Source organism: Nicotiana tabacum, chromosome 4 (assembly GCF_000715075.1).
Source record: "Nicotiana tabacum cultivar K326 chromosome 4, ASM71507v2, whole genome shotgun sequence".
In the NCBI taxonomy this organism is placed as follows: domain Eukaryota; kingdom Viridiplantae; phylum Streptophyta; class Magnoliopsida; order Solanales; family Solanaceae; genus Nicotiana; species Nicotiana tabacum.
The window spans coordinates 103,111,176-103,183,264 of NC_134083.1; the positions used below are offsets into that span (position 1 = coordinate 103,111,176).

Genomic DNA, 72,089 nt, shown 5'->3' on the forward strand with positions numbered 1-72,089 from the left:
TCGGATGAGCTACCTGGCTTATCGGACCACAACAAAGTCAAGCACGGGAGAGACCCTCTTTTCGCTCATGTACGGTTCAGAAGTTTTAATACCGATAGAAGTGGAGGGAACCAACCCTGAGGTATTCCCGAGCAAACGAAAAAGAAAACAACAAAGTGTTGCTGGTCAAGCTAGATTTGTTTGAAGAGCACAGGGATCTAACAAGTGTGAGGATGGTGGCGCAAAAGCAAAGGATGGAAAGGTATTATAATCGCAGGACAAATCTTCGATATTTCAAAGTAGGAGATTTGGTTCTAAGGAAAGTCACTCAAAGCACCCGAGAGGTCAATGCCGAGAAGATAGGATCGACATGGGAAGGACCTTACCGGATTTTAGTTATAACCAGTAAAGGTTCATACGAGTTGGAAAATCAATATGGAGTTAAATTGCCAATCAATTGAAACGTGACTAACCTCAAAAGGTATTACTGCTGAACATCCTTGCAGATACTGAAAGTATGTGACGCACACTTCTTCACTTCGACCAGTTTTTTTCCCAATTAAATTTTTCTGGCAAGGTTTTTAACGAGGCAGCAATGTAAAGCATACTACGAAGGAAGGATCATCGGTAAACTAACCAAGAGCTCTGTGTGGATAAACACATATGCCAATCAACCTGTGGATGGTTGAATAATTTTTGGCCTGATAGCATTACTCAAGAGTCTCATCGGCCTCCAGTAACAGATTGTTTTTCCATCCACAAGTTGCTTCCATTAATGAGGAAGCAACAGAAAATCTTGCTATGAAAGGAATTTCAAGGCAAATGCAAGACCTCCAGTATTCGAATTATCGTGCTTAGCATCCGCACACTGGGGGGAATAATACATGACAAAACACTAAAAGTGCTACGAGAACCGGGGTGGATGCCCTATCACGACCAGGGACTGCATGATCAGCCCTGTAGAAATAAGTTGTATAAGTTAGCCACATGTATTGGCAGCTTTATTTACTTAAGAAAATAAATGTTTATGTAACTGTACTTTCAAAGATAGAAGGAATAAATCAAAGTCCTTTTGTTTTTATCTTATTTCTTGTCCGAATGATAGGTTAATTTATTTTATCATTTGAGAGTTAACAAAAACTTCAAATGCTTGTACCGGAATGAACATGAGACGTCCTCTTCAACAGCACCATAAATATATGGGGCCTCTCTTATGAAACCCTCATAGTAAAGGGTATATTCCGGAAGTGTTTATGCCCGAAAACAAAAGCTTTCGGATGCAGAAATATTCCCGAGACTTTGTCAATTAAATGAAAGAGAATATTTTTTGCACAACACTTTGGCAAAAGTTTATTTTATTAATAAAATCTCCAAACACTGTAAGAGGTTTTGGAATAATTACAAAAGGTAAAGGAACACATTTATACATCATTCTTTGCTGCTAGAACCAGAAAGGAGAAAAGGGTCTTCATTTTCCTTGGTGGAAGAAGGTTGTTCCGCCGCCGATTCAGGTCCTTCATCTTCTGCAGTTTCCACTTTGGATCCCGAATACTCAAAAGTAGTATTCGAGGAGTCTGATGCAGCGGGCCGAGCAGGAAGGCTCTCATGAGCAGTTATTTCCAGTCCCCAGGCCTGGGCAATGCAGTAATCGATGTTGGCAATGCCTTCTTTGGCCTCTTCCAAAGTCTTCTTATTCATATGATACATGGTGTAGGTTTTTTCGAAGACAAGGGAATCTTCTTGGTCCTAGATTTTTGCTTTGAGCTTATCAATTTTGGCTTAGAGCTCTTCATTTTCAGCCCTCATTGCGTTGATTTTTGAATAAAGCTCAACGTTGGTGGTTGTATAGTCGGTTCTGCTCCATGACTCTCTTGAGTCTCTCTTCCATTCAAATGAGATGAACAGTAAATAAGGAAAGAGGAAAGGGGACTTCAAGGTCTGCGGATGCCAACACATCTACCTCGAGTCTCCAAATGAGCTAATCCGAGCTGATGCGCCTCACGGACAGCTGGGACCAGTACCAAAATCTGCAGAAGGAGTGCAGAGTGTAGTATGAGTACAACCGATCCAATGTACTCCGTAAGTGACGAGCCTAACATCTACGAGGTGGTGACAAGGCTATGACGGGACACCCACGTAATTAAACTTGTGCAAATGAAAATATATGAACAACATAACAACAATAAAGATGAAACATGTGCTATTGGGAGGGGGCATGCGAAGGTGGAACATGATACGATAGATATAACAGAAAAGACAACATAAAATTGTCAAGTAAATCACCAACAAATGGAAACAGATAACATAATGAATAAAGACTACACAACATCACCCATCGTGCTTTTACTCTCAACCTCACCATGGAACAACGACAATGGTACGATATCACCCTTCGTGCTTTAACTCTCTTCCTCACTATATATTAATCAATAATGAAACAATAATCGGCACGGCATCACCCTTCGTGATTTAACACTCTCCCTTACCAGGTAGTAGTGAATATATATATGATTAGGGAGATAGAATAAGCATGAATAAACCTTACGTCAACAATGGCTCCACAATACCAAACCTCAACTTCCAAAAAAAATACTCAATTATCATAAATAGTTCATAATTGCATAAAGAACGATCAATTTAGTAATAGACTAGTCTAAGCATGGATATCGTAATCAAAGAAGGATATAAATTACAATAAATAAGTCCCACCTGCATGCTTTAACCCAACAACAACGCATAAGTACTCGTCACCTCACATATACGTTGTACCCAAACATTTAAACACGTAGCAAGTAGGCAAACAAGTCCTAATTCCTCAAGTTAAGGTTAACCACAACACTTACCTCGCTAAAAAAATCGACTCAAAGCTTAACCACGGCTTTGCCTTTCGAACAAGCCTCCGAACCAACCAAATCTAGGAAATTATCAACCAAACGATTCAAAATAAGCCTTAGGAACTACCCACGAATGAAAGAGGTTCAATTTAGGTCATTATTGAGAAAGTCAACAAAAGTTAACTCCCAGGCCCGCTTGGTCCAAAGCCGAAATTTGGACCAAAACCCCATTACCAGTTCACCTCTGAGCCCGGTTATGTAATTTATTTTGAAATCCAACCTCAGTTTGAGGTCTAAATTCCAATTTTACAAAAATCCCTAATTCTACACAAATCCCCAATCTCTACCATGAAAATCCTAGATTTTTTGGTTGAAATATTATGAAATGTAATGGGTAATTGAAAGAAAGTAGTTAGAATCACTTACTAATGAATTGGGGAAGAAGAGCCCTTGGAAAAATCGCCTCTAAGGTTTCTAGGGTTAAAAATTTGAAAGAATAAATAAAACTCCCGTCTAACTCAGCTTTTGACCACGTGCAGATGTCGCAATAATGTGATGGTATATAATGTGATCCTTGGAAGGCCGTGGATACACGATATGAAGGTTGTGCCCTCGACCTATAATCAACTGTTGAAGTTCCCGACACTAGAACGGATCAAACAGAGAAGAAGAGACCAACTGGCGGCAAGGGAGATGAACGTTGTAACCATTTCCAGTAGCAAAGACATAGAAAACAGCAAATAGCAATTACAGGAACCGATGCCTTCTCCCACCTAAATCAAAGATGATAAAAATAGGGAGTCATCATAATTATATCGGGTACCAGAGGAGGCAGATGCGACCAAATCAACCACGAAAGAACTCGAACAAGTGCCTTTGTTCGAGGAATTTTTGGAAAGGAAATTCCATTGAGGAACGGGGAAGAGTCCCGAACTTAGGTTAAAATTTATAGATTTCCTTAAAACTAATGTTGACTACTTTGTATGGTCACATTCAGATATAACAGGTATTCCATTGGAAGTGGAGGTCAACAAACTAAGTCTGGATCCAAACTTTCCACTGGTAAGGCAAAAGAAACGCCCTATTGCAGAGGTCAGGAATAGGTTTGTTAAGGAATAAGTAACATGATTACCTAACATCGGTTCGATTCGAGAGGTAAAATACCTGAAATGGCTAGCTAACGTAGTAGTAGTGCCTAAAAAAAATAACAAATTTAGGATGTGTGTTGACTATAAGGATCTAAATAAGGCATGCCCTAAAGAGTGATTCTCATTTCCAAACATCGATCAAATGATTGATGCTACGGTCGGGCACGAGTTAATGAGTTTTCTTGATGCTTATTACAGGTACAATCAAATTAGGATGAACCCGGAAGATCAAGAGAAGACCTCTTTCATCACAAAATTTGGCACATATAGCTATAATGTGACGTATTTTAAGCTTAAAAATGCCGGAGCCACTTATCAGAGGCTCGTTAATAAGATGTTCGAAAAACATATAGGTAAGACGATGGAAGTCTATATTTACGATATGTTAGTTAAGTCTCTTAACGCAAGTGATAACCTAGAACATCTCCAGGAGACATTTGACATTCTGAGAAACTACAATATGAAGCTCAATCCGGAGAAGTGTGCCTTCGAAGTTGGCTCCAATAAATTCTTGGGGTTTCTGGTCTCACAAAGAGGGATCGAAGTGAACCCCAATAAAATCAAAGTCATCGAGGATATCCCGGACTATCTAACAGATGTGAAAGAAGTACAGAGGTTAACCGGTAGGTTGGTGGCCCTAAGCAGGTTTAACTCAAGGTCCTCGAAAAAGTTCCACCACTTCTTTTCACTTCTGAAAAAGAAGAACTACTTCGTGTGGACTCCGGAATGCAAACAGACACTGAAGGACCTAAAAAGGTACTTATCTAGCCCTCCATTATTTGTCAAAACCGGGGAAAGGTGAGCAACTGTTAATTTATCTGGCAGTCTAAGAAGTAGCGGTAAGCGCCATCTTGGTTCGGGAAGAAGAAGGTACGCAATTTCTTATTTATAACATTAGTAAGATATTATCAGGAGTGGAGATACGATATCTGCACCTCGAAAAACTGTCCTTAGCTCTCGTAGATGCCTCTCGGAAGCTTAGGCCTTATTTTTAATGTCATATAATAGACGTTGTGACAACCTTTCCCTTAAGGAATGTCCCTCATAAGCCCAAGTTGTCAGGTCGGTGGGCTAAGTAGGCAGTCGAAGTTAGTAAATTTGACATAGAATACAAGTTCAGGGCTGCAATCAAGGCACAAGTTTTGGCCGACTTTGTGGCCAATTTTAGTTCAAAATTAATGCCTTTGGCTACTAAAGAAACAGTTGTGGTATCGGGAACGGTCTCAGGAGTTTGGACCTTGTTTACGGATGGAGCTTCCAACATAAAGAGGGTCTAGTCTTGCAGTGGTTCTAATCACTCCTTTGGGGGAAACCCTGAGACAGGCCATCAGAACTGAACCATTAACTAACAACGTCATAACATAATCTCCTTATCATGTTAATCACCCTAGTCTCACCCCAAAGGTACATTGTATAACATTCCCAACTTGTCGACTTTCGACGAAACATTATTTTATTTAATCGCTTTAGCTTCTGAACTGTCCAACCCTCTTTGTACTTGTTGTTTATGATCTTCAATATTTGTAACCTCAGAGGTAACATGATTAACGTACTTTATATACTTTTAAATATTATCTCATTTTTGGTCCTACATTAGTTATCTTACGACGTATTTTAACGTAAGAAAATATAGGGTGTAACAGTGCCTTTCTCCAATGGTTCCGAGGTAATGCTTGACCCTTTGTCCATTTACTTTGAAGGTTCAAGTCCCGTCCTCAGATTCCAATTCAATAGCGCAATAGGAAGACACATTCACAACTTTGAACGGGACAGACCATTTGGATTTGAGTTTCCCCGAAAAGAACTTCAGTCTTGAGTTGAAGAGTAAGCCCAAGTCACATGATTTGAAGTCGAGTATGAGGCTTTAATTGTAGGACTCGATCTAGCTCGGGGACTGGGTTCTGAGGTCATCGAGATAAAGTGTGACTCCCAACCGGTGGTACACCAAGTATATGGAGTTTTTGACACAACGGAGGAGCACATGCAACAATACTTGAACAAGGTTCAAGCATTACTTTCACGATTCAGAAAGTGGTCAATCGTCCACATCCCGAGGGAAAAAAACATGGAGGCAGACGCATTGGCTAATTTGGGCTCATCCACATAGAGGAAAGGATCTAATTTCAGTGCGGTCGTCCAATTATTGCATTCGGTGTTGGATGTAGATGGCTACTGTGAAGTTAATTCAACCAACTTAATATAGGAATGGAGGAACGATTTCATTAAATACCTTAGACATGGTAAATTACCCGAGGACCCAAAAGCGTCCTAGGCGCTACAGACCAAAGCAACCCGTTATTGTCTTATTAATAGACAGTTGTACATGAGGTCATTCCAAGGACCATTGGCTCGGTGTCTAGGGGGCATCAGAAGCAGACAACGTGATGAGGGAAGTCCATGAGGGAATCTGCAAAAACCACTCCGGTGCAGACTTGTTACTTCTCAAGTTAGTCAGGGCCGGCTACTATTGGCCCTAGATAGAACATGACGCAAATTTATTCGTACAAAAATGCGACAAATACCAGCGCCATGCACAATTAGTGCATCAACCAACGGAATTGCTGCATTCGGTAGTGTCACCGTGGCCAGTCATGAAATAGGAGATGGACATAGTCGGTCCCTTACCACAAGGGCCCGGGAAGGTAAGATTTCTTATGGTTTTAACTGATTATTTTACTAAATGGGTTGAATCAGGTCCTTACCAAATGATCGGAGAACGTGAAGGGGTTGACTTCATATAGGACCACATAATCTGTCGATTCGATTCAGAATACCAAAAGGAGATAGCTTGTGACAATGGGCCACATTCGTAATTTCTAAAGTCAAAAAGTTTTTTAAAGTATTGAAGATCAAATGAATTACGTCTCCTCCATACTACCTGAGTGCTAATGGAAAGGCGGATTCAACCAACAAGGTAATTATCCAAAACCTTAAAAAGAAGTTAGAAGATGCTAAGGGCAAGTGGTCGGATGAGCTACCGGGCTTATCAGACCACAACAAAGTCAAGCACGGGAGAGACCCTCTTTTTGCTCATGTACGGTTCGCAAGCTTTAATACTAATAGAAGTGGAGGGAACCAACCCTGAGGTTTTCCCGAGCAAATTAAGAAGCAAACAATAAAGCGTTGCTGGTCAAGCTAGATTTGCTTGAAGAGCACCGAGATCTAGCAAGTGTGAGGATGGTGGCGCAAAAGCAAAGGATGGAAAGGTATTATAATTGCAGGGCAAATCTTCGATATTTCAAAGTAGGAGATTTGGTTCTAAGGAAAGTCACTCAAAGCACCCGAGAGGTCAACGCCAAGAAGATAGGATCGACATGGGAAGAACCTTACCGGGTTTTAGCTATAACCAGTAAAGGTTCATACGAGTTGGAAAATCAATATGGAGTTAAATTGCCAAGCAATTAAAATGTGACTAACCTCAAAAGGTATTATTACTGAAAATCCTTACAGATACTGAAAGTATGTGACGCACGCTTTTTCACTTCGACCAGTTTTTGTCCCAATTGGATTTTTCTGGCAAGGTTTTTAACGAGGCAGCAATGTAAAGCATATTACGAAGGAAGGATCATCGGTAAACTAACCAAGAGCTCTATATGGATAAACACATATGCCAATCAACTTGTGGATGGTTGAATAATATTTGGCCCCATAGCATTACTCAAGAGTCTCATCGGCCTCCAGTAACAGATTGTTTTTCCATCCACAAGCTGCTTCCATTAATGAGGAAGCAACAGAAAATCTTGCTATGAAAGGAATGTCACGGCGAATGCAAGACCTCCAGTGTTCGAATTCTCATGATTAGCATCCGAACACTGGGGGAACAATGCATGACAAAACAGTAAAAATGCTACGAGAACCGGGGACTGTTAGAACCGGGATTGATGCACTATCAGGACCAGGGACTGCATGATCAGCCCCATAAAAATAAGTTGTATACGTTAGCCACATATATTGGCAGCTTTATTTACTTAAGAAAATAAATGTTTATGTAACTGTACTTTCAAAGATAGAAGGAATAAATCAAAGTCCTTTTATTTTTATCTTATTTCTTGTCCGAATGATAGGTTAATTTATTTTATCATTTGAGAGTTAACAAAAACTTCAAATGCTTGTACCGGAATGAACATGAGACGTCCTCTTCAACAGCACCATAAATATATGGTCCCTCTCTTATGAAACCCTCATAGTAAAAGGTACATTCCGGAAGTGTTTATGTCCAAAAACAAAAGCTTTCGGATGCAGAAATATTCCCGAGGCTTTGTCAATTAAATGAAAGAGAATAATTTTTGCATATCACTTAGGCAAAAGTTTCTTTTATTAATTAAAGCTCCAAACACGGTAAGAGGTTTTGGCATAATTATAAAAGGTAAAAGAAAACATTTATACATCATTCTTTGCTAATAGAACAAGAAGAGAGAGAAGGGTCTTCATTTTTCCTAGTGGAAGAAGGTTGTTCCACCGCCGGTTCAGGTCCTTCATCTTCTTCAGTTTCCACTTCGGATCCTGAATACTCAGAAGTAGTATTCGAGGTATCAGATGCAGCGGGCCGAGCGGGAAGGCTCTCACGAGTGGTTATTTCCAATCCCCGGGCCTGGGCAATGCAGTAATCGATGTTGGCAATGCCTTCTTTGGCCTCTTCCAAAGTCTTCCTATTCATATGATACATGGTGTAGGTTTTTTCGAAGACAAGGGAATCTTCTTGGTCCTAGAGTTTTGCTCGGCACTTATCAATTTTGGCTTAGAGCTCTTCATTTTCAGCCCTCATTGTGCTGATTTTGGAATCAAGCTCAACGTTGGTAGTTGAGTGAAGTCAGTTCTGCTCCATGAATCTCTTGAGTCTCTCTTCCATTTTCTCCCTTCTCTCCTAAACAATATTAGCCTCCTCGATTTTGGCACGCAAGCCAGCCTCCAAGTTATTAACTTGTTCTTTGAAGGCTGACTAGCGCTCGGCAACAGCAGTCGCCATATCATGAAGCTCAACTCAGTAAGTCTTTGCTTCTTTAAGGTTCCCATATAGCTAGGAGGCTTCTTGGCTATGAGCTATCCTATCTTGTTCAGACTGCTGTAGTCGGGCCTCGAGCTCATCTATTTGAGCGATTTTGGCCTCCAGCACTAGGAGGCGCTCGACGAGCTGATTACTTTCAGTCAAAAGTTGATCTCGTTCTGAAGCAAGCCCTTGTTTGACCAGGATCAACCTCTACAGGCCCACGGAGGCAAGAAGATTGGCTTGAAAAAGGGATGGAATCAAAGTTGTTACTTCAAAATATAAATCGAAAAAAAACTAAAAAAATAAAGAGAAGTGAGGTTGCTACCTGCGTTGAGCAATACATGTTGTTGTTTATTAGGCACTCCCCAGAAAGGGAGTCCATCTTTTTCCAATACTTCGCTGAAGCCAGCGGCTTCAGGTAATTGGCAAGCTCAGCCGGCTGGGAGAGAATATGGCATTCCTTTGAAATTGAAAGAGTAGCACTTTGCCTTACACGAGGATCTTTAAAAGGTGTCGAGTAAGTATTTCCCATGTTCCCGTGGTTGGGAGACCATGAAGGAGAGGCATTCCCTACTTGTTCGACTGATTCCGGTGGAGGAGAAACAGTCGGTGCTGGTGGAGAAGGGAAAATTGGTGTTAGTGGCTAAGGAGATATTGGTGTAGATGGAGAAGAAACAACTGGTGTAGAAGGCTTGGCAATTGTGGCTGGCTCAGTAGTGGATGACAAAGGAAGGTTAGGGCCGAACTCCTCAAACTGGGGACATCGGCAGTGATCGAAAAGCGGGAATCGGCATTTTCAACAAAACCCATTTCCCCCTAGAGTGCCTGAACTTCCTTTGACGATGGATTTTGAAGTTGTACCGACTGAGCACCCGATTGAGCTAATGAAGACCTTTTACTTCTTTGAAGAGGGGTGCCTTTATCATTAGCCCCTTCTTCATCATCAATGACCACTATGACCGGTTCAGTTGATGATCTTCTCATGAGCCCCAGTCGATGAGGTACACTTCCTCTATGATTTCTTGCTTTTAGACTAGGGACTCCGAGAGGAGGCACCCTCACCGGAGGCTCGAGTAGATCTGCGAGCCCTACTCCAGCTAAGGGCACTTTGCAATACTCGTTCGGCCTCATTGGGGTAATCGAGAGCCTCGACGTCAGGGTACATGATGGAACCCTTCGAAAGTCCTGTGTAGAACAAAAGAATAGTTAACAGATCACTCCTAAGTTGTTGATATTGAAATAAACAAGAATTTTTTGCATGCCGTGGTTCTTGGCTCTCCACTCGTGTTTGGGAGCCATCTCCTTCCACCGTCGGGATTCTGGAGTGGTAATATCCAAAATTTTCTGTACCCATTGGTCCAGGCCTTGAACCCGTAGTGGTTCCCAGCGAGTAGCTGGAACGAAGAAAATAAAATGTTAGCTGGGATAAAGTTTTTTCACGAAGAAAAGAAACAAATATACGAAAACTTATGAAAAAGGTTCCATGATTTGGGAAAAGCTGGCGTTGTGGTCGGGATGATGTCCCTGATAGCAATGATAATGAACTGTTTCATCCATCCATGGTCGTCATCGTCATCAACACTAGTAAGAAGGGCATGGTGGCCACGCTTGCTGAGATTCATCACACCTCCACAGAAGATCTTTGGGGAGTAAAGAATCATCATATGCGCAAGGGTTAGGGTTTCCCCAGTTTCAATGCATAGTTGGCAGAGGCAGGCCACCGTACACCATATGGATGGGTCTACTTGTGCCAAAAAAACTTGGTATTGGTGAAAAAATTCTATAATTATTAGGTCAATTCCTTCACCCGCTCCCAAGGTGAAAGGACCCAAAGTAAAAGGGTACGTGTAGACATACATGAACCCCGACTTTGAGTAGGTAACTCGCTTTATCGCATCATGGATAAGAATTTTGACGTTACCCCAGTTACATTCTTCATTCACAAAAGGGATGTTAGAAGGGTGAATAGAAGAAGAGAATCTGCAGACATGCCAGAACCTGTTGTTTTTTGAGTTCAGAGGTGGTTTGTGTTCTTAGGGATCAGATGCCATGCTAAGATGAAGTAGTATGATGGCTTTTATGGTCAGGGTTCAGACTCAACATCAACCTCTTTAGTTTTGTTCTTCTTTTGGCCTCCACCAAAGAGAAGGCCAATATTTTCGAAGATAGCAGTATAAGAAGACATGGTGGTAAGAGATCTGTGAAGAAGTTTTTACTGAGGAAGTTGAGTATTGCATAAACGTTCTAGGGAGATTTAGTGATGAAGAAGGAGTTGTGAGAGTAGTGAAAGTAAAGAATAAAAATGATGAGTAGTGGAGAAGTTATAGTTGGCAGAAATCGTGGTCATGATTACCTCAAAAATCAGCAAAACTACTTGCTGAATCATGGAACAACACGTGTTTGGGTTATTAAATGCGAGAAGACGTGCATCTTTTCAAATGTCAGAGACCGTTCAGGAACTTTCCTTCCAAGAAAAGAACTCTTATCCACTTCCCGATAATGCTGAGTTGTGTTGCCGAAAAGTAGGGGGACTATCTGTATGGGGTAAAATTGATCAGTGACGGTTGGCGGAATGATGAGATGACACGTGGAACCAAAGACAGGTGGAACATGAGTCGGCAGATGATTGGCATCAGACGAGAGTGTGTGGCCGGTATTAGACGGATCCCGAAGTCAGAGTAGCTAACAATAAAGATTCAAAGATTTGATATTGGGTAGATTTTAATGAGCAAACGTTATAGAGAATATCAACATTCAAGACCAATCGTTATGTAGCCATTAATGACAATTTTATTCTCATTCAAGAGGAACTTGATTTGAGGATCTTGTCTCCCTAAATAGAGCTATAAATAGGAAGATTAATAACCATTATAGGGACATAAAACATTCTTCACACAAAAGCTATAATCTATTTTCTTATTACGCTCAATTGAAACACTTAAACATTGCATTTACTCTTGTCATCGGAAAGGCTAAGTCCTTAGTTAGACTTGTTATCTTCTTTAATTTTATTCATTAATCTTATATTCGTTCTAATTTATTTATTATCCTTGAGACAAATCGATTCGTTTATTTATAAACCACGCTATAAATTTAACTGTACTATTTTACGGGTAAATATTATAGATCTTGTGGAGTTTGGTGCCATCAAAGTAATCAAGCAAGATACGAAGAGCAAACATATCTTTTATGACATAAAGTGGCTGTTGGCAACAAGATCTGACATGCTCCATTGGGTAGTGATACTTTGGGCTGTTAATCTCATCGGCGATTTTTATTTGTGTGAGCTTGTTTGAATTTCTTGCCTTTAACAGCTTGTTCGAATGGTTGGTACTTATTGTATTGTATTATATTGTTACTTTAAATAAAATATTTTTTTTATTATCACTTAAATTTTATTGTATCGTTAAATCCATCATTACGTAACCACGAAAAATGTCACTTTATGGAACGACGGATTTGGTATGGTGGTGTCGTTACCTTGCTTTTTTCTCTCAACTTGCCCTTCCTTATTATTAAATAATCATATTTTATCCTTTACCCTTTTTAATATAATAATTCTACTATGTATCATATTTTTTTCTTAGTAATATTGCAAGTTTATATTGTTAGTGTGTGACATCATGAAACGACAGCAAACGATATAATCTATCCAAACATTATATTCATCAAACAATACAATATAATACAGTACAGTACAATACAATATGATACATTATAAAATGACATGTAACAACAATCCAAACAAGTTGTAACGGGAAAAGGAAGGACAGGTGAAAAAGGATACCCAGGTAGCGGTTTACAAGGAGAGGTGGACATCTGTTAGGGTTAGGGGCGAATCTATCTACTTTGTTAGCGGTAAGGTTATATTTGGACAGAAAGATAACGGCTTAAACGTAAACTAGTTATCTAAGGTATAGGAATAATAGACCTTTTCCCATTAGATAATGGATTTGGGATCGATGGAGGAATCTCTATCTTTTGCGTTTGACCAAAAAACGATGCGAGTATTATGGAAATTTGAATCCTTATTCATGTCCAAAAGACTAAACGAGACGAGACCTACTTATGCCAAATTCGTAAACATGGAAACTTGGAAATCATCGCCAAGTAGTAGTCTTCGAGTAGTCAAACATCCATTGCACACACTTTGAAAATGAGAACATAATATATTTAATCTTAAACAAATCAGTTAAGAAAACAACATTCCAATAGTCCTTTAGCAAGATTTCCTTTTTCCTTGGATTGGCAACGGAACCATGACTTGGGTCACAGCCCTGTTGGTACTTAAAACTGTCCCTGCAGCTTGTTTCAATTAAGAATAATGTTGTATGCTTGAGGTTCTAGTTTAATTTGCATTGAGAAGTGGCTTCAGTGCCCTGACCATAATTGACATGTTTGGCCGGAAATCTGCCTCATATTGAACACAAAGTTCTACAAGAGCAGCCACCTGAGAATAACCCGATAGTGGTTACGTTATGCCCAATAAAAATAAAAATAAATATTAGGCCTTGTTTGACAAGAATTTTGTTGAAAGAAAAAGAAACCTTGGCAATTGCCTTTGGAGGGTAGTCATTATTTAGGTTGGGATCAACACACTCCTTCACTTTATCTTCACTTAATAGGGGAGTTGCCTGCAGAAGATTTGAGGATGAATGAGTGCATAAAGATGAGATCAATTAGCTAGGTAGGGATATATAAGAACCTACCCATGCAACAAGACTCTGTTGCCCTTTATAATCTAATATTGGCTTCCTTCCTGTCAACAGCTCCAATAGAATAACTCCAAAACTATAAACATCACTTTTCTTTGTTATCTCTTCTTCCATGGCATACCTGCACCATACAGGACAAGAATATATGCCTCTAATTTCAGTATAAGCTAACTAGGAATGTTAGGGTAAGTTTTAACAATGCAAGGCTTACTCTGGACCATGGTAGCCAAAGTCCTCTGAAGATTCAGAGGTTGTCAAGTTGAAATCAGCAATCTTTGCTGTGAAATCATCAAAGAGTAGTACATTGCTAGATCTAACATCGTGATGAATAATTGGAGGTTCAACTTTTTCATGTAGATATTCGAGGCCACTAGCTACACCACAAGCAATTTTAACTCTCTGATTCCAGGTAAGAAGTAGACCAGGCTTAGCACCTTGTACTCCCTTTCTACCTACATCCAAGAATCACAATTACTTATACAAAGGGTTATTCTTAATGAATTCATACCAAGATTGGAAAGCCTATTACCATGTAATACATCATGCAACGTGCCCATGGTTGCAAACTCATAAACCAAGATTCGATTGTTTGCTTCCACGCAATAACCCATTAGAGTCACAAAATGCTCATGCTTAAGTCTTGAAACCATTGCTAACTGCATATGTAAAATGGAAAATATCTTCTTAAATGGAGTAATACTTACAACTAGTTACACGAAAAGGAGGAGAATATCAACCTGATCTGCAAAGTCGGAATCTGGTTCTGGTGAAGAACTAGTATCCAATTTCTTTATTGCTACTTGTTGGTCATTGCTTAATTTAGCACCAAAAACGCAGCCATAAGATCCCTTTCCAATCAGAGCTTTCTCATCAAAGTTATCAGTTAGTATATTTAGCTCATCCAAGGACATCTCAATTGGTAAAACTTTCTGAGGAGCTCTACTTGGCTCTCCTCCTTCACTAGCTGCACGATGTTGGAGACATAATTAAGCAAATAATGAGGTGTCTAATGTTTATGATTGAGCAAAATAAAGAGGTGTCTGTGGTTTATTTAATTAAGAAGGCCTTATAAATTACAATCTAATACATGTAAATCAACAGGAAAAGGACATGTCAAACCTTGGTTGTTGAAGTAATGGAGTCTATCCTTGATGATAGTCTTAATTGCATTGATGAGGATGATAGAGACAATGGCACCGATAATAAGGAAGCCATAGTTGCCAAGATTTGATTCTGAAAAGGAAGACATTATTATTCTTTTCCAGTTTTGGTGTTAATTTCTTGTTTATATAAGAAGCAGTGGCAAAGGTTTCAGTCAGTCAACACGGCAACTTTTGTTCTAATAATTGTATGCAACAAGCAAATTACAGGCGGCTAAGGAACGTTGAGTTATTCAAAAGTAAACTGACATTGCACACTAGTTGTTTATTCAGAACAACCAGAGGATAAAACCAAACAGTGCTTACATGGGGCTGCAGTATTAGGCCAAGTTGCTTTATTATTTATTAATTTTTTTAGGCTAGTTGCAACGCACCTAATCTAATTAATTGGGTAAACGTTAAGCCCTTTAGCTATATTCTTATTTTATTTTATTTAAAAATTAAGTCTATTATTGTGCTCTGAATAGTTGACAGGGAACCCAACTACTATATTGATTTGAGCCCTTCACATTGCAGTTAACTAAATGGTGGTCTCTAGAGTGTTAATTATTAAGTGTACTCAGGTGTGGACCTACATTGAAGTTGTACGTTCAATTAAATCCGTTTCGCAAAAATATATTGCTATTTATGTATATAAATTATATTGGAAAAAGACAATTGGCTGATATATTTTTGCAAATGAATCCGCTTGACAAACATGAAGGCTATGAAACGCTGGTCGAGTGGGTTCAAAATTTGTAGAAGGTTTCGAGATCGAGTCAAAATTTGTAGAAGGCTATCATTCCTTTTTCATAAAATTATCCTGAGACTGTTATTCTTTCTCAAAAATTGCTTTACGGGTTCCTTGTAAACTAAAGGGTTGACACTTAACCATTTATTTCATTAGTATTAGTTTATCAGGTTTCTTTTCTATACTAATAGTGAGTTTTTTTAGTTTAGTAGTAAAATCTAGAAGCACCCTGTGAAGTTTGATTTTTTTTTATTTGAGTAAATAAATATTATAAGCCCACGTATGTGGATTACTAATTCGATAATAACACATACACACACATATATCCTAAGAAATTTGTTTAGATTGCCGTACAACTTTCTTCCTTCTATTACACTTTGTTAGTTTTGTTTCCGTTACAGTCTTTTCTTTTTGGTTACTTCATTAGTTTACTATTATTTGTATGTATAGAATTTTCTTTTGCTATTTCTGTAAGAAAATTATTAGATTTTTTTGAAAGTGTGTTACAGTTTAATAAATTTAAAGAAAAAAATTTAAGAGTATCTATTTGAAAATTGCACGACCCAGAATTCTCACCTTCGGAATCGTGATGGTGTCTTACATTTGCTAGGCAAGTCAACGTTAGAGTAATTCTTTGTCAATCTTAAACACTTCGAACAATTTAACCAATTAAACAGAAATGGAGCCAAAATAAAGTACGAAATAGCATAATAATCCAATATCTAGTACACCCCGGATCTGGAGTCACAAGTACACAAGCTTTTAGAAGTTCTACAAATAGAGTCTGAAATAAATACAACTGTCTCGAATGAGATGAACAGAAAATAAGGAAAGAGGAAAGGGGACTTCTAGTTCTGTGGACGCCAGCAGATCTACCTCGAGTCTCCAAATGAGCTAATCCGAGCTGATGCGCCTCACGGACAGCTGGGACCAGTACCAAAATCTGCAGAAGGAGTGCAGAGTGTAGTATGAGTACAACCGATCCAATGTACTTCATAAGTGACGAGCCTAACATCTACGAGGTGGTGACAAGGTTATGACGGGACACCCACGTAATTAAACTTGTGCAAACGAAAATATACGAACAACATAACAACAATAAAGATGAAACATGTGCTATTGGGGGGGGGGGCATGCGAAGGTGGAACAGGATACAATAGACATAACAGAAAAGACAACATAAAATTGTCAAGTAAATCACCAACAAATGGAAACAGATAACATAATGAATAAAGACTACATAACATCACCCATCGTGCTTTTACTCTCAACCTCACCATGGAACAACGACAATGGCACGGCATCACCCTTCGTGCTTTTACTCTTAATCTCTTCATAAAATAATAAATACGGCACGGCATCACCCTTCGTGCTTTTACTCTCAATTTCATCATAAAACGATAAATACGGCACGACATCACCCTTCGTGCTTTAACTCTCTTCCTCACTATGTATTAATCAATAACAAAATAATAATCGGCACGGCATCACCCTTCGTGATTTAAAACTCTCCCTTACCAGGTAGTAGTGAATATATATATGATTAGGGAGATAGAATAAGCATGAATAAACCTTACGTCAACAATGGCTCCACAATACCAAACCTCAACTTCCAAAAAAAATACTCAATTATCATAAATAGTTCATAATTGCATAAAGAACGATCAATTTAGTAATAGACTAGTCTAAGCATGGATATCGTAATCAAATAAGGATATAAATTACAATAAATAAGTCACACCCGCATGCTTTAACCCAATAACAATGCATAAGTACTCGCCACCTCACATATACGTTGTACCCAAATATTTAAACACGTAGCAAGTAGGCAAACAAGTCCTAATTCCTCAAGTTAAGGTTAACCACAATACTTACCTCGCTCCAAAATTGACTCAAAGCTCAACCACGGCTTTGCCTTTCAAACAAGCCTCCGAACCAACCAAATCTAGCAAATTATCAACCAAATGATTCAATATAAGCCTTAGGAACTACCCACGAATGAAAGATGTTTAATTTAGGTCATTATTGAAAAGGTCAACAAAAGTTAACTCCCATGCCCGCTTGGTCCAAAGCCAAAATTTGGACCAAAACCCGATTACCCATTTACCTCTGAGCCCGGTTATGTAATTTATTTCGAAATCCGACCTCAGTTTGAGGTCTAAATTCCAAATTTATAAAAATTCCTAATTCTACTCGAATCCCCAATCTCTACCATGAAAATCCTAGATTTTTTGGTTGAAATCTTAATATAATGGGTAATTGAAAGAAAGTAGGTTAGAATCACTTACCGATGAATTGAGGAAGAAGAGCCCTTGGAAAAATCGCCTCTAAGGTTTCTAGGGTTGAAATTTTGAAAGAATGAACAAAAATCCCGCCTAACTCAGCTTTTGACTAGGCGCAGGTATCGCAATTGCGACCTGGGATTCGCAATTGCGAACCCGGCAAACGGGAGACATACTTCGCAATTGCAAAGACGCTCTATCTCTGTTATCATCGCATTTGCGATGATTTGTTCGTAATTGTGAACTGTGGCCCTCTCGCAAATGCGCCCTATCTATCGCTAATGTGATCCCTTGCTACCCACCCATTCTTCGCAAATGCGAGGAAGTGGTTCACAGATGCGAACCTGACAGGAATTTTACTAGTTCGCAAATACGAGATCAGTTCCCCTGCCCATGCTCGCAAATGCGAGCCAGATTTTGCAACAGACACCAGAAGCACAAGGCATCAGCTATGATTCTAAGTTCAAATCCACTCTGTAGCCTATTTGAAACTCACCTGATCCCTCGAGGCTCCAAACCAAACATGTACAAAAATCCAAATATCTCATACGAACTCGATCGCGTGATCAAATCGCCAAAATAATACATAGAACTATGAGTCATACACTAAATCAAATGAAAATTTTAATAAAATTTAAGAATTTCTATTTTAACAACCGGATGTCTGAATCACGTTAAATCACTCCGTTTTGCACCAAAATTGGCAGATAAGTCATAAATATCGTAATGGACCTATACCAAGTTCCAGAACCATAATCCGGATCCGGTGTCAACAAAGTCAAACATCAGTCTAATTTATAAATTCTTTAAACCTTTAAACTTTAAATTTTCGACAAAATGCGATAACCCGAGATAGGGACCTCCGAATTCAATTCCGGGAATACGTCCAAGTTCTAAATCATGATACGGACCCACAGGGACTATCAAAACATGGATACGGGAATGTTTGCTCAATACGTTGACCAAAATAAGTTCAAATAGATCTTTAAGGCACAATTTTATATTTTATCAATTCTTTTCACATAAAAACCTTCCAAAACATAACACGGATTGCGCACGAAATTCGAGAAAGGCTAAAAGGAGATATTTGAGATTTAAAAATACAGAATTAAAGTTTAAAACTCTAGATGACCTATCGGGTCATCACAAAAGTAAACTTTATCTTTTTTCTTTCTAGGCAAAGTCATTTCCTCAATCTCTTATTCTTTTCAACGAGAAGCTCTAACGTCTATCTCTGATACCATTCACCGGACCTCCGGTGACCACCGGACTAGGTAAGAGCCCCACCACTACCCAACCTACCACTGTCTTCTTTTCCTCTCTCTCTCTCCTGCTTTCTTCTTCTTCCCTGTTACTCCCCTCCCCCCCCCCCTTTTTGTTTCCAGATCTGCCCCCTTTTTTTATATTTCCCTTTTCTTCTTCTCCTTTCTTTCTCTCCCCTATACCTCGTCTCTTCAACCCCCGTCCCTCTATTTTCTGGCGCACTGATCTAGCCTAGTGACGGTGGCGGCTGAAATAATTTTTCGGCGAGCCTCGGGTGAAGCGGGCGGGAACTTCCAAAACATAACTGTTGTGGACAACACCTTTCTCGGCACTAGTGGTGACTTCAGGTTCTATTGTTCTTGCTTCGAATTTACTATTCTACTCGCGGGAGTTGGTACCTCCAGTTTTTCAGTTTCTCTTTATTGTGTGAGTTAAATTGTTGTCATCTTACTTCGTACTAGTTTATTCACCGTATTAGTGTGCCTGTTGTTGTAACTTGTCTTCTTCTGGTTTAGTCTGTTGCCTTGTGTGTGGTAGTGATTTCCCTGACTCTACCGTAGGTATAGTGGCTGTGGTCTGGGATGGTCGAGTGAGGTCATGTCCTCGGGGGATAGGGGGGTGGGGCGGGAGGTAGGGCAGGGTTTAGGGGTGGGGCAGGAGGTAAAGGGAACAAAGATGTCTGTAGGTTGAGAATTGGGTCATGGAACGTAGGTACATTGACAGGTAAATCTATAGAGTTGGCGAAGATCCTCCAGAAGAGGAGGGTCAATATAGCATGTGTCCAGGAGACAAAGTAGGTAGGGTCGAGGGTGAGGGACACAGACGGGTATAAACTTTGGTACTCAAGAGTCCAGAAAGGTAAGAATAGAGTGGGCATCTTGGTGGATAGGGAACTTAGAGAGTCTGTTGTTAAGGTTAGATGAGTGAATGATAGACTGATGATTATTAAGTTGGTGGTTAGAGAGTGCACCCTAAACGTCGTTAGCGCCTATGCGCCACATGTGGGCCTAGATGAGGAGGTTAAACGGCGCTTCTGGGAAGGGTTAGATGAGATTGTGCGCCAGGTTTCGCCTGCTGAGAAGTTATTCATAGGAGGGGATTTCAATGGGCATATTGGGTCGACCGCAAGTGGTTATGGCGAGGTGCACGGAGGCTTCGATTTTGGGGAGAGGAATGGAGGAGGTACATCGTTGTTGGACTTCGCTAAGGCTTTTGGGTTGGTGATTACGAACTCTAGCTTTCAAAAGAGAGAGGGGCATTTGGTTACTTTTCAAAATGCGGTGGCGAAGACTCAGATTGACTATCTCCTCCTCAGGAGGTATGACAGAGGGTTGTGCAAGGATCGCAAGGTGATTCCGGGTGAGATAGTCGTGACACAGTATAGGCTCTTGGTGATGGGCGTTGGTATTATGTTAAAGAGGAGGAAAAGGTCTACTCGAGGAAGACCGAAAATCAGGTGGGGAGCCTTAACTAAGGATAAAGCCCAAGCGTTGGAGGGGTGGTTGTCGGCTATGGGAGCTTGGAGGAGCAGTGGTGACACGAGCACTATGTGGTCAGCAACAATAGACTGTATTATGGAGGCTGCGAGAGAGGTGTTAGGGGTCTCGACGGGCGTCTCTGGTGGGCACAAATGAGACTGGTGGTGGAATGAAGTGGTCCAAGGTAAAGTGGAATCAAAGAAGGCAGCGTATCTGAAGTTAGTGGGGAGCTGAGGTGAGGAGGAGAGGCGAGTGTGCATGGAGAGGTATAAGGCAGCTAGGAATGAGGCTAAGCTGGCGGTCACGGAGGCTAAGACTGCGGCTTATGGTCGTATGTACAAGGAATTAGGGAAAAAAGGTGGGGAGAAGAAGTTATTCCGGCTGGCCAAGTTGAGAGAGAGGAAGGCTCGGGATTTGGACCAAGTGAGATGCATCAAGGACGAAGATGGTAGAGTATTTATGGAAGATTCCCAAATTAAGAGGAGATAGTAGACTTGCTTTCATAAACTTCTGAATGAAGAAGGGGATCGGGATATTGTGCTAGGCGAATTGGAGCATTCCGAGAGTCACCGTGACTTTGGGTACTGCAGGCGTATTGAGGTTGAGGAGGTCGTGGGAGCTATACGTAAGATGAGTAAGGGCAGAGCGACCGGGCCAGGCGAGATTCTAGTGGAATTTTGGAAGTATGTGGGGAGAGTAGGTTTGGAGTGGTTGACTAGGTTGTTTAATGTTATTTTTAACACGAAGAGGATGACGGATGAGTGGAGGTGGAGTACGGTGGTTCCATTGTATAAAAACAAAGGTGATATCCAGAGTTGTAACAATTATAGGGGTATCAAATTACTAAGTCATACCATGAAAGTATAGGAGAGGGTGGTTGAAGCAAGGGTGAGGATGATAGTGTCTGTATCCGACAACGAGTTCGGGTTCATACCGGGTCGTTCGACTACATAAGCTATACACCTTGTTAGAAGGTTGGTGGAACTGTACAGAGAGAGGAAGAAGGATCTGCACATGGTGTTTATTGACCTAGAGAAAGCGTATGACAAGGTTCCTAGAGAAGTTCTTTAGAGATGCCTGGAGGCAAAAGGTGTGTCGGTTCCCTACATTATGGCGATTAAGGACATGTATGATTGGGCTAAGATTTGGGTTAGGACAGTTGGAGGCGACTCTGAGTATTTTTCGGTTGTAATGGGGTTACACCAAGGTTCTACGTTCAGTCCGTTCTTATTTGCCCTGGTGATGGACGCGTTAACACACCATATTCAAGGGGATGTGCCATGGTGCATGCTATTCACCGATGACATAGTTCTGATTGATGAGTCGTGAGCCGGTGTTAACGAGAAGCTGGAGGTTTGGAGACAGACTCTTGAGTCTAAGGGTTTCAAGCTGAGCAGGACGAAGACAGAATACATGGAGTGTAAGTTCAGCGCTGAGCCAGGGGAAGTAGGCGTGGATGTAAGGCTTGATTCGCAGGTTATCCCAAGTAGAGGCAGCTTCAAGTACCTTGGTTCGGTTATCCAGAGGGGAGGGGAGATCGAAGAGGATGTCACACACCGTATTGGGGTAGGATGGATGAAGTGGAGGTTAGCATGTGGAGTCTTGTGTGACAAGAGAGTGCCACCGATACTCAAAGGTAAGTTCTATAAAGCGGTGGTTAGACCGGCCATGATGTATGGGGTTGAGTGTTGGCCCGTTAAGAACTCACATATCCAGAAGATGAAAGTAGTAGAAATGAGGATGTTGCGGTGGATGTGTGGGCACACTAGAATAGATAAGATTAGGAATGATGATATTCGGGAGAAGGTGCATGTGGCTCCCATTGATGACAAGATGCGGGAAGCGAGGCATAGTTTGGACATGTACAGAGGAGAAGCCAGATGCTCCAGTAAGGAGGTGTGAGCGACTGGTTGTGGAGGGCACGAGAAGAGGTAGAGGGCGGCCTAAGAAGTATTGGGGAGAAGTGATCAGACAGGATATGACGAGGCTTCAGATTTTCGAGGACATGACACTTGATAGGAAGATGTGGAGGTCGAGTATTAGGGTTGTAGGTTAGGAGGTAGTCGAGTCGTGCCTTACTTCGTACCATTGTGGGACTAGCCATGTAGGGTTTTTGTTTAAGATAGCTATTGGCAATGTTATGTCTTACTATTTCGCTTTTCAGTGCATGTCCTATTTACTAACTATCGCTTTTGCTTTGCATCTTTCTTCTAGATTTCATGGTGTTCCTATTTTTCTTATGATTGTTGTGGTGATACTAATATTTACTAATATTGTCTCCCTTTGCTTTGCATCTTTCTTCTGGATTTCATGGTGTTCCTATTTATCCTATGATTGTTGTTGTGATACTAATATTGTCTCCTTTTTGTCCTTTTGTCTTTTTATTTTTTTGAGCCGAGGGTTTTTCAGAAATAACCTCTCTACTCCTTTGGGGTAGGGGTAGGGGTAGGGGTAAGGTCTGCGTACATCCCATTAGTAGAATTTTACTGGGTTGTTGTTGTTGTTGTTGTTGTTGTTTTCTTACACGATAACATCAACATCGATATCCTTTTGTCCAACTACTTAAATAACAAGGAAAAAAGCTTTAAAATGATGCATGTTGTCCACTTTACTATGGCTTTACAATATTTTTTTGACCCCGCTTACGAGAAATTCTGGGTCCGTGTCACTGAGTGTATTATATTTTTTTAACTTGTATAAATACTGGAATGAATTACTACACCTCATGGACAGTCGAATCAAAACAATAAACACAAAGGATAAGAAATTGTGAAAAAGAAAAAGGATAAGAAAATGTGAAAGCATTGACTGTTTCAAAAAGTGATTGATATGAGACCGACAGGAAGTCTGAATAATCATAATGGAAAATAGAAACTTTTGTTATCCAGTCAGCAAAGGTTATCAATGGTTCAAAGAAAGAGTGTGGTGGGTGAGAAATTTTATGGGTAGATATGGCTGCTATTATATATTATCTAAGCTATTCATCTTCTTGGAGTAGCAAAATGTTAAACTTGGTGAATATGTTGTAAAACAAACCAAGCTACTCAGACCCAACTTGTATGTTGTTTTTGTTTTACTAACTAGGCTCAAACGGTTTCGGACAGCTACTTTCCACTTACGTTGTTTAGACTTTTTAAAAATATTGTTGGGTGTATGTTGCCGAATTCTCAAAAAGTAATATATTTTTAAGAATCCAATAAGAATACAACGGCATTGTTAAAGAGTCAGCATAGCTTCAGATAAAAGAATTAACTGTTTCATTGTTAAGCTCCAGTAGGACTATATAACTATATATAAATCCGTTGCAACGTTACCCGTCCGTCATGCACCAGTGGCACCTATCATACCTAACATCACCAGGAAAAAGAAAAAAGAACAAGTTGTGCTTTAGTTGTCGTGCTTTAGTTGAACAACTCAATAGAATAGGTGGTTTAAAGCAAAACCTCAATAAAATAACTTGAAAATCATATCTTTTTATAATCAATTACTTTCTCTATATTTTCATTTTCAGTTGACATATAGCCAATATATTTATTCTTCGGACATTGTTGATCTTAAATAAGGTTTTATTACTCCTGCCATTCCAATTTATGCATCTTAGTTTGACTAGGCACGAAATTTAAGAAAGTAATTTTTTTTTAAAATCTTGTGGTGTTAAACTAAAAATGTGTATAATGTATCAAAATGTCCTTGAATCCAGTGGCGAAGTCAGAAATTTTCTCAAGGGAGTTCAAACTTGAAAGAAGTGAAAAACATTCTCTGACAAAGAGTATTCAATATATGTTATATACCTCTAAAACATAATATTTTACCTATATACGCAGTGTAATTTTCCGAGTAAGGGTGATCGTTGATCACAACCGATCACCCTTTAGGATATGTAGCTTCGCCCCTACTTGAATCTTGTGGTCTTTAATATGTCATGTGAAAAGTTAAAGCTAAAGACTTACTAAGTTTAGAAAGAGGCATTGCTTTTGAAACAGACTAAATAGGAAGGTAAAACACATCAATTGAAATGGAGGAAGTAACTTAATTAATATTGAAAAACTTCGTTTAGCTGAGCTTCAACTCACCAGCACATCTATTGCCCTTCAAAATAACAATCACGTGAGAATTTCTGTTAACAAGGAAACTATATATTAACACACATCAAACTTATACACATTGAGCATTGCATATCACACCTTTTAACAAACTAGGATCTAAATGTAATGGAGACTGACGACAAGGAGTTGCCTACTATGAGGAGGAGGAAGGAGAGTATACGCTATTCCACGATCCCGCCATAATTATCAGGCAAAAATCAATTCTTCTAAGTAGAAATCTCTTTCATTTTCTGATGTATTTATCCAACTAGATTTTGGACATATTGTGTGTTAGCACGTTTGTTCCCAGTCAATGAACAATCTACATATAACATAATTGAATGACTTGATTATGAATGCTAAATGAATAGACATCCCCTGAGCCTAAAAATTGAACAATTAAAATTTGTTAGGAAGGTATGATGTGTAATGAGCTAATCTTTTGTGTTATCAGGTGCAAATATTTGATATGATCGAATCTTACCTGATAATTTCTTATAGACAATATTCTTGTTGTTGTTATGTATTCGAGGTTTTGATTGCTCTGCCATGACTGAAATCTATTAGAAGGATTATAATACCAAATTAAGCTTAAATAATAAATGATCAATTTAAAACTCAATCCAAATAATAAATGGCAAACATTTAAAAAGAATCAAAGGCAGTCAATTGAAGTGAATGAGACATCCTATAATTCTTATATATTTTTTTGCTGGTCAGTTGTTGATGGTTTTATGTATGGATACTACTTAAAAAAAACATTTCATAAAAAGCACTTTTCTTAAGTTTAGCTATGTAGTACAAATCCTAAAGACACCAACTTATATATATAGCTGAATCAATCAAAAAAATAAATGAGAAAAGAAAAATAATGAGGATAATGCAAATGAAAGAATTTTCAATAAATATTCTCACTTTCTAGATAAATCATTACATCCCTAACAGAACGCAAATAATTATACCTACATAAGATAGAAATTATATCTAATTGAAAAGAAACGAATACCGATGTGCATGTTATGGAGAATTTGTGCATCAGTAATTGTCAGTGGCAAATATGACCCCAACAGTTTGAATGAAAATGCTCACCTTTAGAAAGAAATTCATCAGCCAAACCCATAGGATCTGAGCTAAAGGAAGGTGCAGCAACAATGCTAGGAGAATGTATTGGGAAGAGAAATCTAGGAGTTTTTCTTATTGAAGGGAAGAGAGGGTTTAACTCGTTTAGATGGTAATAGGACTCTTCATTCATATGAGAAAATTAAAAGATTCTAAAGTATCAATAGTTTTTGGAACGTAAAAGTTTGAAAACGGAATTCTTTTCACCTTCCTCCTTTGAATTCTGTAATGTATTTAGACACGTATAGAATTTTGTAAATAAACTATGTAAATTTTTTAATATGGAAGAAACCCAAAGAAAGAAAAAGTATTTATAGGATAAAATGGTCATTTGGCTTTTTAAAAGATATTTTTGTAAATTAAGTTTTAACTTGGATATTCCCAAATGTTAGAGTAACATAATATAATAAAATGATAAGTTTTAATTTAGGATGTTCCCACTTATAGTATAAAAATATGATATGATTCATCCTTCCTAATTATAACAAAGTTACACCATCTCTTACTGCATTCATACTAGCAAATACTTTTGTTGAACTCCTCTTTAAGGATTAGAAGCTAAAAATCTACAGCTTTCTATGTAGCAAAACTTAGCCGAGCAAGCTATTCCAATGTTGTTTAAGAATCTCATATGCCTTGAAGCAAGGGACTGCCTGCAGCACAGTGTGCCCGTTTAAAGAGTCCTCTATTACAATACCCAGCCTCACCAATGTACTTATAGCTTTGTCTACAGGCATTTCAACCTGCACATAATGCAACAGTGTCAAGATGAATAGCTATAGCTGCAAAGTAATTCAATCACCAAGTTACCTTTTCGTCCAACAGATCATAAATAAACTTCTCACATCTGGCTCCAACATTTCCAGCATAACTTCCCTGCATTCAAATAATTTTTGACAGGATCTCAGATGGTTAAGTTCTACAGAAGTTCGTAGCAATCAAGAAATCTTTACCTAAGTAGAAAGACAAACTTGTCCATTTTCAAATTCGTGGATAAAAGGACAATGAATGCTCCATCAATGGCAATGAGATATCTCAAAGGCATAACAGAGATTCATGACGAAGTAATAGATCTATTAGAAAAGCTGACAAGTTGAAAGAATTTCCTCATTGTTTAAGTGCATGACAACCCTCTCCCCTGCAAGAATCCGTCTACATCAAAGTAATGACACTCCTACCAGATGCTTTATCATTTTTCTATGTGTAAACAAAAACTATGTCTACTAACTTTCTTCATAACCTTTAAAGAAAATGTAGAAGAAAAACATGCCTTTCCACTAAAATAACTTTTCGCAACTAAACTCGAAACCAACCACCATCCTATATCACCATGTTCTCGCGACAGTGTATTCATGAACAGCTAAATGATCATGTAGGTAGAAAAGAAGAAGATCAATCGAACGAAGTGCAATCTAAAGTGCAATACTTCCATTTGCACGTAGTGGTGTTCCGTAAAAATCCTTATGGTTCTTTCATTTAAAGGGAGTGATGGAATCCAGAAATTCAATTAGGTATTAAGAGATTGACATCACAAGAATGAAGAACTAAAGCGAGAAAAACCAGAGAGCACCACTAAGATATGTGCATAATCCAAGAAGTGATATGGGCACTTGAAACCCCCATATTTGTGCAGCATTTCTTAATTGATTTGATTCCATTAGGACTGGCAACTCCGCAGGGACTATAGATCCAATTCAAGCCCCAATTAAGAATAGGAAGACGACTTCACTAGACTTTAAGATTTCATGAATATTAGATTAGTCCCTGCTTAACTCTCTTAACTCACTAGCACCCAAATTTCCAAGACTTTGTTGCCGAGTCACCTCCATTGAGATTTATCAAGGAAACTTCACACATTTGGTTCATTGGAAAAGGAAACATCAAACAGATTAAGTTTTCGCTGCATTGAAGAGAATAGTCAGGAATGTAAATGGAAGGTGCAGATGGAAGTGGGCCTATTTGATTTCTGTTGCTAGTGCAATTTAATGGCGATTTCAGAGATTTTAGTTGCATTTCAGATGAAAACAGTTAGGAGTGGATTATATAAAAAGGGTGATGCCCCTAGATATTGAGGCTTTGACTGCAAAAGCTTGAAACTGCAGCGCTAAGTACCTGTTGGGGCATATAATGATGGAAGAGAAGAATAAAAAAAATTAAAAAAGGAAGAAAGAATCAGCTATTGTTGTTTGTGGTGTAGGCTATTGGCCATGGGTGGGTTGGTTTATATATGAGTTAATACCGTAAAAATCCTCATAAACTATTCGACTTTTGTCAATTTCCTACTTAAATTATCCGGTACCCCCCAAATCCCCTGAACTATATTCCCCTAGCTATAAAAAAAAACCTTGTTGCATTTCTAGCATTGCGTATGGCACACGCTCCTAAGTATAAAAAAAATGTGCCATGTGGCGCTATACGTGGCTATTTTTCCCTAAATTATATTCCCCTAGCTATAAAAAAAACCCTCGTTGCATTTCTAGCATTGCGTATGGCACACGCTCCTAAGTATCAAAAAATGTGCCATGTGACGCTATACATGGCTATTTAGCTAAGCCTAAAACCCTCCTAAAATATTTTTTTTTTTGTCAGTTACGTACTTGAACTATCTGTTGTCCACAAACCCCTTCTAAACTATATTTCCCTATATATTAAAACTCCTGGTTGAATTTTTAGAGGTGAGTCTGTATAACTGTTGAAGTGTGTGACCATCTAAAAACTTAAGTTGTTAGAAAGAACACACATTTATATACTTAATCATGTTTTCAACACGCCCCCGCACCTGTGGGCTTGATTCTTTTTTATAAGCCAAGCACGTGAATTTTTTTTTGATATTGGGTGGCGGTGGGACTCGAACCCAGGACCTTTGACCATCTCATCTAAAAGGTTAAACTGTTAGAGAGAACACACATTTATATACTTAATCATGTTTTCAACAATAACTATATTAACTTATGTTTTGTACAAAAATTTAGATGAAGTTTACTCGTTCTGTATTACTCTCGGATGATTGATTAATTCTAAGTATTTTGGACAAAAGGATCTCATGCAATGTGTTATTTTTAGGTTTAATTGTGGTTGTACCCTTAGGTTTAATGTACAAAATGATGTATAAAGAATAGTGAGGAAGAAACAAGATTACACAAAATAATATTCCACAAATAAAAAACCAATCGGCCAGTAACTATATTCTCCAATTCTAGACTACACAGACAAGGTTTAAGATATTCAACTTCATTCTCTACTGGTGTTGGGTTTAATAAGAAGATTTAATTTTAAATAGATGTTCTTCAATAATATGGGTAACAAATTAAAGAAGACTTAAACTAGAAAGAGAATCATTTCAGAGGAAACAAGAGAAAAACTTTCAGAGAAAACACATATGGAGAACTGAAGAAGAAAGGTGAAAAAATGAAGAAGAAAAGTTAAAAAATAAAGAAGAAAGGTGAAAAAATAAAGAAGAAAACCTAAAATATAAAGGAAATAAAGAAAAGATAATAATTTTGTTAAAGGGTAAGCTTAATTAGCCATTACACACGGTCAGGTGGAGCCATTTTAATGGCTATTTTCACCCTTCACGCGCCTTTATGCGAGTTATTTTACACATTTTGCCAGATAAGCATCAGGGGAGTTACTAATAACTGGGGAAATATAATTCAAGGAGGTGGACAACAGATAGTTTAAGTAGGAAACTGACAAAAGTTGGATAGTTTAAGGGGGTTTTAAGGTAGGAGTGGCAAACGGGCGGGTCGGGTTCAGGTCGAAAACGGGTAATGAAAAAACGGATAAATTATCCGACCCAACCCATATTTAATACGGATAAAAAACGGGTTAACCAACCGATAATATGGGTAACCATATTATCCATGACTTCTTGAATATGAACACTTTTGGGAGAATTTCTAGTCTCCCAAACTTGAGGAACCCCCAATTTGAGACTTTACAAATGTAAAAGTTATACCCATTGGTTATCCATTTTCTAAATGGATAATATGGTTCTTATACATATTTGACCCATTTTTAAAAAGTTCATTATCCAACCTTTTTTTTAGTGGATAATATGGGTGGTTAACTGTGTTCTTTTAACCATTTTGCCACCCCTATTTTAAGGTATTAACTCTTTATATATTGATCTAGCCTAGGAAGTAAAAATAATCTGAAAGAAGAAAAAAGAGCAAGTAGTAAAAATGAAGCACAGAAATTTTATGCTTGTTAACATTCACTATAAGTGCACTGTCCTGGTAGTTATACAGAAAAGAAAACCTTAGAATGCAGAATAGGAAATTATAAAAAGATTTTATTAATACAGAAAAAACAAGGATCATTGAAAAGAATTAAGTACATCAATTAACAAGGAAAGAATAGTGCACTAGGGATATTCAGAAGGCCAAGGAAAACCTGGCTGTTTTCTTTCAGCAGGACTGCATATGCTAATATGGCTTCTTTGTACTGCAAGAAGGGAAGAATGAAAGAATCAGGTGTCTAGATACGTCCTCAGCAAACCAATTTCCTTCGCTTGTATAGACAACAACGATATAACGTTAGAGGCTTCTGCTACCTGCTGTTGTTCAGAAGCATCCAGGAGAAAGTAAACAGAACCAAAGCCACTTGCCATTGTTTTCTCATTAAGTGTCCTGTTGACCAGAAGCTAAATATAGCTAAAAGAAATGAGCAGGCATAAAAAATTTAGTACTTCATAAAAAAGAATGGAGAATGGAAGTGCTGAACTCACTTGATATCTATCCCATGTTTGCTTGTAACCCAAGACCACACGGCTCACATATATCACAAGAGCACTGACTGCAATCACATCTAAAAGTATTGCGGATCTGTAATCAGATAATCAAGTTACTTAATACAATTGCAGCATACAGAGTAATCAGAATAGTTGTGTTTAGAGTGATTTTGATATCAAACTAAATAAATTACACTAGAGAAGCCACGATCAGCTAGTGGAGGATGATGCAAGTTCGGTTTGAACCACAAGTTTGAGAATCTTAAAGTGTCAAAATTATGTGCATGGTTACCTATAATACTAATTCCAAACCAAAACCAGAGCGGTACCAACAGCATACAATAGTCACTAGAAGATAAGCTTCAAATAAGAATGTTAGAATATGATTTAACTAATGTACAAAGATAAGTAAAACTCAGAACAACAAAATTTGCCAAGCTCACTTATTTTAAGAACCCATAAAAAGGAAAAGAGGAGTTGGATGGACGCTAGTGCCTAGAAAGTACTCTCTCTCTCTTTAAAAGATTTTCGAGTCGGTTAGGGTTAGGATTAAAGGAAAGACGATGTCCCAACTAGACATTGTGCATAATTTTGACAACTGCATCATGGATCAAAAACTGAGTCGAAATCATGAAAAAGTTGAGAAATCATACAGTGAAAATATGTTTTCAAATTTGTAGTTTATGAAGTATGCCAGTAGTCCAAGTACTGAGGCAATGTCAAGGCGTACCTACAAACAAAAGTGAAGTACTTCCAGGATAAGCAGCTATAACAAAGCATCATCCCTTTTTTCAATACACTATAAAACCTCCAAAAGTAATTGCAACAATTAGTATTAAGAGCGAGCATTCTCAATACACTGGCTAAAGGAAAATAGCAATATCTTCAAATAAAAATAAGGTCGATATGGAAAAGGTTATGACAATTGATCATTCGTTTCACATGTTGTTAGTGCTTTGATCAATGATACATATATTATTATCATCTTTTGAAGTTTCCTTCTAATATTTGATCCCTCTAAAATTCCCAAAGTTGAAGACATAATTAAGCAAATAAAAGTATGATATGTTCAAACTTTTAGATTAGATGGACACAATTATTTTTTATAATTGTGGTGTCCAAGCCAGCTTGCATGTGTTTCGACTAGTTCCACGGGATACCTGCCAACATAGGTACCGGGTAATTCTGTCCACAAAGGTTAGGACAGATGGGAAGAAAACACCTAGTGTCTTTGCTGTCACTGGGATTTGAACCTGAGACATCATGGTTGTCAACCGATGGACACACAATTTAACAAAGTTATTAGAGCAAGCAGAGGTCCTGATCTAAGTTACTCGGACTCGAGTACGGGTATCCGACACGGGTACGGATCCAAAGGTCGGATCCTTCATGATCAAAATTTTAGGATTCGAGGATATGGATCTAGGTACGGGTACGGGTGCGGGAATTCGGCGAAAAATATATTAAAAATCTAGAAATATAGCTATAAATTGGATGAAGAAAAAAATTTGAATTTTTTTGGCTTTGGTCACAGAAAGTCGAGATGAAGCAGAGAGAGAGAATGGCTTCTTTGTCCATTTTCTTGGTCTTTTGGAGGAAAAGAAATGATAGGAAGTATTTTGCTGTCACTCTGTACCCCACTTTTTAGACAATAAAGTTCACTACCCCACTTTTTTGACAAGAAAGTTCACTACCCCACTTTTTTGACAAGAAAGCCACTTTTCATGGGATAGTACAATAAAAAATATAAAGTGATTTATACTACTTCCTTTATTTACGGAAATTTTCCTTAAAATTTTGGTCAACACACCCGATCTCGTCTGACCGGATCCGACACAGATCCCACACCCTTACCCATATCAGTGTCGTGTCGACACGGGTACGGTGCCCAAATTGCTGAGTCCGAGTAACTTAGGTCCTGATTTCAAATCTCACCACCACCCTCCATCAAAAAGTATTTTCACGTGCTTGGCAGTTGGCCCATCTAAAAAACCAAAACCGCATGTGAGAATGCATGTACAAGACATAATTAAATAAAAATATACAAGCTTTTAGATAAGTTGATCACATAATTCAACAACTTTCACTAAGGTTTTTGTGCTTGAGAAGCGAAGGATCCTATCCATAGGTTGAAGTTCTTAGGAGGATTTGCGCTAGTAAAAGTGCAGGTATGGAAGCTGCATGAAACCAGCTTTCCCTTGTATCTATAAAATGCTGCATAGTTTGGACTTCTGAAGCTATTTACTCCTTCTAGATATGCACGCATGGGCTAAATAAAAGCTGAAATGATTAAAAGTTTCATGGCTTCGGTCTTGAGAAAGAAAAAGACTTCAGTAAGCACGTGTAGTGGCTACTCTGATACAGCTTAGACCAAAAATTTTCTACTTAGAACTCCCTCTTTGTATGATAGGTCTTTCTTGTATCTGATTTACCGATCACATTAGGCACTGTTGTTTTGCCGATGTGTTAATGTCTTTCATTTATTTATCCATTTCAAAGATGTGCCGGATTATCTAATTCATGCTTCTTTCTAAAAAGAAATTCCCAGAAAAATATCACAAGATGGCAATAGAAATTCGGTCACATCAATACTTAGGAAACCAACTAAAATTAATAGAAAACTTGATTTAAGGGAATAAAGGCCTACAATACAATGGTTATCAAAGAACGTGGATACTAACGTTTAGGTATTTTCAGGCTACATATTGACATTGTCCCCAATTTCAAATTTAATATCCATATACACACCGCAGAAACAGCTAATTCCTAGAGGGGCAATGGGCATATCCGCATATGGTACAACTGATGAGAATATGTGTGCTTGATACAACGCCACCCTTAAAAACTTATTCTAGGAAGAAATATAAGTCAGCACCTGTGAGTCACATGAGCAAAGAACAGGTCAGCAACTCAGAACAAGTCAGCAGCAAAGAAGAAGTCAACAACTTATTGGAGTTTTTGGGTCTCGGACAAATCAAGGGCACTCTTCCATGATTTTCACTTCCAGCACCACTTTGTTATTTGTTGCTAAGTTCTAAGAGTCAGTTAGACCACTTTTTTTTCTGTTGCTAAGTTCTAGGAGTCTGTTATGATTTCATTAGTTAAAATACTAGCCTTCCCTACCTCTCAAATGACTACCATGGATGCTGCTGTGAAAACTCAATCCAAAGGTAAGGTTAATGCCTGAGTTACTCGGACTCTTCACTTTCAAATGTCGCACCCATGTTAACACGACGTGGATGCGGGTGTGGGATCCGTACCAAATTTGATCAACCGATTTTGGGTACTTTGACCAAAATCGACGGAGAAATATAATGATTTTTGAAATCAAAACAAAAGTTATGGTGAAATTAAAGAAAACGAAAATACCTTGTATATGAAAATTTTTATATCAGTCCTTTTCTTTTTATCTCCTCGGATTCTCCTCTTGATCAATACTTTTTCCTTCTTAGAATATCTTTTATGTTTTCCACGTAATGTCTCATAATTTAGATATATCTTTATAACTCTATTTTTAGATATTTGAATTATTTTTAACCGAATCCCTGCACCCGTATCCGTACCTGGATCCATACCCTTGAGTTTTAAAATTTAGATCATGAAGGATCTGACCTCTAGATTTGCACCAGTATCGGACACCGCACCCGAGTCCGAGCAACTTAGGTTACTGCTACTGGCACAGAGCCCCACAATACCGGAAGATCATCATGGGTTGACGACATCGATGCCGACGTCGACTTACTGTGGTGGGTGAAAAACCCCTCTCGCCGGCCTCACACCAAGATGGAATTTCCTCGTTTTGATGGAGGAGATCTTTGCGGTTGGATCTTGAAGACTGAAAAATACTTCTGATATTACCAGACACCCGATGATATGTCTTTCTTGTATCCGACCCTATCGCCACCCATATTTCCAAAAGTCAAATTGAAAAGCGGGTTTCTGACTTGCTCAATTCAGGCTTCATCAGGCCAAGTACCAATCCTTTTTCCAGCCCTGTTCTTGTCAAAAAGAAAGATAACACCTGGTGCATGTGCACTGATTATAGACGCCTCAACCAAATCACTGTTCCAGATCAGATAAATAACCCATTCCAAATGTGGATGAGCTCCTTGATGAGTTACATGGTGCCTCAAATTTTTCCAAAATTGATCTTCGCTCCGGTTACCATCAAATCTGCGTCCACCCTGCTGACATCCATAAAACAGCTTTTCGAACCCATTCTGGATATTGTGAATTTACTGTCATGCCCTTTGGCCTTACTAATGCTCCCTCTACTTTCCAACCTGCCATGAATGACTTATTCCGACCCCATTTGCGCAAATTTGTTCTAGTCTTTTTTGATGATACTCTAGTATGTAGCCCAACTCTTGACCAACACTCATTTGAAGATTATCGTACAGTTGCTTAAGGTGAATCACTATTATGCCAAAGCATCCAAATGTCTCTTGGACAGCCCAAAATTTCTTTTTTGGGACATATAGTGTCAGCCGAAGGAGTTGGTGTTGATAAGGAAAAGATCCAATCAGTTTTGAGTTGGCCAGCACCAACTAATGTGAAGGAGTTACATGGATTCCTGGGTTTGACAAGTTACTATCGCCGATTTGTCAAAGGTTGCAGTTTGATTGCTAGGCCGCTTACTGAACTCACCAAGAAGAATGCTTTCAAATGGTCCTCGACAGCAGAAAGCATTTCTTCGACTCAAGCAAGCCTTGACCACCGTCCCTATTCTACGATTGCCTGATTTTACCCAGCCATTTACAGTGGAATGCGATGCATCCTCTGAGGGTATTGGGGCTATTCTTCTACAATATGATCATCCCATTGCATATTTCAGTAAGGGTCTTTCTTTTCCAGCCGGTTTAAGTACAGCTATGATCGTGAATTGCTTGCCCTTGTGTTAGCATTGCAGAAGTGGAAACACTACCGTTTGGGACACCATTTCTTTGTCCAAACAGATCATCGCAGCCTAAAATATCCATAGGATTTTTCTTATTGAGCTGAAGCCCTTTGCGAGGATCCATACACTCGTGAGGTCTTGACAGTTGTTGATCTATCCCCAATCACTCAGCCCGATTTCCATGTGGTGGACAACAAGCTCTATACAAAGAGAGGTTAGTGGTTCCACACAATAGCTCTCTTCATCAGAAACTTCTTTCTGAGGCACATGATACACCTGCAGCAGGTCATCGGGGATCTGAAGACTCTTAAGAGGCTTTCTTCTGGTTTTCTCTGGCTGATAAATGAACCTTGCGCCTAACTCAACCCCAAAAGCTAGCTCATGAGGTGAGGATTGCCCAAGACCATATATGGAGACCAAGAAACCCAAACCCACCCCTCACGCCCAGGCCTGCAAACTGGAGCGTGAACAACATAAATGGGGGCCCAACATTGGTAACAATAAATTGGGTTGGGGCTGGCTAACTCAACCCCAAAAGATAGCTCATGAGGTGAGGATTGCCCGAGACCATATAAGGAGACCAAGAAACCCAAATCCCACCGATGTGGGACTCAACACTAGCCAAAGATGAAGCAGTATGTTGGCCCGTATGTCCAGAATTGCTTGGTTTGTCAACAAGCAAAGTATCAAGCTTTAGCACCTGCTGGCTTGTTGCAACCTCTTCCAATACCAGCACAAATTTGGGAGGATATTTCACTAGACTTCATTTCCGGTCTGCCTAAATCGGGTGGATATGATACCATCTTAGTGGTCATCGATATGCTAAACTCTCCCCTCGCTTCTTTGGCCCAGACAGAATTCTTCGTTGTGTTGGACCAGTGGCATATGAGCTTGAACTATCTGTAGATTCAAAGGTTCATCCCGTCTTCCATGTTTCTCTCCTTCGACCAGCCCATCGACAACTGCTTCCTGCAGTTCCAGCCCCTCTACCCATCGATTCTGAATGGAAATTGGTTGACTCCTGAAAAGATCCTTTCCCATTGCTGAACATATACAGCTGGTGTTCCTTCTCTCGAGCTGCTAATCCAACGGAAAGACACACCTCTTGAAGAAGCAAGCTGGGAATGTTATGAGTTCATTGCTGATCAATTTCCCACCTTTCGCCTTGAGGACAAGTCGAGTTTTCAGGGGAATGCACTGATACAACACCACCCTTAAAAACTTATTCTAGGAAGAAATATAAGTCAGCACCTGCGAGTCACATGAGCAAAGAACAGGTCAGCAACTCAGAACAAGTCAGCAGCAAATAAGAAGTCAACAACTTACTGGAGTTCTTGGGTCTCGCACAAATCAAGGGCACTCTTCCATGATTTCCACTTCCAGCACCACTTTGTTATCTGTTGCTAAGTTCTAGGAGTCAGTTAAACCATTTTGTTATCTGTTGCTAATTTCTAAGAGTCAGTTATGATTTCATTAGTTTAAATATTCTGTTATGATTTCATTAACTTAAATACTTTGTTTGTTCTGCACTTTCGATAATGAGAAAAGGAAAGACTTAATTTTTCTGGAGCCTTGTCCTCTCTGTATGGACAACCTTTGAGTGTTTATGATTCTTGCGCTCAAGTTTGTAATTATAATCCTTTCCATTCACTTCTCTGTAGCCTCTAACAATGCTTTCCTTTCACCCTCTTTTCTCTTGATACCAAAATGTAATAGTTTAAGGTTTCATCTCAAGGTCCTGAATTTTGGTATATGAATTACTATGTCACAGATTATATTTAGTTCATTGTACTTAACCAATTAAGGAAATGTGCAAGCCATTATGATAAGCATTTAGACATCCAACCTGAGTATTGGTTTTGACCAAACTAATCAAGCACTCATTGGTCTGTAGCATATATTAAAAGCCCACCAGCAGGTTTGCTTGTCTAACCTTACAACATTATAATTTTCAAGTTCCTTTCAATTTAATAGAAGATTCAGGCAGATTTATAAGAACACTTGAAAATCGGCTTAACATATCAATGAAAAAGCGACATTAATGCAGAATGCTGAACACCATTGTCAAAGTCTCAACAAATCAAGCTGTAGAAAAATGCTTTTTTCCATACTGGAAGGATGTGAGTGTTGAGTCTCGCTAGGGAATAAATTTAGTTCATTTTCGGCTCATACCGAATCTAGTATGCGGAAAGACAACTTCTTGTGCGGAAAAACAACCTACAAAGAGTAACAAACATAATTAACTGAAGTACATACTAAATCAAAATGTGGATGGAAAAAAGATACAATCATAAACTTCAAGTAATTCAATAGTTGATCAAGTATATTCCATGATTAAGGATTTACTGGTAGATCTGGAATGGGGATTTTCTCGTAGATCTTCAGCTGCAAAGAAGGGAACTCATCTTTATCCACATCACCTCCCTCCCAAGTTTCCTTGATGTATAGTAAAATCAACTCTTGGTAAGCTGGCTCCTATCATATAAACATTCATATCGTATGAGGATGCAGATCCTAAGAGTAAAGTTTTCTAGCAAAAGATGAGCACATAAGTGTTTAAATGTTTGCTGTAATGAAGTTTACTTGACTAAGAACAATTTTGAAGGCATAAATATTCTTTAGGTTCAGCATAAGTATTCTTAAGGTGCATTCCATTGCTATTGCTAGAGATCAGGGTATTCGGTACGCAAAGTAATATATGAGATGCAACATTTGCAATGAATTATTTTAAGCACTATGGTCAGGTATAATATTTGCCAACCACGGAAAAATATCCAATGTTTATGAAGAATATATAGGAGGAACTCGAGGCCACTAATGTACAGTTTTAAGAAAGCAAAAATGGAAGAGAAAAAGAATGAATTGCAGTTGGTTTGGTGGTATAAAAGATTTTTGCTTATAAAAAATATAAGATAAAAGGAAAGGCAATCTCCAAAAAAAAAAAAAGAACAATAATGCAAACGGAATAAATTGTACTCCCTCCGTTTCAATTTATGTTAACCTAGTTGATTGGGAACGAAGCTTAAGAAAAAAGAGAAGACTTTTGAACTTGTAGTGTAAATGAGGCACATATATTTTGTGTGACTATAAATCATTGCATAAAGGTAAATTGTTTCGAAATATGGAAATAGGTCATTTTTTTTGGCACAGACTAAAAAAGAAATAGGTTCACATAAATTGAAGCGGAGGCAGTAATATTTTTTAAGTAGTATGAATTGAAGAGCCCATGATATTCATTGTGCTTCAAGCAATTATGAAGACAAAGAGTGGATATTAAGGCACTAATGACCTATGCTATGCGAACTGAACATGAATGTAATTGAAGTTACCTGGAGAGTTGATTTTGAGAGAAGAATGGAAATAGAAGTTCTCAACATTCTCCAAAGATCATTTGCACATAATTTCAGTGATGCGGGTTCCCATATATCGCTAAGTGATATCCTTGACAAAAAGATTGGCCTACACAGAAGATTCTTTGGATGAAACAGTCATTTAAGAACTCAACGAAATTTAGATCTCAGTCTTAAACTAAAGAAACTAACAACAGCAGCAGTAACAACAACAAAAATCTTTCTCAGATTTAGGTAAAATATGAGTTTTTCTTACACATAAGGAGTGTTTCAAGTTCTGTTAGAACACACAAACTCAGTCACATAGCCATATAATATTTAGTACTCAAGTGGACAAACCTTAAATGAGATTCAGTTTCATTATCATCTATTTCAAGTTCAAATTGCTGTTTATGTGTTGACGGTAGAACTCCAATCAGCATCAGCAGCTTTTTTAGAAGCCTACCACGAGGCCCAGCTGCTGAAAGATTTTCTTCATAACGAATTACAGCATTCTGTGCAGCTTTCTGAAGGGGAAGGTCATCTTCTGATAATGCGTCAACTTCAAATGGCTTATTTGATATGTGTTGGTTGTCACTAGATGTTTGCTGGAAAATGGGAAAATCCTTCAACCAAAGCTTGACTTTTTGGGCCCAAATTCGAGCATTATCTTCTGTGATAGATCTTTCCAAAACCTGGATCAAGAATAAATAGCAATCTTAGAATGATTGTAACGACCTTCAAAATTAAGGGAAATCTTTGCTTCTACATCAAACCACTAAATGTATTAGGAAAAAGAACTATATACCATCAAGTAGAAGCATCATCATAAAGCAAATCAACATGGTTTCAAGTAATATGCAATCAAGAACCAACCAAGACCAGAATGATTGAGCTTGAGAATCAGTTGGCAGCAGCCTTCACATGTTTTCCTTAAAAAAGAGCAATCTTAAAATCATTTTCTACCATCTATCGTCCAAAAATGGCCAATAGACTACCTATTTCCGCCATTGCTTGCTGCTTCCCTTAGCACATAACTTTCGGATTTCTCGTAATCTTGTCATGTCTGTCTCAATTAAAACAATCTGTTGATCTAGGAGAGCCTCTGAGTGAAATATTTGAAATGACGATCATTTGCCACAAATATAAAACTTTTTAATAACTCTTTTGTTTAGCTTCCTTTTGCATATTTGAAGCAGCTCATTTAAAGGGAATGCACTTAATTGGCGAATGTTTCCAATTCTTTTGGAGATCCATGGAAATTTGTAACTGTGATCGCTATAAAATCCAAGAAATCAGGTTCATAGGTAATTGGCAGAAGAAAACCACCAAACCAACAAAATTGCCCCTCCAAAAACATATTGGGGGACCCTTGGAATGCAACTTTTCAGGGTACCTCTAGAAAAAGGAAAATTTGATGTACCAGTAGTCACATACCTCAGTCAACCAAATACTAACTTTCTTCAGAGGTTTGACTATTAGAAAGAAAACTCTTTGTAGAAACTTTGACTGCAAGTAATCTAGTTTTTCAACTATTAGCAAACCCTTCTGCCTCTCAGTTGCATAACCACGTCTGCATGCAAAAGTTAATGACTTTAATACAAGTATATTAGCTTACTTGTCAAAAAGAAAATTGAGTGGGAAAGAAAGATAAGTCAATAAAGAGATGTAAGGGAAAGTGTAAGAGATGGGAACTCAACAGAAAATAAATGAGTAATAACATGAGTAGGATTAAAGTTGTTAAAAGTCAAGTAAATCATTAAGAATATTGAGCTGAACATAATGATTATATCATAATAAATACTATCTCAAGAATTAGGAATTTTTCCATTCTTCACGTAGCTCAAACCCCACAAATAAGGAGTCCTCTTTGTTGTTAACAATCGATTTCAATGTAGTTTCTCTTTTCTTTTCTATTTGCACATTATAGCAGAACTTTTACGATCTCAGTAATGTGAAAATATCTGTCAACCCAAAAACTTAAGGCAATGAGTGGAGGGTCCAGGACCTTTATAAACACCTTTAGATATCCTCGTTTGGAACTTTAATAACTAAACACCCTCCGGCATAATCCAATTTTGGGATTCACACGTGAACTTTGAATGTAGACTTACGACTCTAAATATGGACTTGCTAAAACTATAAGGTAATAGTGGATGACGAGTTTTATAGACTCATTTAATTGCCTTGTACATCTGGTGTAGACTTTAACTCAACAAGTAGCTTCTCCAGCTGGCGACTGGCCTTATCACTTATGCCACTGACCAAAATTTTATTTGTTGTCTATGTTTTTCTACCAACGCTTCTTGCAGGTGACTGAGTCAACGGCAACATACCTCTTCTTATTCTGGTGATTCTTCTAGCGATTGTTTCTTGAAAATTCTTCTCCTTTTTTTCCCCATGGTAGTAGAGTTTGAATGTTGAACCCTTCATCTGAACATCGATTTCTGGTCGGTGTTCTAGAATAAATCTCGAAGGGGAGCCTTGACGTAACTGGTAAAGTTGTTGCCATGTGACCAGGATGCCACGGGTTCAAGTCATGAAAACAACCTCTTGCAAAAATGCAGGGTAAGGCTGCGTACGATAGACCATTGTGGTTCGGCCCTTCCCCGGACCTCGCACATAGCGGGAGCTTAGTACACCGGGCTGCCCCTTTTTTGTTCCAGAATAAATCTCATTCTCTTCTTTTTCTACAAGATATCAAAGTTTGGATATTGAGTTATTAGAGTTTGGTTTTGAGTTCCTCTCTGAATGTTGAATTTTCTGTCATTGTTCAAGAGAAGTCTTTTTCTCGTTCTTTTTTTTTTTTATGATATCAAAGTTTGGGTATTGAGCCCCTCCTCAAATATTAAACTTTTACCAGAAGTCTTCCCACACCATGGTAACAGAATCTTCGTACGAGTCCCTCTTCTTTCAGGTTAATCTTGTTGGGATATATACTATTAACCATAAGTTTGGTTTGGATATAGTATTTATTATAGAATAATTGTTTATTCAATTTTAATATAGTTTTAAATAGATCATATATTCGTGTGTGTCCTTTACTTATATAATAGATGATTTAGTGTATAGAATTTAGCTTATACACGGAAGATTACACGGGAATAAGAAGCAAGCTCGCCTTCCTTTTTGATCATTTTGATAGAGGGGGATGAAGAAAGTGGACAATCATCAATTTTTATAAGTATAAAGACTATTCACAGTCTAAGATGGAATTGGACAAATAATCGGAATGATTGTAGCACAAGATTAAATACAATTTACCTTGATTATGGGAATGGTATAATTCTGACTTCTTGTGCTAGTACATTTTGTATGTATTGAACGGACCAAGTAGATATAAGTATTTTATACTGACTTAATAAAATAAGTCTCTAGTTTATTAAATGTACTTATACTCTTAATCTTTGATATAATTAGTATTAGTTGTGTACATTATTTATTGTTTTGATTTATTAAAAGACGAGATTCTTTTGTGGGTCAATATGCTTGGTAAATTAGACAATGATGATATACATTGCCGAAGTAATAGTTAGTTGATGGAATCTATGTCTCGGTCTAGAGATTAATGATACACCTTTATGAAAGCTTATAAGTTTTCATGTGTAAACCCTACAAGTGAATTTTGTATCCGTCTCGAGAAATAAGTTAAGCGAAAGTCTAAAGGAAATAATCAAAGAATTAAATTGTCAGTAATTTAATTTATTTGATCAGTAGCTGAATCTTAACATGGGGAGTTAAATAAGGTTTAATGGAAGAATTTTGAAATTGAACTGAGGAGTGCAATTATGAATTTTGAGTAGAATAATTCGTAATTTATTATGGTGGTATTAATTCAAATATTTCGAATTAAATTCATAATAGGAAGCCTCATTAGTTAAATTATGCAGTCCCTGTTGTACCTGAATAATTAGGAATTAAATAGAATCATGTTTCTTGGTGGAAAAGGAAGACCCAATAGGTTTAGGAAAAGGTTTTAAACCCTAAAACCTGTGGCAATGTAAAAGGGTCTTATTACATAAGGAGGCCATGCTTATTTCCGTTCATTTTGTTGTTATTGAGATTCTTGTACACATTGTGGTTGAGCCGTGAGCTATGTGTTGTAGTGACATTGGTATTGTTGGTTTTGGCAATGTTGTGGCATATGGGCACGTATGGTCCGAGTTGATTATTATGTTGTGATATTGATGTGCATGCGACGAGATAAGGTGGGATTTATGCGCGTGTTGCTAGTAAGGGAATTACTTGAAGCCACGCGGCGAGATAAGGGGGCTAAAGCGCGTGAAGATATTTCAGAAAAAATATTTTTCTAAAAATAAATGCAAGGCTCACGCGGCGATATAAGAAAGATTGTGATTGTGACTTGTGAAATGTGAATATGAGGTGTGGTACCTCAGTGTGATTCTTGTTATACATTCCATGTTGGAAAGGCTTGTTGATTTTAACGGTTATTGTTTTGTCACCTTAACTCAGTCCATTCATATTTTGGGTTGTAATTGGTTACTTATTGTCTTTTATCATTTGTACATTCTTTGTTGTCATTTATTGCCTTTAATTTAACGTTGTTTAGATTATATTAATATTCTGCACAGGTTCCTATGTCCAGTAGGTGTCTTGACCTGACCTCGTCACTACTCTACCGAGATTAGGCTTGATACTTATTGACCTGACCTACGCTTCTGCATATTTTTGTGCAGATCCAGATACTTCTGCTCGTGTCAGACCCTAGTGAGTTGATTCAGACGTTTCAGAGACTTCAACGTATACCTTGACGCACGCAGGCCTCGGAGTCACCTTCTGCTATTGTCTCTACTACTGTTTATTTTCATATCAAAACAGTGTTGTATTTAGAGATTCCTAGTGTACTTCTTTAGAGCTTATGACTCTGTACCACCGGTTTTGGAGAATATTTGATTGTTGTTCCATTTTGGTGTTATTATGATATTTTTCAGTTTAATTTATTATCTTATTCGTTATTTCCGCTAAATTCTCAATGTGTGTTAGGATTACCTAGTCTTAGAGACTAGGTGACATTACAACAATCTAAGGTGGGATTTTGGGGTCGTGACAGTATGCTTGGTATATTCACAAGCTTCACAAAAAAATCAAATTCAATTCCGAAAAACAAACTGGGATATAACTCTTTTAAAACAATAAATGATGGGTGCCCCAACTATCTATGCCACTGTATTATTTCTTGTTTGACATCATTATTTCCTCCAAAAGAGGCTTGGCCATAGTCTCAAATTCCATCAATCCAATATAAGTCATCATGCAATCTACTACCGTCAATCGTCTTCCTTGTTTGAAGATCCTAAAAATACGATGATAGGAAAGAAGTCGACACTACAGTTTAGTTTTTTGGTGATGGTGCTAACAAATAGCAGGTTAACAGGAACTCAGGTACATGTAGAACAGATAATAATGTTCTAGAAACATGAGTTAGGAAGCCATTGGTTATTCTGAGATAATTCCCTTTAGGACTAGGAGAGCAATTTTGAAAGCCGTTAGAGGAGCCTGTCATGTATGTATCCGCACAAGAATCAATAATCCAAGAATTAAGGTAAGCATTAAAGGCAATACCAGACTACGTAATTGGAAGTGGCAACATTAGAAGTGTCAAGTTTGTTTAGGAGACGGCGAAGATACTGAACTTCATCCGAAGACAAAGCTTCTCCAGAAGCAATTTCCTTGGATATCTCCACATTTTCTGTAATATTAGTCGGACCCCTTGATGGACCTACACATTTTTCTCCACGATCTCTAGTTGGTCTACCATGTAGTTTTCCCAATGTCTCCTTTGTATGCTTTGGCTTTCCACAGTAATCACAGTGTAGGTGATCTTTATCATAAGTAAATATCTTTGGTTATTCATAAGACACAGTTAACCCGGACTTCTCCGTTGGTGCTAAATAAAGCATGACCCCTCATCAACTCTCTTCTTGTTAAACATAAGAGTATACATCCTCACATGAAGGAAAATAAACTGTACTGAGAACTTGAACCCGATCTGATCATATTCTTAGTTCAAACTGGCCAGAAAATCATAGACCCTTTCCTTCTCAACCAATTGTTGAAAGAGAACTACATCATCGGTACACTTTGCTTGGAGATCCTGATAGTAGTCAATGTCCATCTATAACCCATTTAACTCGGAATAATATTCAGTGATAATTAACTTAACCTTACTTAGTGGCATGAATCTTATTTCGAATTTCAAAGATCTGGGCAACATTTCCCTTGTGAGAATAAGTGCGCTTAGTCGAATTATAAAAATTTCAGAAATAAATATTTTTTAGAAATAGTAGCTGCTGTAACGACCTGGCCGGTCAATTTAAGTTCTAGCATTTCATTCTGTGATTTGAGACTTTGAGTGGCTTCATATAGTGTATTATGACTTGTGTGCATGGTTAGTTTTGATTTTCGAGTGGTTTAGGATTGATTTGATAGAGTGATTCTCAATTTGGAAGCTTTAAGTTGGAAAAGTTGACCAAGGTTTGACTTTTGAGTAAACGACCATAGAATCGGGATTTGATGGTTTTAATAAGTTCGTATGGTGATTTTGGACTTGAGTGCATGTTCAGATTTGAATTTAGATGTTCCTCGAATGTTTTGGCTCTATTTGTTGAAAGTTGACAGTTTGAAGAAGTGGAGAGTTATTGGTTGACCGAGAGTTGACTTGGGTGTTATGAGACTCCTATTGTGATTTTGAGACCTTGTATACATTCGTTTCGTTGATTGGAACTTGTGTGCTTGGTTGTGATCCGGAATGTTTAAGTGTGATTTGGATGCGTTCGGCGAAGTTTGAAGGTTCAAAAGTTAAGACCATGATTTTTTATCTTCGTTCTTGGTTTGATGTTATTTGTGGTGTTTAGTTTGGATAATGTTTTTGGACCTGCCGGTATGATTGGACGGGGTCCCGAGGGGCCCGGGTGTGTTTCAGATCATTTCGGACCATGTTTGTGAAGCTGCAATTCTCTGATTTTCTTGTGCGTCGCATGTGCGTGGATAGGTCACGGGTGCGAGAGCTTGGTCGCTTCTGCGAAGTAGATGATTATGGGGATTGATCGCCTCTGCGGAAAAGGTAGCGCAGGTGCGTGGTCACACCAGCGAGGTTATGCGCGCACCTGCGAGTATGGCTTTGGTGGCCAGTGGTCGCGCATGCGAGTGATTTGCGCAGATGCGGAGATCGCTTCTGTGAGTGGTAGTGCGCACATGCGAAGTCTTGGCAATCGGTGGAGTTATGCGCATGCGAGCCTTAGGTCGCAGAAGCTGAGGCCACAAATACGGCTCTTTTGGTCACAGATGTGATCGACCCGGCAGAGGTTATATTCGAGTGTTTTGATGCATTTTTCACTATTTTGAGTTTTGGAGCTTGGTAAGAGGCGATTTTGGTGGGGTTTTCACTACTATTTTATGGGTAAGTAATTCCTACTTAAATTTGATTATATATTTTGTTTCCCCATGGATTTATTCACCAAGAACTAAAATTTTGAAGGAACATTTAAGGTTATTGCCTACACATTAAGAGAGTGTATTTTGGGGATTTGAGTACCGATTTGGACTCGGTTTTGAAATCTAATCATATATTTGGACTCGGCAGGTTATGAATCATCCGATTTTGGTATGGTTTCGGATTACGGGCACGCGAGCCCGGGTTGACTTTTGCTGATTTTTGGGAATTTCTTCAAAGATCGAAGCTATATGGATTGAAATCGCTTCCTATAGCATTGTTTGACTTCCTTGGTTGATAATTGGCTTGGATTTGCGTGGTTGGAGGGCTAGAGCGAGGTTGCTACGCGATTTGTGGTTGAAGGCTTACCCGGATGAGGTAAGTATCTTGCCTAATCTTGGTGAAATGCATGGGTGTATAATGTGCATAGTAAGAGAGGGCTATGGACGATCTAGTAAGACGCATAGCAAACACGAAATATAGGTGCCACTTTCGTTGCCCTTGTTTGCACATGTTATATTTACATTATATTTTGTATCCCACGCATAATTCATATGGCTCAATTGATCCCAAAAGAAGTTCAGAATGATGTAAGTATAATAAGACTTGAAATTTGATTCTATGGGATGTTTCATAGTTTCTTGATGTACTTTAATTGCCTCTTATTTGAGTTACCGTATTTTCATATGTTGTTTTGTCTGCCTTACATACGAGTACTATTCCACATGTACTCACGTCCCTTTGGCCGGGGGCGCTGCATCTTTTAATGGATGCAGGTATACTTCTACAGGATGATATGGATCTTTGATAGGGATCTTCTTCACTACTCAGCTTATGGTGAGCCCGCTACAGTTCTAGTGGGTGTTTGGGTCTAGTTCATTTTATGTATTTAGGTATCTATTGTCATAAAAGCTCCATGTACATTGTGGGTCATGTACTTAAAGATTTGAGTTTTGTCATGTATTTATGTTCACAGCATTTATGAGGCTACGCACCCATCATGAGAAAGATTGTAGGCCATTGAGCCAAATGTATTCAATTTAAAAGTCATGATCTAATTACGTTATGGTAAATCATGCATGAGTTATGATGAGATGTTGTTAGGCTTGCTTTGCCGGATTTACTCGGTTGAGCGCCGGTCATGCTTCCCAAGTTCGGGGCGTGACAGCTCTGATACCATGTTAAAATTGAGAAAGCTTCTATATGTCTTTACATTCCATGAGAAAGGGAATATATACAATGAATTCTATAACTAATTAAGGAAAGACAATCAATTATAATTAATTACAATATAACAACAACAATAATGTACACAGTGTATTCCCACAGTGTGCGGTCTGGGGAAGGCAGTGTGTATGCAAACCTTACTCCTACCTCGAAGAGGCAGAAATGTTGTTTTCGATAGCTAAAGAAAGCACCTCTCAGCAGGTTTGAAAAAGAAAACAGTAGTGAAGAAGGAAATAAAGGAGGCAATCAATTATAATCAATTACACTAGAAGGAAATATTCTATTCCTATAATTACGTCTCTTAAATCATGCTAACTAAATTAACACAATCAGCAAAAGCCATCAAAAGAGGCAGAGAAGAATGTAGAAAAATGTTTTTCAAGAAAATTTAAAGAGAAAAAGATCTTCAATACATGTGTATATCCTAGAATCGGGTTAATGATATTAAAGAATGCACTTCTTCATTGATCATGGGGATCCTAAAGGAGTTTATAATGGTGATGGGCTACTCCTCCTTGTTTTAGGTTTTGGTTGGATGCACAGATACTTTACAAGTTCAAGTTCATTGTTACAGGCACATTACAATCGATTGTTCATTATTGCAGTGATTTTTTAAGTATTTCTTGCCTATGTTGCGCGGACCCTCCAAAATGATGCCGCACCCGTGTCGGATCCTCCAAAAATACACTATTTTTGGAGGATCCGACATGCACCCGACAACATTTTCGGAGAGTCTGAGCAACATAGTTTCTTGCCAACCAAAGTTGCTACCACCTTGAGGTTGAGTGGATAACGAGATAGTGAAGAAAAAATCATTAAGGCTATCATGTAAAATATTCTTATTGATTATTTGAAAGTCAAATAATCTAAGTTGCTCGGACTTTTCACTTTCGGTGACGTACCCGTGTCGACACGATATGGGTGTGGGTGTGGGATCCGTACCGGATATGGTCAACCGATTTTGGATACTTTGACGAAAATCAACGGATAAATTCAGAACAGATACAATAATTTTTGAAATCAAAACAAAGGTTACAGTGAAATTGAAGAAAATTGTATATAGAAGTTTCTATGTCAGTCATTTCCCTTTTATCTCCTTCTCAGATTCTCCTCTTGATCAATATTTTTTCTTTCTCAAAATACCTTATAAATTTTTCACATAATGTCTCATAATTTAGATATATTTTAATAACTCTATTTTTAGATATTTGAATTATTTTTAGTCGAATCCCTGCACTTGTATCCGTACATGGATCCGTACCGTCGAATATTAAAATTTAGATTATGAAGGATCCGACATCTAGATCCGCACCTGTATCGAACACCCGCACCCGAGTCCAAGCAACTTAGAAGATAATAATTGGATAATGAATTATTATTTTTCATATGCTATATAGCAAAAAGCTCATACATAACGAGCCCTTTTGTATGTAGTTAACAACCAATTTCAATACGAGTTTCCTCTTTTCTCTTCTAATTAAGAATAGTTATTTACACTAACCTGAATAATATGGCACTGGACTGAGATGCCCTCTTCCAGTCAACAGATATAGGCAAAGTAAGAAGATAATCAGTATTTAGAGCAGATGTCAGCCTCAGATCTCTAGCAGACAATTCTTCAAACCCCGCATTGGAAAGCAGCTGCAGGAAAGCATGTTGAAAACGACTGGAAACAGCAGTTCTACAGGAAATTTCAGATGTTAAGTCACATGCAAAATCAATGTCCACCAAAAGTTATCATGAGAACCCCAGTGTAAAAACCAAAAGCATATGATATTAGACACTGCAGGAGTTCTAATAGATATTTGTTGTATAGTTGTGGTCATTTTTGCAGCTCTCACAGATCTCTTGCTTGAGCTCAACAAAATGTATTTTAAGTTCACATAGTTCTCATTTTCCTAAAGCATTCGAATAAAATAGTAAGTGATATGTCCTTATCTTTTGTCATGTTCCCTCAATTAGAAGCAGTCTAAACCCATGTCAAGTTTCCTCAGCTTCTTTCATTTTTCTATATTTCCATAATAAGACTCAGCTTTTAGACAAACAACATTAGGAGAATTCCTACAGCCAACCTTGTGAACGGAAACTGGGAAATCTCCTTTCCTGACTTGTCAACCCTTATCAAATTAAGACTCTCTTATGGTTATAATGAAACTCCGATTTAGAAGGCATCTCCGACTCTCTAGCCTTCAATACTATAAATTTGTTCTTTTTCTTTTCTCAACAGTGTATCTTCATGCTGAAACAGTACTATATGCGGATTAAAGATTGGCAAAGCACTTTGTGACCCTCAGGAAGAATTTCGATTGGGCATTCTTCAAAATAGCAATTTCTGTCCAATAGACAGTTCTATACATTATTTTCTTTAATGTTAGATGTTTTACCTCGGTTGTCAGTTCCAGTACCAGATTTTAAAGCTTTTTGCATTCATTTTCTTTTTCTCGATCTTATATAGTGACACAGCTTAAATTAATTATTAAACTTTATGATATTACACGCTACTATAGAAGATAGCAACATACCTAGACTCCTCAAGAGTGTCTTTGTTGACAAATTTGAGAAAAGAAACATAGGGAGATCCTGAGAATTGATCAGAACCAGAACGCCAAAGATTCTTCAGTTCCATATCCCAGTCATATTTATCCATGTCTTCGACCTTCTCAACATCACTCATCATAATGTCGGAACCACTTCCATTTGGCGTGAAATTTCTTTCTTGCCCAGATGAAACTGCAGTTTTATTACAACTATCATTGGCATGCGATCGATCATAATCAACTCGTATTTCCTCTAAGATGACTTTGTGTTCAGCATGGAGAATCAGGTCCAGGCATCTGCAATTACAGAAATTCTTTTAACACAAACCTGAAAGTGAAAAAAAAATGTATTCAACAATTAAAGCTCTAACTTTCAATTTACACAACCATAGAAGGGGTTAAGTGACTAGAATTCTAGGGTAACATGCTAGAATTTAGGATTTGACAAAGTAGATCATTCAGATGTCGAAATATTACGTTCCAAAATTCTTACTCGTGCTGTAAGGTCATATAAATTAAGTGGAATAATGCAGGCCCCCTGAGTTATATGTTTTCTAATTACAGCTCTAATGAATCTTCTCTTTAGCTCCACTTGAAAGATAAAACATAAGTTTGGAGAAAGCAAGTGGACAATTGAAAGACTTTCCGAGTTTAATTTGGCTTCTCCCAACATTTTTGGGGTTTTTTACTGTGAAGAAGTTTCAAGTCAGCATAGCAAAAAATCATACTCCTCCGTCTTATTTTATGTGACGGTGACTTGTCACGGAAATAAAGAAAAACTATGAAACTTGTGGTCTAGAGCAAGCCATAGACATTACTTGTGGTTTAGAACAAGCCATACACATTTGTGTAGCTATAACCATCTCATTAAGGCTAAAAATGAAATTTAAAGTTAAATTGATTATAATATAAAAAGGTGTCATTCTTTTTTAGATAGGCTAAAAAGGAAAATGTGCCAGATAAAATGAGACAGAGGAGTAGCTCGTATGAGTTGACGTGTGACCAAGAGAAAGGCGTTCATCATATTATTTCCAGTAAGTGAAAGATCTCACAGTTCTAAAGTAAATATTTACTAAACCACTGTTCTTACATTTTATGTTGCAGCATTTGAGAGCTGAAATACGTCAGTTCTACTTGCATAGTTTTACCATCAATTAAATGTCACCTTTTTAGGTGTAACATGATTTCATAATTCATCATTAATAAGAACAATGAGACATAGCATTTACGTTTATAAAAAGCAGTCTATATCAATTGGAAAAACCAGGGCCAAAGCCATGATATAGCAGACAGGTTGTCCTCCTCTCATCACCTAGCCTTAGCTAATAATTCTCTTCCGCAGTAAGATATTAGTCCTATCCGGCAGTCTACCTATTTCTAGAGCAGAACTCGAAGAGGAATTAGCTCTTTCATTTCCTTGACAGAAGACTTCTTCAAATCATTCACATATTCATTACACTTATGCCAGACCTTACTGGAAAGTGGAAAGGTGGGAAAATAAGGTTGTTAGCAAACTATATTATTAACTAAATAGCCCCTTTAGAAAATTGACAGTATAAATATGTGGACCAAACCTTTAGGGGGCCCAAAAACAATTGCTAGTTTGAAGAAAATGATTCTAATTAAGGATTTATGCAAGACCATCCTAACACATGCACCTAGTGCAACAACAACAACAAACTTAATCCCACATGTGGTACCTAGTAAGAGGTAGTTGTTAGTTTACAAATATGTATAGTGTAGTCTTGTCCCACATTGGAAGAAGAGTAATATCTCCTTGTAGTGTATAGCTATAAATAGGGACCTCTTGTATTGTATTTATCATCTAATATCAATAATATATTTTCTCCCGTACTTTCTCACATGATATCAGAGCATTAGTGAGAAACCCGTCGCTGTGCATCATTCCAGCGACTTCCGGGAAGAAAGACCTCTTCGCCGTGCAATTTTCCGGCGACTTAGAAGGTTGTCCGTAAGCAAATCACTTTTTGTTGGGGTTGTGCAAAAACCAACACCACCACAAGACTCCTCAGGCTCCGGCGACCAAACCCCAGTCAACCCTACCGGAAAACACACGTCCACGCGCCTGGAAAAGAAAAATTTTCTGGCGAGATCCGGCACGTGGGCACTGTTCCGGCCAGAATTTGAAAAAGTTCCAGTTGAACAGTAGGATCGCCTGGTAATTCCGATCCTACCCTCACTGGTTTTGTTTCATTCCGACCACTTTGAGTTTTTTCGTCAGCTACAGTAGATTCCGGAGAGCTATAGTAGATTCCAGCGTGAAGAGCGTTTTCAGCGCAGAACAGTGTTCTGTTTTCGTGCTGTAAATAGTGTTTTTCAAGCTATTTCTTCAGTTTTCTCACAGGAGTTACTTATTTCCACTATTTCAAGTTAACCCTACTACTACAAATTGTAGCGACATGGGAACCGATGCTTTGAATAGTCGGATGATTTCTTTAGCAGATTATATTGAGTTCCTTCAGTACAAAGCATGTAAGCAGACATCTCGTAGCGACATGGGAACCGATGCTTTGAATAGTCGGATGGTTTCTTTAGCAGATTATATTGAGTTCCTTCAGTACAAATCATGTAAGCAGACATCTTCTGAGATAGCTAATGTTGTTCAAACAGGTAATAGCGTGACTTGTTTCTCTCGATCTTATCCTCTGAGTCTTGGGTCATTGATTCAGGTGCATCAGATCATATTTCTGGTAACAAATCTTTTTTCACTACTATTTCGTATTCTAAATCTCTTCCAAAAGTCACAACGGCCAATGGGTCTCAAACCATGGCAACTGCAATAGGTCAAGCAAGCCCACTTCCTTCCTTACATTTAGATTCAGTCCTTTATGTTCCCAATAGTACTTTTAATCTCATAGCTGTTAGTCGTTTAGCCAAATCACTTAAATGCGCTGTTTTATTTCTTGATGACCATGTTTTTATACAGGAACGCAGTACGGGGTGGATCATTGGTACCGGGCGTGAATCAAACAGACTTTATTACCTTATCCTTGCTAAATCACATGGACTCACATCTTGTCTTCCTTCTACAACTTGTCCTGTTACTGATTCACCAGAAAATGGTATCTGGTTTATCTCACTTGTCAGCTCTAGAGTGTGAGTCATGTCAGCTCGGTAAGCATACTCTCTCCCATTTCCCTTGACGTCTTGATAATCGAGCAGAGTCACATTTTACTTTAGTCCATTCAGATGTTTGGGGTCCTAGTCGGGTCAGTTCCACCTTGGGATTCCGTTACTTTGTCAGTTAAATTGATGATTATTCCAGATGCACTTGGACCTTTTTGATAAAAAATCGATCTGAGTTGTTTTCTATTTTCCAGACCTTCCACGCTGAAATTCAAAATCAATTTAGGGTTTCTATTCGCACATTTCGTAGTGATAATGCCCGAGAGTATTTGTCTTTCCCATTTCAGCAGTTTATGAAATCTCATGGGATTATTCATCAAACATCTTGTCCGTACACATCTCAAAAAAATGGGGTAGCTGAAAGAAAGAATAGACATCTTATTGAAATTGCTCGTACCCTACTCATACAATCTCATGCTCCGTTGCGTTTTTGAGGGAATGCAGTTCTTACATCTTGCTATCTTATTAATCGTATGCCATCTTCAGCTATCCAGAACCAAGTTTCATTCTCTGCCATGTTTCCCCACTTACCTCTGTTCTCTCTTCTACGCCGTATCTTTGGAAGCACTTGTTTTGTCCATAACCTTACTCCAGGAACAAATAAGTTAGCTCCTCGTGCTCTTAAGTGTGTATTTCTGGGTTTTTCGAGAACACAAAAGGGGTATCGATGCTACTCTCCTGACCTCCAGCGGTACCTTATGTCCGCTGATGTTACCTTCTTTGAAACCCAATCATACTTCACAGGTTCAGGTCATCACTTAGATATTTCTGAAGTACTACCAGTTTCATCTTTTGGAGATTCAGTCACTCCAACTCCACCACCTACAACTCCAGTTGTAGCTCCACCACCAATAGCTCCAGTTCCACCACCTACAACTCTAGTTCCACCACCTACAGCTCCAGTTGTAGCTCCACCACCTATAGCTCCAGTTCCTCCACATAATCCAATTCAACCTTCTGCACCTCCACCACTCTTGACTTATCATCATCGTCCATATCCAGCATCAGGCACGGGTGATTCACGCCCCACATCAGATTTTGCACCTACTGCGGACTTGTCTCCTTTTAGTCAACCAATTGCACTCCGCAAAGGTGTACGATCCACACTTAATCCTAATCTCCACTATGTCGGTTTAAGTTATCATCGCCTGTCGTCACCTCATTATACTTTTATATCTTCTTTGTCCACTGTTTTTATCCCTAAGTCTACAGGTGAGGCACTATCTCATCCAGGATGGCGACATGCTAAGATTGACGAGATGTCTGCTTTACATGCGAGTGGCACTTGGGAGCTTGTTCCTTTTCCTGCAGGTAAGTCTAATGTTGGTTGTCGTTGGGTTTATGCAGTCAAAGTCGGCCTGGATGGCCAGGTTGATCGGCTTAAGGCTCGTCTTGTTGCAAAAGGATATACTCAGATTTTTGGGCTTGATTATAGTGATACTTTCTCTCCCGTGGCTAAAGTAGCATCTGTTCGTCTCTTTTTGTCCATGGCTGCAGTACGCCATTGGCCTCTTTATCAGTTAGACATTAAGAATGTTTTTCTCCACGGTGATCTTGAGGAAGAAGTTTATATGGAGCAACCACCTGGTTTTGTTGCTCAAGGGGAGTTTAATGGTTGTGTGTGCAGATTGCGCACGTCACTATATGGTTTGAAACAGTCCCCTCGAGCTTGGTTTGGTAAGTTCAGCATAATTATTCAGGAGTTCGGCATGACTCGTAGTGAGGCTGATCACTCTGTGTTTTATCGGCATTCTGCTCCTAATCTGTGTATTTATCTAGTGGTTTATGTTGATGATATTGTTATTACTGGCAATGATCAGGATGGTATTACTAATCTGAAGCAACATCTCTTTCAGCACTTTCAGACTAAGGATCTGGGCAGATTGAAGTATTTTCTAGGTATTGAGGTCGCTCAGTCTAGCTCAGGTATTGTTATTTCACAGCGGAAGTATGCCTTAAACATTCTCGAGGAGACTGGAATGATGAGTTACAGACCTATTGACTCTCCTATGGATCCGAATGCTAAGCTTCTACTTGGACAGGGGGATCCTCTTAGAGACCCTACGAGATATAGGAGATTGGTTGGCAAATTGAATTACCTCACAGTGACTAGACCTGATATTTCTTTTCCGGTGAATGTTGTACGTCAGTTTATGGATTCTCCCTGTAATAGTCACTAGGATGCAGTTGTTCGCATTCTTCGGTATATAAAGTCAGCTCCAGGCAAAGGATTACTATTCGAGGATCGAGGCCACGAGCAGATTGTTGGGTATACAAATGCTGATTGGGCAGGATCACCTTTTGATAGACGTTCTACGTCTGGATATTGTGTTCTAGTAGAAGATAACTTGGTCTCATAGAAGAGCAAGACACATAATGTAGTTGCTCGATCTAGCGCCTAAGCTGAATATCAGGCCATGGCTATGGTGGCGTGTGAGTTAGTTTGGGTCAAGCAGTTGCTCAAGGAGTTAAAGTTCAGAGAAATCAGCAAGATGTTACTAGTGTGTGATAACCAAGCTGCTCTTCATAGTGCGTCAAATCTGGTGTTCCATGAGAGGACTAAACACATTGAGATCGATTGTCACTTTGTCAGAGAAAAAATACTTTCAGGATATATTGTTACAAAGTTTGTAAAGTCGAATGATCAACTAACAGATATTTTCACTAAGTCTCTAACTGGTTCTCATATTAGCTACATGTGTAACAAGCTCGGTACATATGATGTATATGCACCGGCTTGAGGGGGAGTGTTAGTTTACAGATATGTATAGCGTAGTCTTGTCCCATATTGGAAGATGAGTAATATCTCCTTGTAGTGTATAGCTATAGATAGGGACCTCTTGTATTTTATTTATCATCTAATATCAATAATATATTTTCTCCCGTGCTTTCTCACAGTAGTAATAACTGATGGGTAAAGGAGTCCCTATGTTTCCTCGCATGCTAAAATTGACAAGAAATTAGATACTCCAATAGTGTACTTAAATTCTGAACCTATATAGTCATATACATCCTATTAAGGCTAAATTAACTGGAGTCCTTCCATTTCAACTCTGGACTGCACTGCAGATCTATAAATGGACACGACACACAAAATCCACAAAGGAATTTTTTTTCTATCTTTCTTTCTTTTATGGTGGGTGGGGAGGTGGGGGGATTTGTTTGCTAGCTCGATAACCGTTATCAAATGAGGTATTTTGCAAGCTAATTGCGAATATATATGTAGTTAGTCCTAGTTCCATAGGTAATGGGAGTAGGTTATATATTATGTGTACTTATAAGTAAGGTTTATTGTATTACAATTAACATAAATAATAGATTTTTCTCCCGTGCATTCTCACATGGTATCAGATCATTTAAGTGATTTGACTAAACGACTAACGGCTATGAAATTAAAAGGACTACCGGGAACATAAAAAACTGAATCTAAAAGTAAGGAAGGAAGTGGACTTGTTTGACCTATTCTAGTTGCCATGGTTTGAGACCTGTTGGCCATTGTGTCTGTTGGAAGAGATTGAGAATACGAAATAATAGTGAAAAGAGATTTATTACCAAAAATGTGATCATATGAACCCGAAACAATGACCCAAGAAACGGAGGATGAAGATTGGGAGACACAAGTCACGCTATTACATGTTTGAACAACGAAAGTTGTCTCTGAAAATGTCTGTTTAGATGCTTTGTACTGAAGGAACTCAATATAATCTGGTAGAGAAACCATCCAACTATTCATAATATTCGATTCCATTTCTCTACAATTAATTTCTCAAATTCTTGACTAAAAATTGTTGGGTTAACTTGAAATAGTGAAAATCAGTAACTCGAAGAAATATCTGGGAAAACATTGTTCACAGCAGAGAAAAAGAACATTATTTTACGCCAGAAAGCACTGTTCATGCCAGAAAATGCTTTAGCTAGCCGGAAAATTCCAAAGTTGTCGGAATCTGTAAGAAATAGTACTGGTGGATTTGGAATTGCTGCGCGAGTAAGCTGTCCCGAAGGAAGTTTGTCGGAATCTAGCTGGAAGGGGTTTCACGCGCCCGGCGCGTGCACAGATCTCGCCGAAAAATTTCGGCGCGTGAGGGCGCGTGGGTAGGATTTTTCCGGTGCGGTTTTCTGGGGTTTGGTCGCGGGACTACGACGGACTTTGTGGTGGTGTTGGTTTGTGCACAACACTGATAAATAGTGACTTTGACGCAAACAGTCACTTAGGTCACCGGAAAATTGCACGGTGACTGAGTTCTTTCTTCTCGGATGTCGCTGGAATGACGCACAACGATCTTTTCTCAGTGATGCTCTGACACCGTGTGAGAATGCACGAGAAAAAAATCAAATATTTATGTTAATTGTAATACAAAGAACCCTATTTATAAGTACACATAATATATAACCTACTCTTATTACATACGGGACTAGGACTAATTATGTATATATTCACATAGCTATTCCAACAGCTACCTTTAGTAGGCAAAATAGCACATGCCTGCCATGGGCTTCGCTGACAATTTCCTGACTAGCTCTATGCATGGGTCTAAGAATACAAGTTGTGACCTCCACATGTCAGGCCCATGGCTCGCCCACGATATAGCCTTTGACCGAGTCCAAAAGGAGAAGGTTGTCATTCCAACTTACTCATCAACCACCCCTAAGATAGTTGGTCCATGATCTCGCTCAACCAAATCACATGTATGGAACTTGGACTCTACCCAATAACACGTGTCTTAGAATGATCCACGATTATCCTGCGTACCTCCGCCTAGTCATCATGAATTTCGCATGCATGAGGTTCCAAACATCCTTTGTAAAGAAAATACAGGCCCTCACGGACGTCCGGCCTATCTATGGAACCATATTCTTCATGAATTGCTTTCTCCACTAGCCATATAGACCATACTCCACAAATCATCCGTGCCAACTTATTTTTCTTAAGACTAAGTCAAGGAAAAATAACTACTTGAGGAGCCATTCCCCCATTCTTTGGGATAGGGCTCCATAAGCACTACTTGGAAAAAAGAAGCCACTCCCCCACTTCTCTGCGATAAGACTCCACTTTTACCTCCCCTACCACCTACAAAAGTAGTAGGTAGTTGGATTCTTCACTATAAATAAGATTGCTTAGCTCTCTGAATAGGCATCAAGCAGAGGACGTCTCCTCTCACATACCTACAAAATACTACACTTCCTCTACATGGTCGTAGACTAGAGAATAAAAAGGGAAGGGAGCCTCCCCTCTCCCCCCCCCCCCCCAAACTCTCCATAAAAAAGGACCGACACAAAATCTCTCAAGTCTTCCACTACGTTATTCTTTCCATATTATACAGACGATATCTAAAAAAATATGGTATCAATAAGATCTTTACCCCTCTCTCCTCCTTTAAACTATATTTCTCGCATTCATTTTACGGTTTTCTTTGCTTTCGTGCTGTCACTTCCCCTTCCCCAATCGATAATAGAACTTGGCTCTACAACATCTGTGTGACTGGCCAACAGTTGAGCTGTTGAATGGTTTACACTATAGTGAAATGCTTATTCAAAAAGCATAAGCTAAACTAGCAAGTCGACAAAGTAATGAACTAGGATATTCCCAATAGCATCCCTCCTCCCCCCCCCCCCTCTTCCTCCCCTCCCTTCCCACAAATGTGAATAGCCAACAAAGAAACCTTAAATTGTAGGAGCATTATCCTTAAGAAAATGCTCCATCTGCAGTATATCACCAACAAACATGAAAACTTAGCATCATTATGTACTCCACATTTGCTAATAGAACACTTTCCTCAAAGTTCCAGACGTTCAACAAATCAAAATATCAGCAACTACTTTTAATAGTAATTAAGTCAAATCAATTTGTTATTATACATGCACATGGAAAAAGGGAGTTGAAGGAAGCAAAAAGTTGAGAAATTTACAATGATACATGACGAAATTGATCGGCTTCCTCCGGTGAATTAAACATGGTAGAAGTGATGGCACCTAACAGCTGCGATTTGGAGGCGGCAATATATCTTTGCCTGGGCACTTTAATACCAGAAATTCCTTCACTCTCAGGTGTATCATCTGAACTGCTACTGCTACTGCTACTAGGTTTTGTTTCAATAGGACGGAGATCGTCAGTCGGGGGCTTGAATTGGGACTGTAATTCCGATAAGCCAACTGATGGTGATTTATTAGAGCAGTTACTAACATGACTTGTCGCCGGGACGAACCGAGAAAGAACCTGCGTAGACGGGAAATTCAACGTCGACGGCGAAGATAGAGGAGTAATACTGTGAAAGATTTGCAGAGACATAAGAAATATACTTCTAGTTGACAAGTATTTGCATGGAGCGGATTCTCCTCTAAACTAGGATTGTTGGCTATTTTGCGCCTTTTGACTGTTAACTACTTGAGCTAATACGACGTAGCCTGAGTTCAACAATCTTGGCCTTACATTCTGTTTTGGATAATTGCCATTGCTCGTCTTTTTTCTTTTTCTTTTTCTTTTTCTTTTGGTTTCTCTTTTTTCCTTTTTGTGAGTTTCATTAACAATCAAGAGAGATCTTGGGATAGTACAGGTATTTTGATAATCCGCAAAAATACATGTTTTTGAGTATGGTCGTGCTTCATATCTTGTGTGATTTGATCCGGATTGCATGGTATTTGGAATATTTTATGCTCATTCCGCGACTGATAAGCAGGTGCTAATTATAATATCACAAAAGTAAATACAATGGGAGTAATATTTAATTTCGTATTCGAGCTGTTTAAACATTGAACACACACAAACACTTGCTTTTGATGGCAAAGTTATGGAAACTGCATTCTTGAGTTTCAGCAGTAAATTGTGTGAGGGGAAAGACTGATTACACGGCTAAAGAGACATCTAGAGCCTTTGCAAAAGCCATGAACTTTTTCTGGAATTTTGATCAATAAAATTCTTTGTAAGCTTCTTAGTTCCCCTTTCTATGTTCGCCATTTCTTGTCTCTTTTCTTTTTTAATTAAACCATTATAATGAAGGTCTTTTTTCCTCTCTTTGTATTTTTATTTTAACTATTTTGTTGGGACACTGTCTAACTTTATAAATACCTAGGGCAAGTCAAATTCATTTTAGTTTGAATTAATAATACAATATTTGCAAATGGTGCGTAACTACCCAAGCTTTTGCAACCTTCATTATTGTGCATTTTTCTTTTATAGTATTTGTTAAACTATATATTGTATTCCATATGACTATCACTCTCGGATACATCAGTGGGACTTTATGTGCTTTGGTTGACAATGTGTATTTAGTACGCAATTGAATTATTATTTTTATACCTTTAAACGTCTATATTATCTCCTCCGTTAATGTAATATTCACTCTCTTGTCAAATGAAAATTTTAACTATTTAAGCAAGATGACACGTGCAATGAAGCTACTATTTTAAAAGCACGAAGCCCCCTGGCGAAATGTCGTTCATTCTTTTTATCCTTTAAAATAGATTTTGTATTGGACACAATCGTAATAAAATTATTTACCTAATATTTAGAAATTTGAAATCAACTAAAATTTTGCTTACTAAATCTTTCTTTATTTGAACTAATATAGGTTGTCTGATATTTGGCTTAAACTTTATATATTTATATGAATATCGCCTCGCATTTTACTCGAATTTCGTAAAATTATATGTGTAATGTAATGATTTATGTAAATTTGTGGTATTTTTATGTGTAGGTGTCACCCGGACGCAATGTGGGATGAAAGTGCATGATTTGAAGCAAAAAGAGGAGAAGAGAAAAAAATTGCCCACGCCAGCACGTCGCTGCTTGGGGTGCAGAAACCAGGCGTGAAGTTTTTTGGTTCCGCACCTCAACGCAGGGCCAGCGCGTTGCGCTGCACTGGACATTGAGGGCGAGGATTTTTCCTACTTCGCTCAAAATAAGGTTTTTCGACCCTACACGGCCCCAACTCGTACTAAACCTATTTTGGAGGGGGAGACGCCACTTTGAGAGGAAAACACAAGCACGGAACATCGGGAGCAAGAATTCTCAGTTTTTCTTCATTATTCTTAGTAGTTTCAACAATTCAAATACTTATGAAATTATTTAACATTATCATGAGTGGTTAAGACCCATTAGCTCTAGGGTTGTAATTTTTAATACTGTTGTTTGACGTTAACTTCTTCTTGATTAAAATTTTCTATTACTTGGTTGGTTTTTTAATTTTGTGTTTAATTGCTTGATTGCCTGGTAAACGGTCAAGTTCTATCAATTATCTGAATTATACATAGGAAAGCTACATTAAGATTAGAGAAGAATTGAAGAGAGCATGATCTTAACTCCAAAGTGGGGGGAGGGGGGGGATTTGTGACTAAGATAGGAATATACATAATCACCATACTTAATTTAATATCGTGATCTTAATGCGTTCTTGATATATTAATTTCATAGAAATATAGGCGTTAATCTATTTTGGGCAGGCGAGTAGTAATTTGGGAGAATACTACGAGTATATTTGCTCGATTAATTAGCAATCACAAGCGAATTGCATGAAAAAAGAGTTAGCTAGAACATAATAGGATTGGTGAATCGATCACAACCCTGGAGTGTTTATCTTTTACTGAATTCTCAACAACCATCTTCTTCTTGCTAAATTAGTTAATTGTTACATTTATTGATCAGTTAGAAATCACACAATTCAGCATTGATTAACTCTACTGAATAACAATTTTAGTGAAATTAGTAAGTAGTTAAACATAAGTCTCTATGGGTTCAACACTCTACTCAACATTATATTACTTTTTGACCACGTATAATTGCGTTTGCGTTTTGGGGGCAACAAGTTTTTGGCGTCGTTGCCGGGGACTTGAATATTGACTATTTACTAGCTTTAACTTTTGTTGTTTATTTCGACAAGTCTAATATTTCTTATTGGTTGCTCTGCTCTCAGGAACTTTGTTTGAATGCGAAGGGTCAAGAGCCAAGATAAACTTCAAGGCTTTGACCCCAAACCTGAGAGAACATTTCACAGAAGGTTGAGAGAAGCAAGGGACACAGATAACCAGGCACTTGTTCAACTACCCGTGGAGATGGCATACGGGCAACCTTCGGCGGTACAGGAGGTGGCGAAACCTAGCATTGCTAATGTGACCTCTAGAATTGTGAAGCCAAGAATCACTAGGCACTTTGAGCTTAAATAGAGCATGATCCAGCTATTACATGCAAACGGGCAATTCATGGGCCTACCACATGAGGACCCACAAAAGCACATTCTGAACTTCTTGGAGATTAGTGATGCTTATATCACGAATGGAGTCACACCGGACTATGTGAGGCTCACACTATTCCCTTTCTCTCTGTTGGGCGAAGCGAGAATATAGTATAAGGTGGAACTGGCTAACTCTATTACATCATGGAATGATCTGGCTCGAAAATTTTTGGCACGTTTTTCCCTTCAGGCACAACTGCAAATATCAGAAGTGAGATAGTCACCTTTAAACAGAAGGAGGGTGAGTCCTTATTTTCTGCTTGGGAGAGGTTCAATGGGCTGCTTCGGGATTGTCCTCATCATAACCAAACTAATGAAGTGTTGGCTCATACCTTCATAGAAGGGTTACACGCAGAGACTAAGATTGTGGTAGATGATGTATCCGATGGTCAAGTGTTGGAGAAAAGCTTTGATGAGATTTATGCATTGTTGAACAATTCTCCAAAAGTAATCCTGATTTGCAAGGAGAGACAGCAGACATACTGTCCACAAAACTACAGGGGTCCTTGAACTAGTTGTTGTTTTCGCATTATCGGTGCAGGTTTCTACATTAGCTAACTAGTTTAATAATATGGCCATGGTTCTCAATCAGTAGCAAGTTCAGCCGGTGCAACATGTTCAAGCATTTTGTGAAGTTTTTGGAGAGGGTCACACGACTGATCGATGCCCAACAAATTGAGAGTCTGTATGTTTTATGGGTAATGCGAATTGAGGCTAGGCAAATTAGTATGGGAACACCTACAATCCAAACTGGCGGAACTACCTAAACTTTTCACGGGGTGCGAATCAAGGTACTCAGAATCAATACAAGCCACAAGCTCCTCAATAGAAATATAGATCACCATAGTCTGAACAACCAACAAACCAAATAATCCATATCGAGGAGATGCTAAAGAAGATGATGGTTATCCATCAGGACCAAGCGGTAGCCCATTAACAACCATTCGGAATCTAGAGCGACAATGGGGCAACTTGCTAGTGCCCAAAATACTCGGCCAGTTGGGGCACTTCCAAGTGACACTGAGGAAAATACTAAGGCTAATGTTAATGTTGTGACATTGCGAAACGGAAGAGTGTTGGAGGAAGTGCCGTCCAAAGAGAGAAAATAAGTCACTTTTGCTGAAAACCGGTCAATGTGGAAGATGAGGTAGCATAAGAGACTGTAGTAGAAAGGCTAGCTAAATAGGGGTTGGCAAAGCCACCATCACCCATAGTGGCTAAGCCACCACCCCTTTCCCAAAAAGATTACAGAAAGTGAAGGACAATGATGCCTACAAGAAATTCCTGGACATTTTGAAGCAAGTGTAAATCAATATCCCGTTGGTAGACATCTTGCAGGAAGTGCCCAAACATGCAAAATATATCAAAGACATAGTGGAAAATAAGAGAAGTTTAGCCGAGTACGAAACAGTGGCACTCATAGAAGAATGTAGTTCAAGAATTCAAAGCAAACTACCTCAGAAATTGAAGGATCCAGGGAGCTTCACTATCCAGATCTCGATTGGTAAACACACTATCAAGCAAGCCTTATGTGATTTGGAGCGAGCTTTAATTTATTGCCGCTATCTATGTTCAAGCAATTGGGATTGGGCGAGAAGCGGCCTAATGCAGTGGTATTGCAATTGGGTTCTTTCATATTCTCAGTTGATTTCATTATCTTGGACTTAAGCCTGATCAGAAAGTCCAATTTATCTTGGGGTGTCCATTCCTAGCCACGGGCTGCACGGGCCGAGCTATTACTGATGTTGGTGAAGGACAAATGACAATGAGAGTGTGCGATCGAGTAGAGGTCTTCAATATTTACAAAGCACTCAAGTTGTCAGTCTACTATGAAGAGCTATCCATGATTTCTATGGTGGAAAATGATGTGACCTTAGTGATGCCTTATATGAGCCCCACAGACCCCCTTGAACGAGCTTTATTAGGGAATTAAGAAGAAATTGAGGACCAGTTGGTGGAAGGACCGAGCAAGTGTAACGACCTGACCGGTCATTTTGAGCTTTAGCAATCCGTTCAGTGGTTTGGGGTCTTGAATGACTCCATGTTGTGTATTATGGCTTGTGTGTATAATCAGATTTGATTTTTGGATGTTTCAGGATGTATTTGGATGAGTGATTCTTACCTTAGAGGTTTAAGTTAAAAATATTGACCAAGGTTTGACTTTTGTGAAAACAACCCTATAACGGTGTTTTAATGGATCAGATTGGTTCGAATCATGATTTTGGATTTGGACATATTCTCGGAATCGAATTCGGAGGTCCGTAGGTTGATTTGTATTATTTTGTTGAAAGTTGGCAATTTAAAGGCTTAGAATTTTGATAAGTTTAACTGTAGGTTGACTTCATAGCTATCATATTTAGATTTCTATTTTGGGACTTGGAATATGTCCATTTCATCATTTGAAACTTGTCCGCAAAGTTTGACATCATTCCGAGTTGATTTGATAGGAATCAGACGTGCGGTTGTATTTTTAGAAGTTCTTGAGTTTCATGTTGATTTCATGTGTTTTGGAGGTTCGATTCGTGGTTTCAGATATTTCATGTTATATATTTAGACTTGTGTTAATATTTGGTATGGAGCCCCGAGGGCTCGGGTGAGTTTCGTAGGCATTTCAGAGTGTTTGGGAGAGCTTTAGTGCTGGTGTTGAACAGGTGCTGCAGGTCTCGCAAATGCAAGAATATGTTCGCATTTGTGGTACTCGCATATGCGAGGTGGGAGATCGAATTTGCAATAAATGGCTTAGTCTGCTAGGTTTGCATTTGCGAACCCTGTGTTTGCATTTGCGAAGGTGATCTGGGCTCAGTAGTGATCGCATTTGCGATGGTCCAAAGTTCTCATTTGCGAACATGCCGTCGCATTTGCGATGACAGCAGGGATGTGAGGTGTTTCGCTTTTGCTATAATTTTCTTGCATTTGCGAGGTTCACATTTTTGAACCCAGGTCGCATTTGCGACACCTGTGCCTGGACATAAAAGCTGAGGGACAGGATTTTTAGTCTCATTTTCATATCTTTGAATCCTAGACTCGGTAGGAGGCGATTTTGAAGAGGTATTTTCATCTATAATCATTGGGTAAGTGATTTTGATCAATTTCCAACTATATTACATGATTATATGTGAGTTTTAACATCAATAGTTATGAGAATCAAAGTGAAATTTTATGAAACTTTGTCTATATTTTGAAAAATGAGAATTTGAGTTTTGAAAGTTAATTTTGACTCGGATTTTGAAACAAAATACATGTATGGACTCGTGGGGTTATGGGTAGTCGGAATCTACCCTTGGACCTAGGTTTTGACTAGGCGTGCCCGATGTTGACTTTTGTTAACTTTTGAGGAATTGTGTAAAGACCATAGCTTTAACATATTGAAATTGATTTCTCTTGCATTATTTGATGTTATTGAGTCGATTTTGGTTAGATTTGAGTCTGGCAGAGGTGAATTGTAAAGGGAAGGCTATTTTAGAGTATTGATTATGGGCTTTTGAGGTAAGTATCTTGCCTAACATTGTGTGGGGGAACTACCTCGTAGAGATTGGTTTGTTTCCACTATTTGAACTTCGTGAAAGATGTGTACACGAGGTGACGAGTGTGTACACGGCTTATATGTGAAATATTGACCGTTTTAGACTCTTAAGTTCTTATGTACATTAGAATGAAGTTGCCTTATCATGTTATATTCTCCATTGTTAAATTTACCCTTACATGCCCTGTTTGAAGTTGATTGGTTCATGCCATCTCTTTTGTTTCCAAATATACTCTCACATGCTTTAATTGTATTGTTGCCTCTTTACTGTTACATGTTGTCTCTTCCGTGGTTGATTATCCTTAATTGAAGTTATTGTCACATGTTATCTCTTCCGTAATTGGTTATCCTTATTTGCACTCATTATTACATGTTATCTCTTCCATTGTTAACTTATCCTTGTTTGAAGTCATTGATACATCTTATCTCTTCCATTGCGATTTATCCTTACTTGAAATCATTGATATATGTTATCTCTCTTTTTGTAATTCTTATGTTGATTTACTTGTCATACTCCCAAGTTATTGTTGTTGTTGTTGTTGTTGTTGTTGTTGTTGTTGTTGTTGTTGTTGTATTCAGTATTATTGCATCGAGGGCTATGTGTGGTTGTGGTAATGGACTTGTTTGTAAGGAAATATTGTGGCATATGGGCACATGTGGTGCGAGTTATTATATTGTGCTGTTATGTTTTTGGCACACGTGATGTTGTTGAGAGGATTTGTCGGGGTGTTCGCACGTAAGTTGTCTGTACTATTGTTATTATCGATATTTGCACATGCGACGTGACAAGGCGGGCTATATATGTAGGTTTGCGCATGTGGCGAGACAAGGTGAGAATGTTATTAATTTATTATGCGTGTGTGGCGAGACAAGGCAGGAATTTACTTTATTATTGCGCACGCGATGAGACAAGGGGGGCTATGTCGGGGATGATTTGTGATGACCTGGGGGGATTGTTATTGATGATATGTGTATAGTGGTGTACCTGCTTTGTGTGAGTCATGCATATTACGATTTTGTTGTGTTATATCCTACGTGCCATTCGTTGTCTCTAATCTTACTTGATTGACTCGAGCTGTGATAGTACACTTACACAAGCATACACCATAATCTGTCACTTATGTTAGTCCAAGAATATGAACCTTGATGTTTGATGATCATTTACATGTATTCTTGTATACATGCCTTCTGTGTGAGAGTTGTACTATTGGCATGTGAGTTGTCCGTGCGGATATGAGATATTGCTACTATTGGCACGTGAGTTGTCCGTACAGTTATGAGATATTTTTATTGCTAGCACGTGAGTTGTCCGTGCAGATATGAGGTATTAATGGTAATGGCACGTGAGTTATCAGTGTAGCACGTGAGTTGTCCGTGCGGTTGTAATTTGTAATGTGGGCACAAGGTGCCAAGTGATTAGGGTTTGTGATTTAGGGTTCGTGACTTGGGACCTATGAATTGTGGTTATAAGGTATGGTACCTCGAGGAAGTTCTTTTATAAACCTTGTGTGAAAGCGGTTGTTTTATTGGGATGTTACTTGTTTTCCTTTACTTGGTTTCACCGGACTTTATCTGTATTCTGCTTATTTTACGGCGTATTTACCTGTTGGCTCCTTGTAGTTAATTGTTGTTTCTAGTTCTTAATGTAAGTATTGTAACATTATTCTTACCATGTTTAGCTTTATATTGTTCCCTATTAGTTTTACATTCATATTTGCACAGGTTATTATGTCTAGTAGGTGTCTTGACTGTTCCTCGTCACTACTCCATCGAGGTTAGTCTTGATACTTACGGGTACCCTTGTGGTGTACTCGTGCTACGCTTGCTGTATATTTTTGTGTAGATCCAGGTACCTCGGAGCGTGTTGATAATTAGATAGTTGATCGAGTATTGTTGTGGAGACTTCAAGGTATACTTGTCGTCACGTTCGCAGGCCTCAGAGTCACCTTCTGAAATTTACTTTTGTACTAATTTTTTCTATTTCGGAACAATTGTACTTAGAGATTTCTAGTAAACTCAGTGCAGGTATCATCTTCTCTATTTCTGGTAGTAATTAGGTAAGCCTAGTGCAATGTGTGCCTAAAAAGGGCTGGATGACTATTGTAGAGAATGAAAACAATGAGCTAATTCCCACTCGCACCGTGATAGGGTGGAGTGTTTGCATTGATTATAGAAGACTCAACAAAGCAACCCGCAAGGATCACTTCCCACTTCTCTTCATTGAACATATGTTGGACATGTTGGCTGGACATGAGTACTACTACTTCCTTGATGGATATTCGGGGTACAACCAGATTGTAATAGCCCCAGAGGATCAAGAGAAAACTACTTTCACATGCCCTTATGGTACTTTTGCTTTTAAGCGAATACCATTCGATATATTTAGTGCATCGCCCACTTTCCAAAGGTGCATGATAGCCATTTTCACCGATATGGTGGAAAAATATATAGAAGTCTTCATGGATGACTTTTCAATCTTTGGGTCTTCTTATGATGATTGTTTGAAAAATTTGGCCAAAGTGTTGGCACGATGTGAAAAACCAAATTTTGTGCTAAATCGGGAAAAGTGCCGCTTCACGGTGCGAGAGGGCATCGTTATGGGCCATAGAGTCTCAAGGAGCAGCATTGAAGTTGATAAGGCGAAGGTGGAGGCAGTTGCAAAATTGCCTCCACCCATCTCTGTGAAGGGTGTTCAGAATTTCTTGGGACACACAGAGATTTATAGACGCTTTATTAAAGATTTTTCTAAAATTGCTACTCTTTTGTGCAGGTTTCTCGAAAAAGATGTGACGTTCAAATTTGATGAGGCATGTCTGAAGGCGTTTGAGCAGCTTAAGGAAAGTTGCTGGCTGCACAAATTATTGTGGCACCAGATTGGTCCTTGCCGTTTGAACTTATGTGTGATGCAAGTGATCATGCTATTGGGCCAGTACTAGGTCAAAGAAAGGACAAGATGTTTTACTCCATATATTATGCGAGTAAGACTCTTGATGATGCACAGTTGAATTACATCACCACTGAGAGGAAATTGATGGTAGTTGTGTGGGCATTCGAGAAATGTTGGGCCTACTTGGTGAGAACAAATGTCATAGTCCACACCAATCATGCGACAATTAGGTATCTTTTTTTGAAAAAAGAATCCAAAGCTAGATTGATTCGATGGATTTTATTATTGAAAGAATTTGACAAAGAAATATGAGATCGGAAGGGCACAAAAAACTAAGTGACCGACCACCTGTCGTGACTGGAAAATCATGAGCACGTGGAGGAAGGTGGACAAATTAAGGAGACATTCCCTGATGAGCAACTTTTTTCCATCACACATGACCCTACTTCGTGGTACGCGGATTATGTGAACTACCTTGTAAGTGGAGTTCTCCCTCCTGAAATCCAATCTGATGCCAGGAAGAGGTTCTTGTATGATATGAACTTTTACTACTGGGATGAGCCATTCTTGTATAGACAGTGCGGTGATCAGTTGATGAGGAGATGCATTCCTAAAAAGGAGGTGGAACAAGTGTTGTATGATTTCCATGACTCGCCTTATGAGGGTCATCATGGAGGTGATAGAACAACTACAAAGGTGTTGCAATGGGGGTTCTATTGGCCAAGATTATTCAAGGATGCCCATGCATTTGTTAAGAAGTATGACCAGTGCCAGAGAACAGGAACAATCATGAGAAGGCATGAGATGCCTTTAAATTATATCCTGGAGGTGGAGATTTTTGATATGTGGGGCATAGATTTCATTGGACCATTCCCACTATCAAGAGGAAACAAGTACATCTTGCTAGTAGTGGACTACATGCATTGCCGACCAATGATTCCAAGGTGGTGCCTACTTTTGTGAATAGTAACATATTCTCGTGGTTTGTGACTTCACTTTCCTTGATTAGTTATTAAGGAATATATTTCTGCAATCGGTTTCTAAATAACCTTCTAGCCAAATATGGGGTCCGTCATAGAGTCGCCACTGCGTATAATCCGCAAATAAGTGGACAAGCTGAAGTGTCAAATAGAGAAATAACAAATACTAGAGAAAACAATTTGTGTGAAGAAAAAGGATTGGGCAGCAAAGTTAGATGATGCCTTATGGGCATATAGAACTGCATATAAAACCCCAATTGGAGCATCTCCGTACAAGCTGGTGTATGGGAAGGCATGTCATTTGCCAGTTGAACTTGAACATAAGGCATACTAGGCAGTCAAGAAGTTGAATATGGACTTGGAAGCTGCGGGCGAGAAGAGGCTCTTATAGTTGGATGAGTTAGATGAGTTCATGGTACGCGCCTATGAAAATTCTAAGCTTTACAAGGAGAAAACCAAGATATGGAATGACAGGCGTATAAAACCCCATCACTTTGAACCAGGACAAAAGGTTCTATTGTTCAACTCCAGGCTCAAGTTATTTCCTGGAAAGTTAAAATCAAGGTGGTCAAGTCCGTTTGAGGTGGTGTAAGTCACCCCAGATGGTGCAATCGAGTTGTGCGCTTTAAATAGAGAAAAGCATTTTTTGGTGAATGGGAGAAGGGTCAAGCACTATTGGGGAGGTGTGATTGATCGTCATAAGACAAAAGTGCTACTAGCCAATGAGTAAACGAGGCCATACGTCGTGCCCCGATGTTAAATCAGGCGCTTGTTGTGAGGCAACCCGATTTTTATCGCCTTCGTAGATTAGTTTTTCTTTTTTTTAGTTAGAGTAGAGTAGTGTTTTTGTTTTTCTATGTAGTTGTAGAAATCGTAGGTAGGAGTGGTGTTGATACGTGCAAGTGATATATGAATTGTTCGGGCGGAACGTGGAGTTAATAAAAGAAAAGACACACAATCCAGCGTCCAGGAAAGTTCCCTGCGCCACACTGGCGCTGGATCAAGAAGGAATTTACCCAGCCAACACTCAGCTAGCGCGACGCACTGGTTTGGGTACCAGGTAAGTAAATTTTTTTTCGTTTTCGTTTTGTTTGTTAATTTTACCCACTGATCCCGACCCAAATAACCATTTTAACTCACATAATAACCCATGCCCATTTCCCATAACCCTTTCCCAACCTAATTAAAAATAACCCTAACTTAAATTTTCTTTTCTTAACCCCTCTTACCCGTCTTCTCTCTCCCCGCTCCCTTCTTCAAAAATCTCTCCTCCCCGCTGCTCTCTCTCTCTCTCTCTCTCTCTCTCTTTTTTGTTCTCATCTCCAAACTCCAAGGTATGGTTCTTCTCCTCTATTTATTTTATTTTATTTTTTTAAATTTTGTTTGCCCAATCCTCTCTCTTTGATCCCAACCCCTAATTCTCCCATAGTTGTGAGAACTTGAGTTATATGGTGGATAGCATGAATGTGTAAAGAAACAAAAGTTAGTTTGTGATTGTGTAACGCAAAGTAGTAAACTATAATTCCCTCTACTTCGTTCAAATTTAGGAGAGTAAACTTGATCCCCAATTATTGAATAAACATGAACACACTAGATACCCACCACATGTTCGATGAATTGTTTGAATGACTAAATTGCGCACCATTGAAGTCTGAGTAGCCGAGTGTTTTTATATGATGCTTTGAGCTAAGTGTGGGGTGTTTTGGGGTGAGTTGACATCACCGCTTCGTAGAGGATTTCTCATCCATTGCTGCACCTATGACCAGATTGACCCAGAAGGGTGCTCCTTTCAGATGGTCCTAGGAGTGTGAGGCGAGCTTTCAAAAGCTCAAGACTGCTTTGACTACAGCCCTAGTGTTGGTGTGGCCTACGGATTCAGGATCTTACACTGTGTATTGTGATGCGACATATGTTGGCCTTGACATGGTGTTGATGCAAGATGGTAGGGTGATTGCCTACGCGTCTCGGCAGCTGAAGACACATGAGAAGAATTATCCGATCCACGACTTGGAATTAGCAGTTATTGTTCATGCATTGAATATTTGGCGGCACTATTTGTACGATGTCCCTTGTGAGGTCTGTACCGACCACCGGTGTCTCCAGCATCTGTTCAAATAGAAAGATCTTAACTTGTGGCAGTGAAGATGGTTAGAGTTTCTTAAAGAATATGATATCACTATTCTATATCATCCTGGAATGGCCAATGTGGTGGCCGATGCCTTGAGTCGAAAGGCGGAGAGCATGTGTAGTTTGGCATATCTACTGGCAGCAGAGAGGCCACTAACCCTAGATGTTTAGGCCTTGGCCAACCAGTTTGTTAGATTGGATGTTTCGGAGCCCAGTCGAGTTCTTGATTGCATGGTTTCTCGGTCT

General features: G+C 38.7%; 2 protein-coding genes and 1 non-coding gene across 8 annotated transcripts; all 3 read right to left on the reverse strand.

Annotated features, from left to right (window-relative positions):
• Window positions 1–13,097: 13,097 nt before the first annotated feature.
• On the reverse strand, window positions 13,098–15,056 carry LOC107828972 (putative protein kinase At2g41970). Its single transcript, XM_016656372.2, has 7 exons — window positions 14,783–15,056; window positions 14,401–14,627; window positions 14,193–14,319; window positions 13,875–14,115; window positions 13,658–13,784; window positions 13,496–13,582; window positions 13,098–13,398 (listed from the first exon to the last, which is right to left on the reverse strand). The coding sequence occupies exons 1-7, from the start codon at window positions 14,910–14,912 to the stop codon at window positions 13,297–13,299; spliced, it is 1,041 nt and encodes a 346-aa protein (XP_016511858.1). The 5' UTR covers window positions 14,913–15,056; the 3' UTR covers window positions 13,098–13,296.
• Window positions 15,057–26,195: 11,139 nt separating this feature from the next.
• LOC107828472 (uncharacterized) lies at window positions 26,196–59,596 on the reverse strand. 6 transcript variants are annotated; one of them, XR_012708871.1, is made up of 14 exons: window positions 59,009–59,591; window positions 49,941–50,252; window positions 48,920–49,099; window positions 40,176–40,311; window positions 39,099–39,433; window positions 38,739–38,868; window positions 37,756–37,884; window positions 37,582–37,626; window positions 31,166–31,242; window positions 30,510–30,589; window positions 30,336–30,425; window positions 30,176–30,226; window positions 26,591–26,656; window positions 26,196–26,523 (listed from the first exon to the last, which is right to left on the reverse strand). XR_012708871.1 is itself a non-coding variant. In XM_016655788.2 (14 exons), the coding sequence occupies exons 1-14, from the start codon at window positions 59,386–59,388 to the stop codon at window positions 26,371–26,373; spliced, it is 2,181 nt and encodes a 726-aa protein (XP_016511274.2). In that variant the 5' UTR covers window positions 59,389–59,573; the 3' UTR covers window positions 26,196–26,370. The 6 variants fall into 6 exon arrangements, 4 of the variants coding, with proteins under 4 accessions (XP_016511274.2, XP_016511276.1, XP_075108384.1 ...); XR_001657743.2 differs by having other exon boundaries at window positions 30,336–30,411; window positions 30,510–30,606; window positions 59,009–59,587; XM_016655788.2 differs by having other exon boundaries at window positions 30,510–30,606; window positions 59,009–59,573.
• A 2,931-nt stretch (window positions 59,597–62,527) lies between these two features.
• LOC142180416 (small nucleolar RNA R71) lies at window positions 62,528–62,634 on the reverse strand. Its single transcript, XR_012709041.1, has one exon. It is a non-coding gene; the product is annotated as a small nucleolar RNA R71 (small nucleolar RNA).
• Between the last annotated feature and the right edge of the window lie 9,455 nt (window positions 62,635–72,089).

Coding starts and splice junctions, on each gene's coding strand:
- LOC107828972 (XM_016656372.2), bottom strand. CDS start 14,912: ATGTCTTCCTTTTCAGAATCAAATCTTGGCAACTATGGCTTCCTTATT. Junction 13,583..13,657: donor AACAGAGTCTTGTTGCATGG/GTAGGTTCTTAT, acceptor AATCTTCTGCAG/GCAACTCCCCTATTAAGTGA. Junction 13,399..13,495: donor CTCCAAAGGCAATTGCCAAG/GTTTCTTTTTCT, acceptor GGTTATTCTCAG/GTGGCTGCTCTTGTAGAACT.
- LOC107828472 (XM_016655788.2), bottom strand. CDS start 59,388: ATGTCTCTGCAAATCTTTCACAGTATTACTCCTCTATCTTCGCCGTCG. Junction 37,627..37,755: donor TCCCCATTCCAGATCTACCA/GTAAATCCTTAA, acceptor TACTCTTTGTAG/GTTGTTTTTCCGCACAAGAA. Junction 30,607..31,165: donor TTTGAAAACATATTTTCACT/GTATGATTTCTC, acceptor ATCTGATTACAG/ATCCGCAATACTTTTAGATG.